This window comes from Sarcophilus harrisii, chromosome 1 (assembly GCF_902635505.1).
Source record: "Sarcophilus harrisii chromosome 1, mSarHar1.11, whole genome shotgun sequence".
NCBI lineage: Eukaryota > Metazoa > Chordata > Mammalia > Dasyuromorphia > Dasyuridae > Sarcophilus > Sarcophilus harrisii.
Window position 1 is genome coordinate 48,697,727 of NC_045426.1, and position 60,948 is coordinate 48,758,674.

Below are 60,948 nucleotides of genomic sequence, written 5' to 3' on the forward strand. Positions count from 1 at the left end.
TGGATAATTATAGACTTCCAGATGCCTCCCTATGGGAGGACAATCTGATAAAATAGAAGAATCCTAGATCAGGTATCAGGAGCCTCGATTTGACATCTACCATGATGCTTTCTGGCTAACTTCTCTGGGGCTCAGTTTCTCCATCTATAAAAAGGTAAAGTAGAATTGTTATCTGGATCATATGTAGAATTATATCTGAGTTTAGATTCAGAGCCCCTAGAATTCAGATCCTGGCTTTGCTACTCATTATCTGTGTGATCACAAGCAAGTCACTCAATCTCATCTGTGATATAAGAAAGTTGGACAAGATGATTACCAAATACTCTTTTATCATTTAACATCCCATAACCTGAAACTGGTAGAGGGATATGAGACCTGTAAATCTTTGCACCTTGAGAACTTTTCAGAAATATAGTAGTATCATCCACATAGAGATGCAAAGTCCTTAATAATGACCTTACAATTACACAGACTCTGTATGTCCAGTTCCCCTTTAAAGAGGTCCCTACGTTTTCACAATGACTAATGTCTGTTGGAAAAGTAAAAAGATATGCCATCAGATAAATCTTTGTGGGAAGAGAAAGTAAGAAGTCTTCAAATGGTTAAAAAAAAAAAAAAATAGGAGATCTTCTTGGTTTTACATTTTCCTCTCTTCAAGTCATCCTCCTCAGGTCTTTTCAGGGACCATGAATGATGTATTTTCAATGCATCCTCCACATGACTGCTAACCAACATTTTTAAATTACAAATCTGACTGTGTTTTTTCCCCCTTGCTCAAAAACCTTCAGTGACTCACTATCAGTTCTATGATCACAAATATAGATGCCCAAGGCTGAAATGTCAAGCCCTTCACAATCTGACTCCATTCTGTCTTTCCAGTCTTATTTGATATTCTGCATTGCAACCAAACTGGACTATTTTCTATTAACCGAACTCAACAATCATCTGCCTCCATAATGTTACACAAGCTTTGTCCCAAACATGGAATGTACCCTTTGCTCCTCTCACACTCTGAGTTCTTTTTTCATTAAAGTTTTTTTATTTTCAAAACATATGCATGGATAATTTTCGACAATTCACCCTTGCAAAACCTTGTATTCCAAATGTTCTTCCCCTTTCTCCCATCCCTTCCCCTAGACAGCAAGTAATCCAATATGTATTAAACATGTGCAATTCTTCTATACATATTTCCACAATTATCATGCTGCACAAGAAAAATCAGATCAAAAAGGTTTTCAAAAAATTAAAAAGAAAAAAGTGCAAGCAAACAACAACAAAAAGAGTGAAAATACTATGTTGTGATCCACACTTAGTTCCATAGTCCTCTCTCTGGTTCTCACAGTTCTTCAGTGCTCAGCTCCTCCCTAAAGCTTCATCTGAATTTCCCTGCTTCTTAGTGATCTTATCTTCTTCCCATTATCTTTTACTTATTTATCTGTAAATCTTCCAGTAGAAAAATAAACTCCTTGAAAACAGGAACTGGTTCATATTTACCTTAGAATACCTACTCCCTAAAGCTGTTCCTTTGCATATAATAGGCAATTTAAACATGTTAGATTAAATTGAATAGCAATAAAATAAACTACAAAAATATTGTCAAAATATTCCCCTGATGAACAAATTATAAGAATGGAAAGGTAGGTAGAAGCCAGGAAAAGTTAAGTCAACAATTACTTAAGCATTTATTATGGCCAGCCTCTGTGTGTATTGGGAATACAAAGAAGGGCAAATGGCAGTTCTTATTCCAATAATGATCTTTTGCACAAGGTGAATATATGAATTATTACTCTAGAATTAAATAATAATGGTATTAACCAAAATACCACAAGTAGGGAAACTGAAGGAAGTTCTTAAGGTAAGATATTTTCATGTTTATGGAGACAGGATAGAGTTGAGAGTATTGTTACACACTTCCTGTGTTAACAGGGGATGACCATATAGCTAAGTCTCTAATAGAGACTAATTTTCTCATTTGTGAAATAATTCGTAAAGGTTCAATTAGAAGGCCTCTAAGGTCCCTTCAAGCTACAAAGTTTTATGGATTTTTTTGATCAGTCACTTGCTTGATTTCTTTCAACAAACTAGTTGGCCAATAATTTTGACCTACCAGAAAAATAGTCTCTACCTGATAGCTCCTGAGATTCCTAAAAGGACATAATTCTATAATCTAACCAAAGACTCATGAAACACTAGGACTAAAAATATGTGATCCTAAAACATTTGAGAGTGTGGGAAAGAGGGACAGAGAAACCACACTGGTAGAATTCTACTGAGAGAATTACACAGAAGGGACAGTATCATACCAGGATATAATCTATTTTTACAGTTTCCCCAAAGCATTCAATTCAGTACAGTTTAACAAACATTTAATAAGTGCCTGTTGTATATAAGGCCTTGTGCCAGGTCCTAGGAACACAAAAATAGAAAGGAAACCCCTCTGACCTCATAGAGCTTATTTGGTATAAGAATTGTGGCAGCAAGGTATTGCAAAAGATAAAACAATAGACTTGCACTCAGGAAGATCTGAATTCAAATCCTGATTCAGGCAATTATAAACTGTGATCCTGTGTTCCCGTGGTATTATTGAAAGAATATAGGACTGAGGTCAAGAGTCTTTTAGATCTAGCTGAAAGGAACTTCAGCTATCATGTAACAATGCACAAGTCATTTTATCTCTCTTAAAAGGACAGATAATAACACATACTCTATCAAACTTGTTAAGTTTGGTAAAAATCAAATAATCTGGGCAAAGGTGCTTTAAAAAGTAAAAACAGCTTTAAAATGCAAAAGTTTCTGTAGTTTAGAAATCCAATAATAATAACAGACACCTAAAAAAAGAAAAGATAGCCCATCATTGCCATGATATCAGGGAATCATAGCTTGAGAGCTAGAGAAGCCATTGAAGCCAAGCCCTTCATTTTACTCATGAGGAAACTCAGAAGTTAAATGTCTTGTCCAGGATCACACAGAAAGTAAATGTCTGAAGTGGGATTTGACTTCAGCCCTTCCTAAGTCCAGCACTTTATTTACAGATCTACTAAGCTGCCCCCCATAGGTCTGGAACTAGGAAAAATTATGAAGGAATAATAAATGTAGGTATGTGTGTATGTGTGTATACATACATAATTGTAACAAAATAATGGGCTCCTAGATGACATAGTAGATAGAATGCTGGATCTGGAATCAGCAAGACAAGTTCCATCTTTATTTACTTATTAGCTGTGTGACCTGGGCAATCCACTTAATCCCATTTGCCTCAGTTTCCTCATCTGCCAAATGAACTGGAGAAAGAAATGGCAAACAACTCCAGTATCTTTTCTGAGAAAACTCCAAGTGGGGTTATAAAGAGTCAAATATAACTGGAAAACATCTAAAAAAAATCAAAAACAAAAAATAATAATAGTACACAACAGTTAGCATATACACATAGCTATAAGGTTTGCAAAGCATTTAACATATATCGTCTCATGTGATCTTCATAATGACCCTTTGAGGGAGGTGCTATTATTTTCATCCATTTCACAGTTAAGAAACTGAGGTAGCAAGGTAGCAAAAGACTGAGGTCAGATTTGAACTGAAGTTTTCCTGATCCCTAGCTCTGTACACCATACACTGGGCCACCTAGCTGAGCGAATAAGGCAATGTTAGTTGATTTGAACTGAATTGAATGTTGCTGGGGAAAATAATTAACTATTGGTTTAATATTGTCCATGTTATCTTCTTTTCCAGGGTAAGGAAGGTAGTTACTGACGAAAATCTGATTTCAAAGGTTTCATGCTTCTTTCTCCTCTTCTAGATTGATCTTCGTAGTATATACTATGTACTCCTCTGTTCAAAAATCATCAGTGGCTCCTTCACAGATTCACAGATTCAAAATGAAACACCAAATAAAATAAAATAAAACACCAAAACAGAAACATTGAGGTATTATCTCCAGAAAGCCTCTCTTATCTGGGAATAAGATATGAGGGATTATCCCTCTTACTACCTCAGATTCTGGGAGAATTGGATCCTTTGTCAAACAGTTCTACTAACTCTTTATTTATTACCCTCTTTAATGTACTTGACCTCAGAAAATAATGAGGTACAATGCAAAGAGAACTGGCTTTAAAGTCAGACTCTCTTGACTTTGAATTCTCCTTAGCAATGTGACTTTGTACAAGTCAATTACTTGTTTTTCCCATCTGTTCATAGAATGGGGTGGGCTAGATAATCCTCAAGGCTCCTTTTAGCTTTTACACAGGGTTTAGAGTGCAAGACTTGGAGTCAGAAAGACCTAAGATCAAATTCAGCCTCAGACACGTATTAACTAAGTGATTTTGGCAAGTCCCTTAACCCAGTTTGCCTCAGTTCCTCATCTGTAAAAGGAGCAGAAGGAAATGGCAAACTACAACAATATTTTTGCAAGAAAACCTCAAATAGGTTCATGAAGAGTCAGACACAACTAAACAACTGAACAACCATGCTCTAATTTGATTAATTAATGATCCTACCCATTACTGCCATCTTATATAACCAATGTTCCCATACTGTTCTGCCATTTGGATTCCCTAGGCCTCAGAGATATACAAACAGCTTCCATGTATTCATATGGCCCATACCACAAAGGCAAGCCATTATTTAAAGAATTTCCCAGCCTTTTATAAGAGAACAAGCAAAATAGTGCCCTTCTTTGTCTATTATAAGGATGAAGGGTCATTCCCAGATTCATCAATCCAAGTTAATCCTATGTTTGATAAAGATGAATTAAATACTCACTCTGCTAAAAGCATAAGATGCTTCCATAAGAGGAAGGATTTGGACTCATATTGTTGACAGTCTAATAGGAGTATATGATACACCAGAGATATCGAACATGAAGCCCCTGAGTGAATAAAATATAATTCAGAAATATTTAGCAAAATAAAAATACAATTTAAAAAATTTCAATATTTAGTTCTCTCTACCAGGAGTGAAGATTTAGTGGTCTTAGAGGTCTACAGTTCTATATGAGTTTGACACCACTGCAATCCACATAAAGAAAACTCTCATACATGACAATACATGTTTCTCATTTCTTTTAGTGAGAGTGGACAGTGGGAGGCTGACAAAAGTCCACTGTAACGTGATGGTTTCCTGTGAGTTTAGAAACATTTCTTTGTCTATAACAGCAAGAATTCTGGCAGAAACAAGAAAGAAAGGAAGAAATCAGAAGGAGAAAAAAAATTGCCAAGCTATGCCCTGACTTTATTTGACTTAAGATATTCCCCAGGTACTGAGCAATCCATTCCAGCTAGGCTGCTGAATATAATGTCCTTTCATGTGCAGATTGAATCCTAGAGCCAAATGATTTTAGTACAAATAACGCTTCTGATGTTCCCAACACTCAGCCACCAGCAGGGCCATGAATTTGTCAGGCATCGTAAATTAAAGGCACATAAAGTTACCTGATTGCCTACACCAAGAGCACATTCCCCCTTTTCAAACTGTGTACTGGGATGCTAGAATGAGAAATCATTCTCTGAGATCAACTTTTCATAACTCAGATAGAAAGTTTCTTTGAAAAATGGATCTTCTTCCCTAATAAGTAATCCATTGAGAGTCTGAAATTTGGGTTCCATTTATGTTCAAAGAATCTGTATTTGTTATTTATATTCTCATGTAAGGGATTGTAGAAAGGAAGCAGGGGAAAGTGAAAGGATCTATAGAGTGCAAGGTTTAACAGCAGAAAGTTACAACTCCTGCCTTCTAAGACTCACTAGGTGTGTGATTTGGGGCGAGTTACTTAAACATATGTAGCTTGGGCATATCCCTAGGATTTACCTATAATTCAGAAGCCTATAGCTCCATAATAAATATTTAACAGGCGGCAGCTAGATGGTTCAGTGGATAAAGAACTGGCCCTGAAGTCAGGAGGATGAGTTCAAATAGTTTCTAGCTGTGTGGCCTTAGACAATTCACTTAATCCCAATTGCCTCAGCAAATATAAAACTAATTGGGAGATTGTTATAATAATCAGGGGATGAGGGACTTAACAAGGTTAATAGCAATATGTAATGTACTGTCATATATATATATATATATATATATATATATTTTGCTATTCACCCATTTCTACAAGAACAACTGATTTACTTCTTGGGGAGGTGGCTGTTCTCTTTTATTCATTAACTCCATCGATTAGATTATTTTCTAATCCAATTTTTCTGAGTACTTGGGCTCAGATTACAGTTTTTTCACTTACTACTTATGTCACTTTAGAAAATTTATGGGCTTCTGTGTTTTCATCTGTAAAGCTGGAGGGAGAGGAAGAGCTATGTATTAAATGACCTTTAAAATCCCAAAGCTATGATCCATATACCAAGAAACTAACATATTCATAGCCCTATATGGGATGCAATGACATGCTACCTAACCCCTGTCTCTAAGGAGCATTTATTTGGTTGAGCTGAAAAAGACAAGAAATCACTTTGGAGGAGTGGGGAGTATGTATCAGGACAGCCAATGAAGAAGTGGACTTTGCATGATGGAAAGGACTGCACTTCAATAATACTTGACAGTTTCCAAAGACTTTAATATCCATTATCTCATTTGCCCCTTAACTAGAAAGGAAGCATAATATTCTGCTTCCAAAAAGAACTCTGGTTCTACATCCCATACCTGTGTGACCTTATTCAAGTCACCTAAGACTTTGCTCATCTGTAAAATTAGAGAATTGGATTAAAGGGCCTCCAAGATCTTTTCCAAATCTAAATCTATAATCCTTTGAATCTTATTATCTTCATCATATAGCAGAGGCATAGATTATTTTCATTCTATTAGCTTTATTGTACAGTATCACAGCCAATGTGTCCCAGAGCATTAATGGAATAATAGGACTCATACCTCCTGACTCCTCCCTAGTTCACTGCCCTCTTACATCTTTGCAAATTCTGTCTTTTGATATAGGCAAAGGGGCAGAGAAATTTCAACATAGAATCAAGAAGAGCTAAGTCCCAATCCTGTCTCAGAAACCTGCACAGACTGAGAAAGTTGTTTAACTCCTCTGAGCTCAGTTTCCATGACTGTCAAATGGGTATAAGAAGACTAACCTAATTCAGAGTTATTGAAAGAATCAAAATGAAGTACTATGCATTTTATGGAAACATTAAAAGAGTGCATCCTAGGCATGAACAAAGGCAAGAAAACTGAAAAACATAAGACATGTTAGAGGAATAGTGAATAAGCCTTCCTTTTTGGAGACCAGAGATCAGGTCATGTGAAAGAACAAAACTTCACAAGGCTAGAGCACTGACCAAGTGTTCCACTTCCTCATGTCCATTTCTGTTTTCAGTTTTCAAAAACAAAAAACAAGTTATTTATAATTCTTTCCTTTTCTCTGCTGATCCTGACAACATGTGAGCTAGAAGCCTCTGCTAAATCTTTATAACACCCTGTGGAGCAGGCTGGAACTCGGACAGCAGCTTGCTTCTTCTTGGTAATGGATGAATAGTGGGAATCAAACAAACAACAACCAAAACAAAGAGATTTCTGGTATGTTTTCTGGGCTTAAATGAATTCTAAGGTTCCCTTGAGTATTAGGAGCCTAAGAGCCGATGATTGAACTATAACATCCCTGAGACCTTCTCTTGGCTTGACCCCGTGAACTTCTCTTGGATCCAGACCAGGAGCTCAAAGAGTCACAAACTTGTCTGTTTGTTTTCAAGACCCCACTCTCAATGGTCCAGGGAGTAAAGGGAAGTGTTCAGCTATCCAACCCTTGGCAATCCTGGGAAATCAGCTGCATTTTTTTTTCTCAGAACAAAAAATGAAACTAAGGAGTGGACAAGAGAAGGAGTTGCTGGGGTGCAATATTTTGAAAAGAAGGAACAACAGAAGCATTGCTTTTTAAAATGACCTTTTTTATGAACACATCTTTATTCAGCCAAAATGGTCACTCTCCATGGTACTGAGGTATTCTTTCTGTGATAATTGAAGACTCAAAGGGCTTAGATAAGACATTACAGTTCACCTAGAACATACTTTCAAACCTAATGATGTAGAATTCTCTGCTGAGTGGCCTTTGGTATCATGAATTTAGAAAAAAAAAATAGGATCTCAAAGGTAATCTACTTTAGCTTTTACATTTTACAAATTGGAAAATTGAGGTTAGGAAATAGCTGAGCTAAAATTTTTATCAGGTCTTCCTGATCCCAAATACAGGCTTCTATGTACCAGGAGAGGGGGAGGGGGAGAGGGAGGGGGAGGAGGAGGGAGATTTGCAAATTATTAAACTTATATGGCTTCAAATGATCAGTTTTTGACAATTCTCTCTCTCCCTGGCCATCCATAGGACTTCACACCTTCATAGATTCTGGAAAAACTCAATACCTCAAATGAAGTGCTATTTATCTTTCCTGTATTCCCAAATTATACACCATCGATGACAAAAAGAACCATCATGGGGATCTCAAAGCACTTTGGATTTGCTAATGAGAAAAGAACCAGATCATAGCATCTATGGATCTAGAACTGAAAAGGACCTAAGAATCCATCTAGTTTAACATACATTTTAATGAGAACATTGAGGCTATGTATGGTTAAGGGATTTTTCCAGAGGCATGAAGTGGCAAATAATAAAGAGGTTTAAATCCATGTCTTTTTACAATAGCATGCTCGCCTCCTTTGGCAAGTCATTTAATCTCTCCCAGCCTCAGTTTCTTCATCCTATGAAAAGTTGGATTAGATGATCTGAAGTTTCCTCAAGCTCATGATCTGTGATTCTATGTAGAGATGAGACCAATGTATTATGAGGTGACAAGTCACATAACTAGCTAGGAGAACCCAGTTCTGTTGACTCCTAGTTTGGTGCTTTCTCTACTAGAGCACCCTGCCTTTCACAGTGCCTGGCATTCCTCTGGCATTCCTCCTTTTAAGATTCATCAATTTACTCAACTATGGAACTCCTGCCATATGGCTTTAACATCTTGACTTGTTACTAAGTGGGTACAAATTTGTCTAGCCCATTGCATCTAGCTGGCCACAGTCCATATCCTAGCCAGCTGATCATCCAGGTCATTTCACCATCTGTTTTCCTTCTTCTACCTTTGCTTTCCTTCTAGTTCTCTGGCCATAGAAATTAAGTTAATAACACTATTGCTTTTGGAAAGGACCTTTTGAATGACTTCCCTATAGATCAATTGAATATCGCTGTTACTCTCCATATCAAACCTCTCTTCCTTGGCCACAACTCCTCTGCATTTTTTGTCTCCCCTATTACAATATGTTTTTTGAAGGTGAGCATTTTTATACTGTTAAGTCGATTTTTAGTCCAGTACCTTACACATAGAAACTTCTTAAAATGTTATTTTCATTCATTCATTAGAGAGGAGATTTTTAACTTTTGTATATTCTGGAAGCCTTTGACAATCTGGTGAAACTTATGGACTCCCTTCTCAAAATACTACAATTAAATGCATAATATAAAATGCACAGAATTATAAAGAAAAATATTGAAATACAATTATCAAAACAAATTGAGTTCATAGATCTTAGTTTAAAACCCCCTGCTTTAGGGTCTTAGAAGAAGTGTCCCATAAAAGGTATAATACCCTAAGCTATTATTAGCTAACCCTTTATTTAGTGATGATGGACAGTTCATTAAGAACAAGACCCTCTTGGAAAAGACCCAAAATCTAAGCTATACCCCTTGAGAGAGGCAGAAAATAAGACAAACACACTGAAAATGATGTAGAAGCCAATGGAGACTTCAAAATTTTCCACCACCCCAAATAAAATTAAACTTGGAAACAATACAACATCAGTTCAGCCTCCTGCAGGAGGAAAAGAGACATGAGGGATGGGCAAAAAAGCCCATCCTGCCTTAATTAAAAATGGTACATGGGATAAAGGCACTACTCTGGGGATTAATAATAGCCTTGTGAGCTGACATTTTCCCTTCGGGTTGTTACTGACCTGATGCCATGATTGCTAATGGAAGACATTTGTCACAATGGGTAGAGGATCTTGACATAGGCCATGACTCCAAGTACTTGGAAACTCAGAACAACCTTCCTAGGAGTGGTATCTATGGACAACGAGGAGGAGAAATTGTACAGGGCCAGGTAGGAGGTCAGTCAGTCTCAGCTCAGTCGTCATAAAGAGCTTTAGCCTAGAGCTGAGAGCTCAAGACCTTCCCAGAAATGCAAACATCCTCCATCAGTGTCACACACACACACACACACACACACACACACACACACACACAAAGAGAACAAAAGCACAGTGAACTTTTCAGTGCTATTTTCAAATGGTCCTAAGATCTCTGTCTCACTGCTAAAGGAGACCAAGAGGATTCTGGGAATTCCACATAATACTATTAGCCATAACAAAGGGAATTCAGCCTAAAGTGTGAATCCATCATGTCCAAAGAGTTTAGTTACTAACATACCTACAACTTTTAGTTGTACTATAATGTGAGGGAAGTACTATAAAATGTACTTTTAAAAATGATTTAAAAAAAAAAACTATGTTCTATTTGTCCAATTGTGTTTTAAGGTGTTCAGTGTGAGAGTTATAGAGAGAGGAAGTTACTTTCAAGAAAGAAAAAGTCTGCATCAAAATCAGGGTCATGTTATAAAACACTGAGACCACTTTTCTAACATTCACTTACACGTTTACTTAGTTCACATCTGCTGTGACCATTTCCTTTCTTCCAGAAGAAATGTATTTGAGTAAAGTGAACATATCCCCACTTCAGTCATAGAACCAGAGTTTCATAATTGGAAGAAACTTTAGAAGACATCTAAGTCAGTTCCCTCTTTTAGCAGATAAGGAAACTGAGGCCCAAGGAAATAGATTCATTTATTCAAGATCCCAGGTTTGTAAATGGTTTGGAACCCAGGACTTCCTATCCAGCCCTTTATCTATCACAATTTGCTTTCACCAGCAACAGAAGCCTCACTTACTCTTTCTATGATGACTTGATGCTGGTCCATTTTCCCTTTTAAGAGTACAGTAGTGGCGATGACTGAGTTACACTATACACTTACATGAGAGTTTTCGGATTTATGTTTCACTTCTTTTTTCCTGTTCCACCTTCATGGCCCTCTGCACTTCAAATTCATCAAAATGTAAATTGTGCCATGAGTCCTAGGGTCCCCAAGCATGGAGAGATTGATGTTGATGCCCTGGGGTCTACAAGACTATTAGAGACACATGAATGGTGTCTGCTTTGAAAGTCAATTTTCTCTTTCTAATATAGTCAAGGACAAACAGTTCATTTTTAATAATTTGTATTTCACCAGTTTCCTTGATCTTATGCTTATCAGCCTTATCTAGACTTTTCATCTCAGATGGTCTCCGTGTTCTTCTTTTTATTAGCACTTCATAGCTTCCGGAAAAATCAGAACAAGAAATATGTCAACTGTATTTCCAGTATCTTTTACTGTGGACACATTTGAAAAGTGCCAGCAGCTCCCAATCTCCCATTCCAGAGAGGTATCGGCCCAGGGAATGAAACTAAATCTTTCCTAAGATCTTCTCCAGAAAGTTTTTTCCCCACAGAAACTGAATGTCTACCTCTAATTCCAGAAAATTTCATGACTCAGTTACAGAAAGTTGGATCCCAAATTGGGCATCTGTTGGCCGCTGAGACCATTGCCTTCATTATCTAAATGGGCTGGCAGATGAAGCCAAAATTGCTAAAAGGCACCATGTCCCAGGAAGAGGCAAAGCATAAAATTGGGAGATAGGTCAGAGTATGGAGATGAGATATCTGGAAGGAATGAGTTAGCATCCTAAAGCTAGGAAAAGGCAGGAATCAGAAGGTAACAGGAGCAATTTTATTCATCTTTAGCATTTCCATCAAGACATAAAAAAGCTATAGGTTTGCAATCAGAATGGCTTAGTTGTTCCTGACTCTGTTCAATATTAAGGAAATCACCTCTGCTCTCTAAACCTCAGCTTTCTCCTCTATAAAAGGAGAAGGTAGAACCTAGATCTAGCACTATTCAGGTATGTCCAGAAAGCTTCTTCAGTTTCCCTGTCTACTGCCTACAAACATATTTCCTCTTTCCTGGGGAGAGGGGAGGGTAAAAAAAAACCTTCACTTGATCCATCCATCACAGCTAACTATCACCCCTTATCTTTTCTGCCCTTTGTAATGAAACTCTTCAAACAAATAATCTGTGCCTTCACTTCCTCTCCTCTCACTCTCTTTTTAACCCTTGCAATATGGCTTCCTACTTGATTGTTCCAGCAAAACCGCTCCCTCCAAAGTTACTAATGATATCTGGGTTGCCAAATCCAATGGCCTTTTCTTAGTCCTCAACCTCCTTGACCCCTTTATAGTCATTGACATTAAATATCACTCTCTCCTCTTTGATACTTTTCTCTCTAGGTTTTTGGAATACCACTCTCTCCTGATTCGCCTATCTGACCACTCCTTCTCTGTCTCCTTTGCTTAATCTTCCTCCAGAAGACACCCTCTAATTGAAGATATCCCTCAGGGTTCTGTCCCGGACCTTCTTCTCCTCTCCTTCTATATTATTTCGCTTAGTGATCTCATCAGCTCCCACAGATTTAATTACCATCATCATGCTGGTGATTTTCAAATCTACCTTTCATGTTCCAATCTCTCTAGTGACCTCCAATCTTGCATTTCCAATTGCCTTTCAGATATCTCAAACTGGATATCAAATAAATATCTTAAATTCAATATATCCAAGACAGAATTCATTATCTGTCTCCCTCAAACTCCCCATTACTGTAGAAGCTATATCATCCTCCCAGGCTTACAACCTAAGAGTCCTCCTGGATTCCTCATTATCTCTCACCTCACTATATCCAAGTTGTGATCAAGACTTCTCAATTTCACCTTTACAACATCTCTTGAATATCCCCCTTCTCTTCTCTGCCTTTGCCACTAGTCTAGTGCAACCCCTCAACATTTCATGCCTTGATTATTGCAATAGCCTGCTGGTAAGTCAACTTGCCTTAAGTCTCTCTCAACTCCAACGCATCTTCCATTCAGCACTAGAGTAACTTTCTTAAAAGGCAAAGCTTATCACGTCAAACATATCTTCTTACTCAATAAGCTCCAATAGCTCTCTATTACCTCCAGGAGCAAATTCAAGATGCTCTGTTTGAAATACAAAGCTTTTCCCAATCTAGCCCTACTTATACTTTTCCTTCTTTTTAGACCTTATACATACTTTTCAATCCAGTGGTAGCAGATTCCTCACAGTCCCATGAACACATCATCTCTTGACCCTAGGCATTTTCTTTGGCTATTCACTATGCATGGAATGCTCTTCCTTCTCCACTCCAACTCCTGACCTCTCTGGCTTCATTCCCAACTAAAATCTTGCTTTCTATGGGAAGCCTTTTTCAGTCTCTTAATTCTAGCTTTTACACTCTTTTAATTATTTCCTATTTATCATATATGTGACTAATTTTGTTTATATTTGTTTACATGTTGTCTCCCCACTAGATTGTAAGCTCTTCGAGGACAGAAACTATCTTTTGTGGTTTTTGTTTCTATCCCCAGTGCTTAACACAATGCCTGGCACATAGTAGGTACATAATAAATGTTTGTTGATTGATTGTGTCAAAAATTTAGAGCTAGAAAGACTCTCCAATTCAACTCTTATTTTACAGATAAGTTAATAAAGACCCAGAGGGGGAAAATTATTTGTCCGGAGTCACGGGTAAGTAAGTATCAGAGCTGGGATTTAAAGCTAAATTCTCTAAACCCAAATCCAACATTCTTTCCATTGAACCACACTGTCTGCTGGCAGAGGTTAGACTAGGCCAAGAGCTTTAATCTTTTTGTGTCTGCTTCTGAATCCCATGATAGAACAATGTTTTTAAATGTACATATATATATGTATATATATATATTGATTACAAATGATGCAATATTGAAATATATCAAGATATTAAAATTAAAATATCTAAATGTTAAAATTAAAACTATATTAAAATAGTTCTTTTAAAAAAAGAAGTTCACAAACACAAAATTAAGAACCCCCAGACTAGAAGCTTTCTTCATCCCTTCAACCTCATAGAAGTTAAATTCTAAATCTCCTTCTACTTATAATATTTGGTTTTATAAATAAGCTCTCTTCTTTCTCTGTGCAACTGAGAAACCATTCTAACCATCCTCTTCTCTGGGACTCTCATCTGACTCACTATAAATAAAGAAACCAAAATTCATGGCCATAGACTGAGAATGAGACATTATCTGAACTCTTCCTAATCCAGCACCACTATAAATGAACAGAATCAGGGCATTGGGATAGGATGGGGATGGGGATGGAGAGGTGTTTGGGGATGGAATGATTTATAGCACCCAAGTGATGAATAGGTGCTCTCTTTGACTTTGCCAAGGTCAGAAGAATAATTCCCTTGCTTTCACCATAGTCTTCACTATATTAAGTCCCTATGCTTAACAGAAGAAACTGAACAAACACATTTTTGTTTCCTTAGTTGTATTTTTTTTCTCAGTGATACCCACCAAAAAATATACGCCATACCCTGATCAGAGTGGAATTTGCCTGCCTGAGGCCCCAGGTTATGTGCCAGTTCAGTTCTTTGGGAGACACATCTCCCGGGTCTATGTAGCCATATACCAAACTATGACCCCATGTCTGTGAATAGAAATAAGCACAGGCTATTTCAATTTCTGTTCTTTTGGTGAAGAATAAACAGGTATCTTTGTCTTCCACTTCAGAGCTATACTTCTAAGTCTAATCAAGCTAAATAAACAAGCTTTTATTATGTGCCAAATACTGTGGTAAGTGCTAAGGATATCAAGAAAGTTAAAAAAAAATAGAATAGTCCCTCCTCTCAAGAAAGCCCTAACTGGACATTTTATGGCTGTCTCCAAGCTTTCTTTTCAGATGTATTACATCCTCTCATATGGTCTGTTCCAGACAAATGAGTCCTCTTGATGCTCTCCACAGAGAAAACAAGTGTCATCTCTCATTTCTTTGCTTTTGTACACATTGTCTTCCCTGTTTGGGGATGAGGGAGCAGGCAGAGAGGAATGGTCAAAGGATCAATTGCAGAGTACATGAAATTGGTCCCATATTCCAGTGATCAATTCTTCTTACAACTTAAATGCTCTTCTTCCTCTCCACCTCTTAGAAACCTCTATTTCCCTTTAAAGAGCAGATTAAGTGTTACCTCCTATAGGGGACCTTTCTTAATCTTCCAGTTATTAATGCTTCTGTTCCCTTCCATTCAAAATTAATTTATATTTATTTCATGAAATGTTAAAATTTACTTATCTGTAAACATGTTATTCTTCAGTAGAATGTAAGGGTTTTAAGGACAGAGATTGCCATTTTAAATCGTGCTATCTCCAGTACCTAGCACAGAGCCTGATATGTAATAAGCATTTAATAAATTCTCATTGTATTGAATTGAATTGGAACTATTTTAGTTGGTATTTTATACTCATTACATGCTACATATATTTATACCCTATGTCTATATGGACTTGACAAGGCCCTTAAAGTTTGACAGGATGCGTCCCTCTATAAGTTCAAGAACATGACGTGGACAGAAAGTATCAGTACAGCTCACTTACTGGCCTACAAACATTTTACCCTTTCTCACGGTCTCCACAGCATGCTTTTGTAATTATATCTCACCCAAGGTCAAACTCAGACTGAATTAACAGTTATTCATGGACTCTCATTTGCCCCTAATACACAAGTAAGAAAAATGAAGAGGGGCTAGAAAGAGCAAAAAATAGTTCTTCTGGTAACAAGAGAACAAGAATTGGGGCTTTTCTCTTGGGATGATATTCTCCCAGGAAGAGTGATTATTTGGTTTGGCTCTCTACCTTTGAGCAGCTACGTCAGCCAATCAGACCCCAGGGATAGATAATTTCATGATTTATCCTTACTTCCACCAGTTATTCTCTAGCCTTCATCCATAACAAAGATGCTTACAATGCTCTGATCATTTCACATGCCACCACCCCAACTGAGTGAACTCTAAAAGCTCCTTATTACTTCCAGGATCAAATATAAAATACTCTATTTAATATTAAAATCTTTTGACAACCTAACCCCTTCGTACTTTTCCAGTCTTCTTAAACTTTACCCCCCTCCACATTCTCTGCAAGCCATTGACCCTGACCACTTTCCTGTTCTGTTCCTCCCGCAGGACCCACTAACTCCCTAGTCTATGTCTTTTCATTGGTGGTCCCACATGTGGGGAAAGCTCTCCTCATCCGAACTTCCTGGCTTCTCAGTTATTCTTTCTAGTCTCATCTCAAGTCCCATCTTCTTCAGGAAAACATTTCTGCTTTTCATCTCACTTATATTCACACTACTACTGCCTTCCCTCTGAGATTATTTCCCATTTCCACTGAATACATAGTAGTGATTCCATAGTGTTTCCCCTCCCCCTGGGGGCAGAAACTATGTTTTTGCCTTTATTTGTATCCCCAGCACTTAGCACAGTGCCCGACACATGATAAGCATTGAAATGCTTCTTGACTGACTGATCACCTGAACTAATGAAAAAAAAAAAAAATGGATGACTCTAAAAATCTCATTTCATGAATAGAAAGATTCAGATCTTCTGTACATGTCAAGAAGGATACAAGAAAAATTAAGTAAAGAAAAATCCATGCTTAGAAATAATCATTCATGAGAATCTCTAAGCTTTGAGATTGTTCTCTTGAAATAATTAGTATGCAGCATTTAGCCCAATGTATCTCATCAGAAACTATTTCAGATAAATGAAAGAGGAGAAGGTAGCTGACATTTAAATACAAATTAATTTTCGAGGGGAAAAAAAAGTAGCAATTTTAATTCCACCTGATAAATTGAATGGGTAATTGTTGAACGTTCCCATTACCCATTTGAAAGAAATCTGGGAAATGACTCCAGCAGGCAGGAAGCAGCTGTTCCTTCTCATTAGCTTTTCCTGAGTCCCAAGTAGGTTTGTCAGCCACTCTTTGTTTCCAATGGCTTCTCTCATATTTAAATTAAACTAGTGGGGTTATATTTTCCAAAAGCACTTTTTTTAAAAAAAGAGGGATTTTTTTTTCCTCTCTCTCACAAGCTTAGAGATTTGTACAGCTCTCCAGGGCTTTCTCAAGAAAGTTAGATAGTGGCTACATTGTTGTGCAGTAGATAGAGTATCTGGATTTTCAGAAAAGAGAGATGGGTTCAAGTTTGACTTTTGGCACTGACTAGTTATGTGACTTGAGCCAAATCAATCAACTGATGAATCTACAAGTATTTATATTAAACAAATACTATGTGTTTAAGTTAGGTGGCACTTTGAGTCAGGAATATCAGACTTTTAATCATATACTCTCTAATTGTATGACCCTAAGCAAATCACTTAATCTCTGTCTACCTTAGTGGTGGTGGTTGTTTGTTTGTTTGTGTTTTAATCTGCAAAATGGTAATGCTGACAGCACCTCTTCCCAGGGTTGTTGTGAGGGTCTTATGAAAAAATAAATGTAAAGTTCTTTGCCAACCTTAAAGCATTATATAAAAGCTAGCTATTTTTAGTATCTAGCAATAACAAAATATGTAGTCCCTGTTTTCAAGGAGTTTCTGTTTTACTTAAGAGAGGCAACAGGTTCATTGATAGGTAAAAATAGGCTTTTAACAACAACTACAACTATAACAAAAAAGGACTGTGATAAAAGTAAACTAGATGAGTCATCAAAGGTCTCTTAAAAATCACTCTTCCTCTGTGAATCTCTAGTTCCTCACCTAGGGTTGTTATGAAGGGCAAACAAGATGATGTCTGCAAACAACTTGGTAATAAAAAGGTGTTATATAAATGTCAGCCATAGAGAAAAGAACACTGAATTTCGAGAGAAATGGAAGTTTGAACTCTCAATCTGATCCCCATTTCCTGTATGTATGCCTGTAGATAAGTCATTTCCTCCCTTCCTGCCTCTATCCATCCCTCCATCTGTCTCCCCACTCTCTTTCTCTCTGTCTCTCTCTGTATCTGTGTGTATGTCTCCTTTCTGTGTATGTCTTCTCTCTGTGTCTCTGTCTGTCTGTCTTCTCTGTGTGTCTCTCTGTCTCTGTCTCTCTTTCTCTATCTCTACTTGCTCTCACTTTTGCTCTGGGTCTTTGGTCTGGAATTTTAAAATAGAAATAGACCTAGAGGTAAATCTGTCCTATTTCCCCCTGCCTCTCTATAGCATCCTTGACAGTACTTGAATACTGCCAGTGGACAGGACCTTACTATTTAATAGTCATCCATCCCATTATTGGACAGCAATTAGTGTTAGAAAGTTCTTTATACTGGACCAAAATCAATCTCCTTGCAACTTCCATCCCTTGGCCCTAACTTAACCTTTGGAGCAACATAGAACAAGACTGACCTTGTACCATGTGATAGTCCTTCAGATATAGGAAAACAGCCATCCAGATACCCCCATCTAAGTACTGGTAAGTCTTCTCTTAAAATATTCAGTATTTCCTTTATTCTTTCCCATACACCCTGCCCTGACCCATTTCCCATCCACAAACTTATTGTTCATGTGAAAAATGGAAGAGATCAGAGGCCAAGCACACTTTGGCTGTCCTTAGCTATCCCTTATCTTTCTTGCTCATAAAAACTGACAGAGATTAATCCTGAACATTTTCACAGAGTAAACTACTTCAGGCTGGACTAGCAACTGAATCCTGATTGGTCCTTTGAACCATGACCAAAAGGATTACTGGGCTTCCATCCCAGAAATAAGTCAATCCATGAGGACAATAATAATTCCAGGGGCAAGTGGTACAAGATTGGCAGAAAGGGTGAGGCTAAGGGATAAATTTGAAACATCAAAACTAGGCCAAGTCAAAAGAGAACTGATTGAGGTCTTATACCATGTGCATGGTTCGTAGATAAACTCTTTAAATTGCAACTGGAAAATGAGAACATCTATTTGGCTAATAAGGTCACAGATGCTTAGAATACTGTGCATCAGGATTGGCTGAACATTCACAAGACTACTGAAAGAGAAGAGAATGATGTCAGAATCATATTTTGACCTGAAGGGACCTCAGAAGCCATCTGGTCATTTTACAGATGAAGGGCCTGAGGCATGGGGAAGGGAAGACCCAAAAGTATACCAGTAGTAAATGATAAAGCCACTACTCACACCCAAGTTCTTTGATGGCAAATCTAGACTTCTTTCTGTAGCATTGTAGAATCTGTAATGTCAAAAGCATGAAAGAACACGAAGAAAGAGGAGGTGGAACAGAATATGGAGGAAGAGCAGGAAGAGGAGGAGAAATAGTAGAAGACGATGATGTCGATGATGAATCATCCTCTCATTCAACAACAATATTAATGATTTTTTAAAACGAAACACTGGGGATGACTGAGTGCACAAATCCAATAGATAAGCGATAAAGTTGAGAAATATATGGTGTTAAGAACAGATGGAAAGGATTTGGATCAATGGGCAGAAGTTACTATCCCTGGGAAATGTGAAGGTTTTTTTTTTTTTAACTGAGAATCAACTATAGATTCAATCTTCAAATTGAAACATGCTTGGGAATCATTGAGAGTGGTTCTTGAATTGGAGTGCATGAACATGGTTTTAAAAATATTTTGATAATCATATTTCAATATTCATATTATGAATTTTATTTTATATACTTAAAAATTATCTGAGAAGGATTCATATGTTTCAGAAGATTTTCAAAATTATTAGAAACTCCGGATCTTGTCCAACCACCTTATTTTACAATTACGGAAACTGAGTCCCGGAAAAATGAACTTGAGGTTTTATTGGCTAGTAGTAGAGGCAGAAGTAGGAGTGTACTAGAAATAGTTTAAATGATCTTTTAAGGACAAATTGTTAAATTTTTAATGTGAGCTTTTATACCTTGGAAATCAGCAAACACTACAAATCAGGGTTTGATTTATTTGGACTTTTTGGTAGTTTTGACTTAAAGAAAATAATGGCAAACAGAAAAGATTTCTTGAGTGCCTATTATGTCCCAAATATGGGGAAGCTAGATAGCACTACATAAAAGCAGAGGGCCTGGAATAGAAAAGACATATCTTCCTGAATTCAAACCTGATCTAAGACACTTCTTAGCTCTTTGACTAGGCAAGTCACTTTACCCTGTTTGACTCAATTTCCTCACCTGTAAAATGAGCTTAAGAAGCAAATGGCAAACTACCCAATATCTTTGACAAGAAAACTCCAAATGGGATCACAAAGAGTCAGACATGATAAATCAACTAAACAACAGCAATGTTCTAAGACTGTGCTAAAGACTACAAATATTTAAGTGTGGTGAAGAAAATAATGTAATGAATGGGAAGATATCACTTCAGTAGAGTGTTTGGGAGTTATTGAGTTCTGGTGGAATGGGACAGTATTTATATAGGCTTGATGGAGGACTGCCCAATAAAGATTAGTGCTTAGAGCATGCTCAGATTTGTCCTTCCCAACTGGTTATACAGAGCATGGGCACAAATCCCCTGCCTAGTTCCAATTCAACACATGGAACTTTGAGGCATCTGTTTCCAGCCATGTATGAGTGAGGAGCTGGTTCTGTGTGATGATGGGAAAGCTCTTAATTAGCTTTGGTTCTGGAAAGACTGATGACTCAGGAGAGTCTGAGCCAGAATTGAGGGAAAGCAGGGTTGATTTAAGCTGCACAGAAATGAAATTGAGAAGTAATGGGTTCCCACTCCTCAGAAATCTACCTGTAGAGATTGAACACCCATTTCTAGGTTACTTTATGGTGGTAGTGGGGAGTCTTTTCTGTAGAGGTCAGACTAGACGATAAGGTTCTCCTCCCAGCTCACAAATTCAGTGATCCTACAAACTATTTTTTTTAATCGTGTCCACCTTTTTTGTAATTCCATTTGGTGTTTTCTTGGCAAAGATTTAAGAGTAGTACATTTTCTTCTGCTGCTCATTTTACAGGTGAGACAAATAGCAATTAAATAACTTACATAGGGCCATATAACTGGTAAGTATCTGAGGCCAAATTTGAACTTCAGAAAGAAGTCTTCTTGACTCCAGGGCTGCTATTCTATCCACTATGCCTCCTACCTGCCACATGTGTGAACTATGTTACATGTGAATCCAACTCTACATTCCCAAAGATATTTACACACAACTGGAAACGTTCAATAAGATGAAGTACTCTGGTCCTTCATGATTACCTTTTGGTAGAGCTCTGAGAAAAAAAAAGAAAGACAGCCTCTGGCAACTCAACCTGTCAGTGCAATGATAGTTGGGAAAGTAAGCCTGATCTACGGGAAAAATGAAAAATAAGTGAGTATGTGAAGAAGAAAATAACAATGTGTCTCAGTTAGTTATTAAAATCATTGAGTGGTATATAAGAGAAAGAAGGTAAAAATGGTCCAGGTAGATTCTAACCTGAGAGAAACTAGGCTGAGGCGCCCTGGCCTACCACAATCCCCCAGTTATGTGAATAAGTAATGTGTAAAAGATAGTGATCTGGTTTGGTATTGAACCATTTATCTGAAACAAATATTTCCTGAATTATTCTTCTCTCTTTTAAAGATTCCTGAATGCACAGATTGACCAAAGGAATGGATGTATGATAACAAATTAAAGTTTCATTCATTTGTAGACTTTCCTTCTGTTCTTTCTAAATGTCCCTCCCAAAAAAAACCTCTTTCTTCAATTCAGATCAACCAATTCTTTCCTCTGACCTTAGTCCCAGAATTCTGTCCATTTTAAAGTTATTCTTCATATACTATCATAAAACCTCCCACTAATAACTATTGGTCTGGCAACAAATTCTTCCTGATCCTAACCTGGGATATCACTCTCCTTTTATGTCTCCATTTTTACTCACCTCTTCAATACACTATTCTACCACCATGTCTTCTCCAACTCCAGAAAACATACCAGTCACTTTCTTTAAAAGAACTCATCACTTTGAATTAACTCCTTAAATCTCAATTTCTTCATCAAGTTGAATTAACCACTTAAATTGAACTTGTCATGTTTTACCTGGTGACATAGTTATTCAGTATAGCTCTCTTTCCCATTAAAGTGCAAGTTTCTCGAGGACAGGGACAATTTTTTTTTACTTACCTTTGTAACTCTTATGATAGCTAGCAAAGGATCATGCATGCAGGATATTCTTGATCAGTGTTTATCAAAATGGGCAGTAAATACAGCTTTCTTCCTTCTCTCCGGGTCTCTCCCCTGACCTTTCCCTAATACTGTCCCCTTCCTTCCTCCCTCTCTCCAGCCTTCAGCAGAATGATCTCTCAGACAAGAATGGGATCTTATGCACAGCCCATGTGACGCAAAATGAGGTTAAAGTTGATGCCTTTTGGTGTCTAGGGAATGGAGAGAATGGTGTATCACAGAGCTGGAGAAAGAATTAGAACCATAAATATCCCAAAACTACAAAAGTCAAACTATCTTTCTCCTTCAATGATTTGGTACTTTAGAACATTTCTTAAGCAAATGAGTATGTGGACAGGATGAGAGCCTGCTCTGCAAGTAAACTTTTCTGCTTTAAATATCCCTTTATTTTAAGTTAAAAGGAGTTTTTAGTACATTAGGAAAACTTCATGGATAGAAACTGCCAAAGGTCAGTCTGTATTAGTGGTGAATCTGATTTGATGTATATTTTGTATAGTTTAGAATATGTCTTTTTAATATAGAAAAGGTCCCAAATATCAAGTATTTCCTTTAAGGGACTTTCTTTTGTAATGAATAACTAGTATGATGGATGGGACAGTGGATAGTAAGTCAAGAAACTTAGATTCAGTCTCATCTCAGATAATACGTGGTTTTTATTTTGTATCTGCACTGTACAGTGAATTATATAATACATAAGGAATAGTGCTAGAGATATAGATAAGGATTGTGATTAGATCTATGATTTCCTTGACATAGGAAACTCCCAAGATGGGTGGACTTCTACAAATTCAGGTTGATGGCTTCTTTCCAATTTAGAGTCTTAGAAAGTTGGCTAAAGCACAGGTATTAAAGTCACAGTTCCCTCCAGACACCAGAAAAAGATGTACAGAAAAGAATCAAATGAAAATATAATTAGGTCCTGAGTCTAGCAAGACACAGTGGGGTTGAGTATCAAACATCATTCTGTATAGTGTAATACCACCGGGTGTCACTGTAGAGTGTAAGATCTATTGGTCAGTATTCAAGTTCTCTCACTTTCTCCTCACTTCAGGGCTGGTGTTCTATTACTGCACTACCTAGCTGCCCCACTCTTCTGCTATCTTATGGACTTTGTATCAGATGAAAAAGTAGTAGCACAATAATAATGGCTCAGAGGCCTCAGGAAAATTCCTAATGTTCAGACAATGGTTTGGTTCTATTTTCTAATATAAACTTTGTTTACCTTCTGATAGAAATGGTTATTTCTCTTGTGTTAATAACTAATTATTGAATTAAGGTTTTCCCTCCATTTCCTCATTCCCTTTGAGGAGCAGGACTGATAATGAACTCTTAGGCAAATAACATCCACCAGGAAAACTCAAATCTGTTCAAAAGGTAAAAAAATTTTCTGGGTAAAAGTAGACTTTCTCTTTTGTCTAGATCAAAGCTTCTTAAACTGTAAGTTGCAACCCCATGTGGGTTGGGTATCTGATTGTGAGAGGTTATGAAATTATGATTTATTATCAGCAAAAGTTTGATTTGTATATCCATTCTATATATCTATAATCACATGGGTCTTGTAAAAATTTCTCAGGTGAAAAGAGGTCACAAGTAGAAAAAGTTTAAGAAGCCCTGATCCAGACCACCCTGGACAGGATGATATATATCAATATATCTCTTTGACCAACACTGGATGGTCAAATCCCCCAGACTCTCATTAGAATAAATCCATTTCTTATTATTTTAATATCCATGTTCTTAACCAGAGCTGATTGCCACCGTCAGAGACACCCCCTCTTTTAAGGGCATATAACTTGAATGGTTTCCATTAGGGATCTTTGGAATTTGAAATTGCCACTAACCTATCTTATTAATTATCTGCTAGAATGGTTAATAAATTGAATTACTGAGAAGTCATGTCTCTCAAAATTTTTATACTTGAAACTTTAATCCTTATATTGTCTATATTAGAAAGAAGATCAGAATATAAGAAACACTTGGGTTTGGAGAATATAGATTCAAGAAAAGAAAATTCAAGATAGAAAATTCAAAGTATATTAGAATATGATACAGGACTGCTATGAAGAAGGAAAATTGGAGGGAAAACAGTTTTTGGAAATTCTCAGCCCTTAAAGTAGGAAGTACAAGCTGTAGTTTCTCCCCCAGTTATTTGTGTGAAGGTGCCTGCAGAGTTCAAATAGCCAAGTCATTCTTTCTCTTCACTGCTTTAGTCTTGGTCTCGTTTTTCCTTTTGGTCTCTTTCTATTGTTTATTTCTCGTGCCACTTATCCTAATACTTTTTACTTTGGATCATCAAGTCCTGGATAGGGCTAAAGATACTAACTCCCCACTTATTGTTCTCAGTTTTTTCAATCAAAGCGTGTGTGTGCGCGTGTGTGTGTATACATGTGTATATGTATTTTAAAACTCCCAAACATGACTTACATTAAATTGTCAGGGCTTCAAGGAAATGTTTGTCCTGCTAAACAATTTCCAGAACGCTAACTGGTTTTCAGGAACTTTGACTATCGTAGCGTTAGAAAACAACTTTCTCCATTATAAAGTGGGGATAATTGGGCCGGGGGAGACACAGGATAACAAATCTTAGCAAAAAAAACAAAAGAACTTTCTAATGATTAGAGCTGTCGAATGACAAAAGTTTGATTTATTATTACATCATGAGTTTCCTGTCACTGGAAGTACCAAATCAGAGACACAGCGCCCCATCAAAGATGATGTAAAGAGATTCCTGGATTGATCATAATTGGTTTAATTCTAAGGTCTAGGAACCCTACAGTTCCATGAATTAAGGACATATTTTGGTGCCAATTTTTATAAATAAGCTCATTGATGCAGGAAATTTTTTTTTTAATTTTAGAATTTCCAGTGTTTGGCAAAAGCTTTGTAAATACTGCCTATTTAATAACATTCACTGAATGTTAATTTATCCAAAAGAAAGAATTATCCTTATCACCTACAGACCAAATTGATACCTCACCAATGCCTATAATCAGTTTCTTCACAAGATTACATTGCTGCTGTTCCCTAAGGCCCACACTGATTCATATCATATAAGAGATCCATATCATATAAGAGATGCTATCCATTTTTCATTTCTCTGTAAGCACAGAGGTAGTTTGGCATGAAGATAGAACGCAAGACTTAGATTTTAGAAAAATCTTAGATTCAAATTTACCCCAAGCACCCCATAGTTGTTTGCCACGGACAAGTAATTTAGACTCTCAGAATTTCAGTTTCCTATTCTGTAAAACAGAGATAATTGTGTACATAGACCAATCTCACAGATTTGTTTTGAGGCTCATAGGAGATCATAAATAGGAAATCTTTTGAAAACATTCAATTGCCATACAAAATCAGAAATTGCCATTGTTATGTTGCCCTTACAAAAAGCTGGATTCATCTGGATTTGGCAGTAGATACTTGTACTGGGAATCAATGGATAGAGTGCCAGGTCTGGAGTCTGGATGATCCGAGTTCAAGTCTAGCTTTAGTCGCTTACCTGCTGTTTGTGTTATCCTGGGCAAGTCACTTAACTGGGCCTGCCTGAGTTTCTTCATTTGTAAGATGAGCTGGAAAAGGAAGTGGGAAATCATTCCAATACCTTAACTCTGAAAACTCTAAATGGAGCCACAAAGAGTCAAAAATGGTTGAACAATAACAATGGAGCAGGCCAGAGCTGTGTACTGAGGGAATCTTGTGTGGTAAAACTTTATTAATGCAGATAAACTAATAAGGAATTTTTATTTGTTGAAAGTCAAAACCCTTCATAGCCTGCCCTTTCCTATCTTCCCTATCTCCTTGCATCTCACTGCCCCTTCTAATATATTCTTCTTTCCAGTACCACTGGCCTCCTTACTGGTCTTCACACAAGACACTCTAACTCCTTACTCTCTCCCTCCTCATTTCTATCTGTTGGCCTCTGAATTCCTTCAAGCCCCACTAAAATATTATTATATAGGAAGCCTTATTCACTCTCATTGCTAATGCCGTCCCTCTATTATCATCCCCAGTTTTTCCCTATATGACGTTTTTTATACATAGTTATTTACATGTTATTTCTCTCTTAGACTGTGAGCTCCTTGATATCACATACTGGTTTTTGCCTTTCTTTATATCCCCATCTTAATGCAGTACTTGGCATATAGTAGAAGCTTAATAAATGCTTGCTAATTGATTTGTGTTCATTTGGGCAAGTATAGACTAGACTTGTAGGTTCATAAGCTATTAGTAGTAGAAAGAACCTTAAATAACTTAATATTACTAATAATAAGAGGAGGAGGATGTTAGTGGTGTTGCTGTTGATGAGGATTATTAAAATAGAAACACACAAGTTATTATTTATACACTCATTCATTTATTTGTTTATTATATATTTATGTCTTTGTGTGTATATATGTACCTTTATACATGAGTGTGTATGTATATGTGTGTACTGCTTTAAGTCTTGCAAATCACCCCTATTCTAATATATATTATCTCACTGATTCTTAGTTTGGTAAGATAGTAATTATTATTCCCATTTTACAGATTTAAAAAACTGAGACTCAGAAATTTTAAGCAGTTTCTCCAGGGTCCTAGTAAATATCTCAGGCAGACAAGTAGAATTTAGGTCTTCCTGAATCCAAGTCTGGTGCTATAATTATGCAGCTTCCTTATGACACAGAGGAAGAAATTGGAGCTCAGAAAGTTGAAATGACTTTTCTAAGATAATACAGTAAGTAGGTGAATGTGCAAGACAGAACTAGAATCTAGTGTTCCTGGTCTGACATGTTTGGATTTTGTCTTTGGATTTAAAGTTCTCTAGCAATAGTCTTCCATTATTTTCATAAATCCAGGTTGGTCCAGCTCAGGGGGCACCTGGATAGGAAATAAGTCTGACTCCTGGTAACATGACTTTGGCAGCTAGTTGAATCCTAGGTCCACCAGGATGTAACTTCTCTGGAAGTTACTTCATGCTTTTTTTTCCTTTACAATCACATCCATTGTATTACCTCTGTTCATCTCACACTCTAAAGGATATACTCCTCCATGACATTATCAGAGGAACATCTCCTGCTAGAAAACTGAACAATAATATACAAAAGGTGATTAAAAAGAAGAACACAGACTTCCAATAAAACATCCGTATAAAATGGACTTTGAAAAGTTTCTTCTACTTCTCTCATGTTTATACATTACCACTGACATCAAATCTTGGGCTTAAGCATTCCATGCTTCCCCTGGTTTTCAGACTTCACGTCGTCTCCTATGTGTTCCAACTTTTGCCTTCCAATAATCAGTTTTCAAAGCCCCTTGGGCTCTATATACTTTGAAGCACTTCCATATCTGTTATTTGTGTTGCTCACAGCAGCCATATCATTTAGCAAAAGGCTTTGTAAATACTGCCTATTTAATAAAAAGAGTTGGGTGGCAAACAATCCCCATTTCACTGAGGCTCAGAGTAGCTAAGAGACTTGCCCAAATTTGCAAAACTAGTTAACTAAAACTCAGGTTTGTTGATTCCAAGTGTTTATCTGAATTCTAACCTTCTCTGGAAACCTTCCTTGATTGTTACAATCAATAGGATTGTTACAGTCCTAACTTTGAATTAATAAAAATATAGCAACCTTGTATATATGTTCTAGGAAGATACCTTGTTAGCATTCTGTGATGACTTGGGCCTTTCTGTAACTGTATCAACGAGGTAGGGATCCCAAACTTCCTCCCTTTCATCTAAGTTATAGCTATACTCTCTATGTAGAAACTTTGTTCTCCTTCCTAGTGATTTATTTAAAGAATCAAACATAATTGCCTCTCAGTAGCTGTTGTCAGTCATAATAAAAATAATAACAATCCCAATTTATAAAAGGATTCAAGGTTTGTAACCAAGTTTATGTGTTTTATCTCATTTTCTCCTCAAAATGACCCATAAGAAAGTACTTCTTTATTCCTATTTTATAAAGCTGAGATCCAGAGAAGAACTGGAATTTTCCCTGAGTCACATAGCTAGTTAAGTGTTAGAGGAAGTCTTATCCACAGGTCAGTCTGATTCCAAGTCCAACATTATCCACACTTTATCCGATATACCACACTGCCTCCCCCGCCCAATAACAATTGTTGGAGGATGAAGGATAGAGCACACATGGGAGAGATAAATAATCTCCTATTTAATTTTTTAAAACAGTTTTGCTACATTTATATCATACTAACATTTTCCTCTAACTTCCCTGAATGCTTTGTTCTGGAGTCCATATTTAGATTTAGATTCCTTAAAAAGGAACCTAATTAAGTCAGTCTTTCTTTGTATGAAGAGAAGATTCGAGAGACCTGGCGGGGGATTAGCTCAGGTTATATACTGAGAGTATCTTAAAGATAGAGAGAGTCTTTATCCTTGGACCATTTGTAGCTTTTGAATGACTGCTTCAGTACAGTAGGAGACACAGAAACAGACACATGAAGATGTAGGGAAAACACCAGAATAGAGAAAGACAAAGATAGAGAGATAGTGAGAAAGAGACAGAGGGGGAATCAATAAGATTAAGAGCCACCAATAGAAAAATTAATAACGAATATTATATATTATTACATTTGATCCTCAATTATCCTTTGAGAGAAATACTACAGACATTATTATTCCCACTTTGCAGAATGAGAAATTGATGCTGAGAGAAGATAAATGATTTTTCCCATGGAAATACAACTAAAAAGTGACAGATATGGGACCAGAACCCAACCTCTCAACTCCAAGTCCAATAGTCTACCCATGATACCACAGTACCTCTCATTTTGCTGAAGATGTTTACTATATAGGATATTAAAAATATTTTGTTCATGGAAGATTATTTAAAATATTTGCTCAGATGTTACTTGTTTCAGCTAATATAAATCACTTCTTTATGGTTTCCATTGCCATGAGAGCAATTTTTAAATGTTGGAAGGGTTGTCACATGGAAGAAAGATTAGATTTGTTCCATTCAGTCTCAAAAGGCAGAATTAGGAAAATGGTTACAAGTTGCAAAGAGACAAATTTAAGCTCGAGAAATAATTTTCCAAACAATTGTTGTTGTTCAATCATGCCTAACTCTCCATGATTCCATGTGGGGTTTTCTCAGAAAAGATACTGGAATGGTCTGCCATTTTCTTCTCTAGCTGATTTTACAACTGAGAAAACTGAGGTAAACAGGGTGAAGATGGTTGGTTGTTGTCCTTTGTTCTCAAAAAGGATCAAAATGTTAGAGTTGAGTTATAGTATGTCCAACTGTGGCTGATCAGACCAATAGGAGCTCAGAATGCTCTGACATACATCAGACGCAAATAATCCCTATGAGGTAGTTTCTCTAGTTTTGTGCATCTTGTATTTCTTTTGGGCCAACTCAATTCTGCTTTGTTCATAGATCACAGTACCTTCTCTGATGACAGCATGCCATGCTGGGCAGTACTGTGCCAGTATCTCCCATGTTATATAATTGATTATCAAGTCTTTACATGAGTCCTTGAGCATGTCCTTGTATTGCTTTTTCTTACTACCTTGTGAGCACTTACCTAGTAGGAGTTCTCCATAAAACAGTCTTTGGGGCAAGCGTATATTTGACATTTGAACTACTTAGTTCAAACTTTGAACTACAAAGGAAAACAGAAAATGTGTACTATGAAACCTGGAAACTCCAGTTTATATCATTTAATTTCTTCTAAGTATATTTTTAATTTAATATGATAGTATAAACTTAATTGTTTGTGCCACCTTCTAAATTTCCTTCTGTTTTCTTCTGTATTCATTTTTTACTTATAATTTTTATGATTCATTAATGTTCTTTTCATTTTTCCTTTTTATTGTTCTTCTCAGTGTCACTACTACCCATGTGGGTAGATAGATAAATCGATAGATAGAAATGTATGTAATAACATATGGATAAAGTGACTTGCCCAAGATTACACAACTAGTGTCTACCCTAGATTTGAGCTCAGGAAGAGTAATTTTCCTAACTCCAGACCCAAAATCCATTGACTGACTTAGTTGCCCAATAAAAGTCTCCAAAAGTGGAACAGGATGGCTTGGGAGGTAATGGGATCCTCCCTTATTAGGGGTCTTCAAGCAGAGGCAATATGACTGCCTGTCGCCAGTGACAAAGAGGAATTGTTGGTCACATTCGAGACAATGGCCAATGATTTCCCTTCTAATTCTGAAACTCAATGGTTGTATAATTCTGCAAATTTTATAAATGGAAAGGACCTTGGAAAGCAGAGTGATCCAGCTCCCTAAATTGTCAGATGTAAAAAAAGAGAAAGTAGTTTGCCCAGTATCACACAGGCAGCTGGTATAGGTGCCCAGACAAGAACTCCAACTCCCTGACTTCCCAAACCCTAGTACTCTCCACTGGGCCATGCAGTTCCCTTTGCTTTTCTCTACTACCTCCCCTAAAGAGTGATAACAGCCCTGTGCTATGAAACCTGTAGAATCTTCTCAACTGCCTTTGCATGCAGTCATTCACACCAATAATTTGCACCCCACGTGTTCAGCTATAAACACAACAGTTCTAGAGACCTGAACAAAGTAGGCCTAAATATCCATTATGGAGGATTTGGAGTCCTCAGGAGTTTATTTGTTCCATAAACAAACTATTGGTTTTGAGAACAGAACAATCCTAGCATGCCATAAGCTAGAAAGTGTTGGATGCTCAGCCATCAGGTATTTACTAGGATTATATCTTAGAATACACATGTGTCAGCAATAGGAGGTCACTTTAGAGTTCAGTGGGGAACAGTTTTGGGAAGAGTGCTGGACTTTGGATTTAAAGTTTACTTTAAACTTTTTTTAAAGTTTAAAACTCACCCTTAACATTGACTAGCTATATGATCAGACAAATCCATTAAGTCCTCTGAGATTCTACTTCCCTACTTTTAAGATGGGGATAAAAATCAGAACTGACATCTATATAACACTTTAAGATTTTTAAAGCATTTTAAACATATTATCTTATTGGATCAACACAACTACCCTGGAAGATAGGGACTATTTTAATTCCCTTTTCGCAAATAAAAAAAACTGAGACAGGGATAAGTAAAATGACTTATGCAAGGTCATATACCTGCTTAGTTGAAGTGGAACTCTAGTCTTCCTGATATCAAATCCAACACTTTATCTCTTGGGTTGGCTAGATGCTTTGAGTATCCATCTAATGTAAGATAATATATTCACAGTATATTTCAAACATTAAAATGTGGCTTAAAAACCTGTTGTGATTATCAAATTCTAACTTCCTAATTTTACAGGTGAGGAAATTGAACCCGGAAAGATTGCCGATGTAACTCTAGGAAAGTGACAGAGTCAGGATTCAAACACAGATGATTTGTCTGTGAATTCAGTACTGTTTTTTTTTTTTTTTTTTTTTTTTAGACTGTGTCCATTGTTGATTGAGTTATTTCAATTATTTCCAACCCTGACCCCATTTTAAGGATTCTTAGCAAAGATACTGGAGTGGTTGCCATTTCCTTCTCCAGATCAAATGAGAACCACATGGAGCCAAATACATATTTCCATTCAGTCAAGAAAAAAGACAGGAAAGGGAAAAAAAATGAAAAGGGAAAGAAGGAAGCAAGGAGAGCATGGAATTCACAAAACTGAAAGAAACAAACTAGAACTCACCACAGAACTCTTAGGAAAAATCAAGACATCTTTCCTGCAGTGAGCCACTTTCCCCAAAGACTTGATGTCTCCTCCACAGTTACACTGAGCAAGTCTCCCAGCTGGCATGAGTCAGCATCAATTGGCATCTTTTCATATTATTCTGCACAATTTCCACTATTTGGTGAGATATACAAGTGCATGCATACTTATCCTATACATGTATACATGCATCTATTAAATACATTTTATCATGTGTGTGTATAATGTATAAGTACATAAAATATTTATACATACTTGCACACCTGTATATGCATGTATTATTTTTGGTTTTGATTCTGATTGGTCCTAGGATATCATTGGTCTATGGAACTACCCGCAAGGAAATCCTCTTTACTATTGCAGATTAGAAACTATTCCACAAATTTTTTTATTAAATCTTTTTAATTTTCAAAAGATATGCATGGATAATTTTTCAATATTAACCCTTGCAAAATCTTGTGTTCCAGTTTCCCCTCTTTCCTCCACCCCTTCCCCTAGATAGCATGCAATCCAATATATGTTAAACATGGTAAAAAATGTATGTTACATCCAATATATGCATACATATTTATACAATTATCTTGAGGCACGAGAAAAATTAAATCAAAGAAGAAAAAAGAGAAAAAATAAAATGCAAACAAATAACAACAAAAAGAGTGAAAATTCTATGTTCCACAACTTTTTCGCCAATGCATTAATATGAATGTAACTTTCCTTCTGCCTATATCCAAAGAGATTTATTCACCCAAAATTTGGAGAGAGAAAATGGGTCTAATTGTTGGACAGAGGTTTTACCAACTTTCCCCAAGTACTGTTTGTCTGTTCCTGACCTTGAACAGACTTTCCTGGAAAGGAAAGCAGGAGGAGAGATTAATATATCACAGCTATGGAACCATATGGTTGGGCAACAGCCTTCGAAGATGAAAGGTGGCGATTTGCATATTGCATAAAATGATGATGACCCAACTTCTTGGGGCCAAGATGGTGAAGTAAGCAGTAAATCACCAACTCTCCCATACTCCACTCCAAACAATCATAAAATAGCACCCCAAAACAAATCCTGGTACAGCAGAACCAGCAAAGAAACAAAGTGAAGCAGTTTTTGAGCCCAAGAAACTTGGAAGACAAAGATCTTTCTCATTTGGGTGAAAGAGAAGTGCAGTCTAAGACAGAAAGCATCCCAGCAAGCCAACATAAAACTCCATCTCAACAAACCAGCAGGAGATCCTGAGCCCCAGTGCAATGAGGTAGGCAAAGGCCAACACAAGGACCTTCCCCATGTGCATCAGCATAGCCAGGGAAATGGGCAGACACTAGCTCTGAGAATCACAATGACATAAGGTATAGTCCTGAGCAAACCAGTAACCTTCTGCAGCCAGACCTCAATGGACTTCAGTGTGGCCCTGAAGAAGTGCAGAAACACCCTGTCTCAAAACATTGCAGACAACGCAATCGGGACCCTAGCTCCATACCAGTTCCCTGCAGCTTCAAGCAACCCCACCTTTCACCAGGAGGGGAGGGTATGCTGTGGACCTCAACATCAGTGCAGCACCAATTGAACAGTCAGGGCCTGCAGCCCCTGGCACAAGAATGCCCCTTTCACACTGGAAGCAAAACTCAAATTTAAAAGAAAGGGAAAAGGCCAAAAATGATGAGTAAAAAAAATTAATAATAATCTGACCATAGAAAATTCTCACAAAGTGAGAAGGGAACAACGATATCAAAACACCTATGGGCAAAACCCCAAAGAAAAACAGGAAGTGGTCTCAAGACAAGAAAACTCATGGAAGAGCTGAAAAAGAAACTTAAAAATCATATAAGAAAGAAAGAAGAAGAATTGAGAAAAGAAATGAAACTGATGAAAGGAAATTATGGAAAAAATAGTCAATATTTTGGGGAAAGGAAACAACTGCTTTGAAAGTAGAATTGGCCAAATGGAAGAGAAAGTTCACATGTTAATTGAAAAAAAATGACTCTTTAAAAGTTAGAATTAGAAAAGTGGAAGCTAATGTTTCTAAGAGGTATCAAGAATCAAACAAATTCAAAAGAATGAAAAAATAGAAAAAAATGTAAAATACCTCATGGGAAACAAATAAATGATCTAAGAAATACATCTAGGAGAGACATTATCAGAATTTTTGGACTACCTGGAAGCCATAACAAAAAAGAGGACCTGGATAGCATCTTTCAGGAAATTATTAAGGAAAACTGTTCTGAATCCTGGAATCAAAGGGCAAAATAGACAGTGATCTTTACAGCTAGTAAACATAAAGGAGGCTTTTGATAAAGGCCTCATTTCTCAAATTTACAGGGAAATGAGTTAAATTTATAAGCACATTTACAATTTACAAGAATATAAATATTTATAAAAATATAATTCATTCCCTAATTGATCAATAATCAAAAAACAGGAACAGGAAGTTTTCAGATTAAAAAAAAAAGTCAAAGCTATCCATAGGCATATGAAGAAGTGTTCTAAATCACTTTTGAGAAATACAAATAAATACAAATAAAATACAATTCTGAGGTACTATCTCACACCTATCAGAAAATGATAGATATTGAAGAGGATACGGGAATGTTGGGTCAGTATTTAACTGAGGAAAAAATAAGATGTCATTTTGAACAATAAGGTACAACTGCTTTCAACAAAGAATGCTAGATGGGCTACACTGCAAAACTGGTCAAATATGAGCCAGGAAGATGAGAACAGTGATCTGTGACCAGGGGCTGATATCTCAACCTGGTTTACACTTGTGCATTAAATGTGTTAGTAAAAAGGACTCTTAACTCTTTTAGACATGAATCATACTCCTTTTTAGATTTTTTTCTGGGACTCCTAAGTCAGGGCATATTGAGCCAGAGAGAACAAGAAAACCCTGACCTCCTATTTTAAATGTTACCTTCTCTCAGGATTGAACCTGCCAATGGGAGCCACCTGCCAGTGGCTGCTGGAGGTCTAACTCAGACCTGTAGAATGGATCTCTTCACGTGAGAGATGACGATACAAGGAGAATGAGAGGCAGTTGCTGTTCTCTGACTGAGAGGCCTTTGCATTGTCTGACCTCTCTCCTCTTCCCTCTGCCTCCAATTTATTTTATTCCCATCCACAAGCAACACTTGTGTCAGTAAAGGCTTCCTTGCAACTCCTTCAGATGTTATGATCCACAGCTGCGGAGGCTCTGGGAGAATTGACCTGCCCCTTGACCTAAGCATGGTCCTTAAGATGAAACTAACCTGAGTTTGGAATTAGATTCCCTCTTTTGAGAAGACCCTCCCCATCCCCACTCCCAGGTTGTAGATGACACACATATATTTGAATAATGAATGGAGCAGTGGATGGAGTAGATGGATATAGAAGAATGGAATAGTGAATAATGTTGACACTCAGAGTTAGTGACTTCTGAATTGGAATCCTCCATCAATTACTAGCAGTGTAACCTGAGACATGTCAATTAAATTCAGCCTCAGTTTCATCATATATATAAATATAAAGCAAAGAAAATAATAGTACTTACTTCACAGGAATTTTTATGAGGACCAAATGAGATTCATCAAATGTTTTGCAAACCTTAAAGTCTATATAGCTATAAACTATTGTTCTCATATGTGCAAAAGGATAGAAATATATGCATTGCATAATATATATGGAAATGATGTAACATAGATATACATACACATATGCATATACATACTTCTTTTGGGACTATACTTATGATTCAGTCAACAAATATTTTATATGTTTCACATTGTGTTACTGCCATGGAACTGATACAAATGGATCATAATAATGTGATTCAAATATATATGTGTGTGTGTGTATACATTTGCGCATATATGCCACAGAAATTAGAGAGGCAGAAAAATAAAATGAGATAGAGAAACAAAGAAACAGAGAGAGAGAGAGAGAGAGAGAGAGAGAGAGAGAGAGAGAGAGAGAGAGATTGAGAGAGAGAGGAAACTCCCTCTAGTAAAGCTGCCCAAGACACTGAGCAATTAAGTGACCAGTTCACATAGAAGCACTGTTTCAGAGGCAGGACAGAAACCCAGATGTTCATGATTTTGATTCACTCTGCCATACACACAGTCTCAAAATCTACATAAGTACATGAACATATATGTGTATGTATCGTGTACATGCATTTTTGCATGGCAACCTCATGCCTTATCAGATAACTAAGCTGCCCATCTCCCACCCCCAATCAAAGGGCTGTGTAGTGAGACCTTGACCCAGTGAAACACAGCTTCCCATATCAGGCCCAACTTATCCTTGTGGGCTTTATTCCACGAAGGGAGAAAAGCAATAGCCAAAAAACCCCAAAGTCATCTTCTTCTCCATTAGTCAATGGTCCAGTTCCCTGAGGGTTTCCATGTACCCCTACTCCCGTATCGCACGCCCACCTTGGTGGTAACCAGAGGAATGCTAGACACCAAAAATATGATAGTCTTGCATGTGAGCCAGACTCCCAACAAGCCCCTTTAAGGAATGGTTGGCCAGGGTGAGCTCCAATCTTAATTTTAGATTGGAGGACTGCCACGGCCTGTTTTACCAAAAGGAGTTGTTGGAGGTATGTGAGACAGCTGTCCCTCTGGCATGTGGGGTGGGGCTTATTTGACAGTCGAGAGTACAAATCTGGGGACACTGAATTTACCACTTCCATCAAGGGTATTTTTCAACCCCATCCAAAAGGATTTGGGGCTTTTCTCAGGCAAAACGGGTGTGTTACCATGGCTGAAGAACAGACGGACCTGGAAACCAGAATCATCCAGGACATACACAGTAAAGAGATTGATTTGGTGAATCGAGACCCAAAGCATATTAATGAAGATGTGGTCAAGGTAGGATTTTGATCCTTTTGTTTTGGCCCTGGTATTGTCCCAGCTTCAGCTTAGGCTACCCCAGGGTATATCTGCTTTGTAAGTGGAGGCCATTACCAGTCTGGGATGAGGAATATTTTCATTGCAGTCAGTGACAGGCTCTCAGAAAGCCTCATTATAACTGTTGTACCTATGTCCTGAATTTTCCCTTAAGCAATCCCCAAATGCTTAGTGTGAAATAATTAGAAGAAAAATCACTGAAAATGTTCCAGAATATTCAGAACGGGGCAAGAATAAAAGATGATCAAGAAAATATACTGGTCTCGCTTGGAAACAAGTAATTGGAGATATGCTTTTTCTTGGTCTTGGAAGAATTAGAATAAAGGCATAAAATGTTAGAATTCATTTAGCCCCTGCCAATCATTTACTGAGAAAAAAACTGGATCCCAAAATAGAGAAGAGACTTGCCCCAATTTGAGAATATCTTCTACATAAGGGTGATGGGAGACAGTGAGTGGGAGCTTTTCTTATGTCCTGGGGAAGCCACCACCAAAGGACCATAACGCCTGACCTGATGGCACTCACTTCTCCAGCCCACCTGGCCATCACACCTCAAAGACACCTTCTATGTGCCAGGCCACTGGGGTGACATGTCATTTGCAATTGAACTGTTCCCCAGACTGCTCCCCCTACTACTCTCAGAGCAGCTGACATCTTGGAGGTACAGCCCGGGGAAAATGACATCTCTCAGGATTTTCAGGTAAGGCAAGGAGGGAGGCCTGTAAGAAACCCAGAGAAAATATTCATAGAATCATAAAATTCAGAGATATAAAGACCTTTTGAGATCAACCTTTCATAATGTGGATGGGAATCCTGAGAACCAGAGAAAAGAGTCACCTATCCCAAATCCCAGAGGCAGAAAAGAGCAGAATTAAAATAACTTTCTCTTTTCATTGGGTATCATTTGGCAAAAGGTGAAGCTGATAGAAGAGGAGTCAGAGTCTAGATTCATTCTGTTCTAGGTTCTTCAATCCCAAATTTCATTGTTGAGAGGCATTGTTGGACAATGGAAAGACCATTGGGCATAGAGTCAGAAGGACTGTTTGAACCCTTGGCTGGGCCACTTACTAGCTAAGTGATTTGCTCAATGGTTTCATTCTTCTAGGTTCTGCATGTGTAATATAGTGATAGTAATCGCTTACTTTGCAATGGTGTGGTGGAGAAAGGGTTTTTTAAATGACATTCAAAAGAAGAGATGTTACTATGAAATGACCACAAGATTGAAATCTAGAAGAGATCTGAGAATTCATCTATTTTCATAGAGGCAACCGGCCTGTGGTCCAGCTCATTCTACAAGATCTTAGATTTTAACTCAATATATGGGGAATTTTCAGTCCTCATCTAGGTATAGTAAAGTGAAAAGAGCCCTCTTATATCAGAGCATCTGGCCCTGGTGCTCGCCCTATGTGAACTTGAGCAAGTCATTTTACTCCCTAAAATTCAATGTGTTCCTTTATAAAGGGAGTACGGTTGACCCAGCCTCTGAGATCCTTTCCAGGTCTGGATCTATGATCCCATGGAATGTAGCTCAAGTCCAGGCTCACTGTGCTAACAGATGCAAGCAAAGAACATAGTAGAAACTGAAAATCATTAAATTGGAGTAGGAATGAATAATAAAACAAGAGAAAAGAAGTGCAGCATACATTTGCTGAATGAGAACAATCGTACCTCCTCAACTCCCCATGGTAGTCTGAAAAAATGTGCTCTTGCAAGACACCAGCTCCAAGAGGGAAGGCACAAGAAAAGTTCTCTCAGCAATCAGAACGGTTGATTAGTGTCTTCAGTACAGGCAGGGTACTGCTGGGAATTTCTCCTTGCAGCATCTGCTGCTGGCAATCTGGTTGTTCATTGAATGGCTCCCATTCTCCATGATTTCCCAAATCATCTTCCAACTCGTGGCTCCATCCCTCCTAAAATCTCCATTATTCCTATGTATTTCCTGACTATCTTTCATCAATCCACTGACACAACTAATCTGTGCTGTGGCTGCAAATACTTTCTGGCAATTTAAATCCTGTTTCTTCCAATAAGCATCCAGAGCTTATTGAAAGGTATAGCACAGTAGTCTAAGTGAACCAAAGTCCCCAAAGGAATCCTAGATATCTGAGCTGGGAGCCATCTCATTCATCCCCCCACTCCTTATTTTATAAAGAAGAATCCTAGAGAGATTTCCCCAAGATGAGATACATTATAAGTGGCAGGTCCTCAGATGCCAAATACAGGTTTCTTTTTTTCAATATCACACTGATCTTCATGAGAAATGACTTATTCAATCACCAGGATTTGAACCAGGGAATATATGTTTAACAATCAGCTGGACAGGGGCAGGGGGTGATATATATGCAGGACATACTTTTAAATTTAATCTGCCTTAACATTTTTTCCATCACTTTCTTAAGTCTATAAATCAATAAATATCATATATGTGTATGTGTATACACATAATATATGGATATACCTATCCATATGTGTCTATGAATATATATACATACATATATGGATAGATTCACATAGGTATGTACACTCATGTATACATATATACATATATACACGCACACATATGGGAAGCTAGGTGGATAGAATTCCAAGTCTAAAGTGAGAAAGACTCATTTTCCTGAATTTAAACCTGGCCTCAGGTATTAAATCTGTGACCCTGAACAAGTCATTTCACTGTTTGCCTCAGTTTCCCCATATGTAAAATGAACTGGAGGAAGAAATGGAAAATTGGTATCTCTTCCAAGAAAACCCAAAATGAGCTCACAAAGAGTTGGACACAGCAAAAAATGAGCCAACAAATATACATCGAGTCCTTTAGAAACAAAAATAAGGAATTATTATCTTAAAGGTGATTAGGGAAGCTCTGAATTTTTGCCTCCCATAATCCCTGTTGTACTCCATTAGGGATAGGGCTTCTAACATCCATGCACACAAGACAGAGGTTTCGTCTGCCATATAGTATTAGGAGCATCTGAAGGAATTCTCCTCCTTTACCTACTTGCTGCTCACAGTAACTGAAATATCACCACCAGAAAATATCCCTTTGGGTCCAGCATTGCTTTTGCCCTAAGAATTTCTTTTATAAAAGCCATTCCCATGAGAGGAGGATATATTATATCCTCTAACATCCAAAGTAAAGGTATCATCTATAACAGCGTCTGTTTTGACAGCTACTGAGTGACCAACAGTTAGAGCCCTGGACTTGGAATCAGGAAGACTGGTCCCAATCCTGTGTCAGATCCATACAATAGGACTGTAGGCAACTCTCTTAATCTATCTCAATTTCAGTTTTCTCACCTCTAAAATGAAAAACAAATGAACAAACAAAAACCCAACTGTTTCATAGAGTAGCTGTGAAAATCCAATCCAAATCCAAGTCAATGCTATTTAAGTGCTATTTAAATACTAACTATACCATGAGATCAAAATTGAGTGCTAAAGGCTGTGAATGGCAATTCACATGTTTGACATGGTAAGTGATTCTGGAGCTGTGGAGAACAGAGCATAATGATAATAACCTCATTTAGCAAAGACATTTAGCTGTGTGACCCTGGGCAAGAAACTTAACTCTGTTTGACTCAGTTTTGCTCATTTGTAAAATAGGCTGGAGAAGGAAGTGGCAATTCATTCTAGTATTTCTGCCAAGAAAAACCAAATAAGGTCACGGAGAATCAGGCATAACTGGAATGAATGAAAAACAACAATAATCTCGTCCATTATTATCAAGAATATCAGAATTCAGTCATCATTTACTCAAAACACAATCTGAATAATCCCCTCTCTAATAGAATTTAAAATGGTCATGCAGTCTTTGCTTGATGATCTCCTATGACGAGGAAGCCACTGAAATCTAGGGTAGTCCATTCTACTTTAGAATAGTGTGAATTATTTGGGTTTTCCCATATATTAAGTTTAAACATGTCTGTCTATAACTTTCATCAATTTCTCCAGCTTCCAGATTCTGGGGCCAAAAAAGTCAAGACCAATCCCTCTTGTACTTGACAAGTCTTTACCTGCTCAAAAACAGCTGTTCTCCTTTTCTTCCTTGAGTTTTCCTCTCTCCATGTTTCTCCAAGCCCCAGTTCATTGAAAAGATATGATAATCATCATCATGTGTGGGATAGCAACCTCTAATGCAAAATGACTACTCAGAGATATCTCAAAGTGAAAGACAGAAGCTTTATTAGAATCTCGCACAAAGTGGGCAGTTCACTCACTGGAATCTCAGAGAGAGAAGGACCACCCGTTACAGAGTTAGAAGCAATTAAAGAGTCATAGGAATCCACGACACCCCCACTTCCCCTTATCTGATTAATTTTCACTGCCTGCCTAGGATGGAAGTAGCACAGGTTTGCTAGACCCTAGTTAAGCTTAACTTCTTTTACCTCAAGCTTCCTCAATCAACAAATAGAGATAACTAGTTTGGAGACTTCTTAAATATTTCCAGACTATTAAATAATTAGTCATGTTTTTCTCTAATCAGACTTGACTAACTAATCAGTTTGTCAAGGGGGTTATCTCAGGCATTTCTTTTTTTTTAATTTATTTTTTATTATTATAGCTTTTTATTTACAAGATATATGCATGGGTAATTTTTCAGCATTGACAGTTGCAAATACTTTTGTTCCAACTTTTTCCCTCCTTTCCCCCACCCCTTCCCCCAGATGACAGGTTGACCAATACATGTTAAATATGTTAAAGTATAAGTTAAATACAATATATGTATACGTGTCCAAACAGTTATTTTGCTCTACAAAAAGAGTCAGACTTTGAAATATTGTACAATTAGACTGTGAAGGAAATCAAAAATGCAGGCAGACAAAAATAGAGGGATTGGGAATTCTCTGTAATGGTTCATAGTGATCTCCCAGAGTTCTTTCCCTGGATGTAGCTGGTTCAGTTCATTACTGCTCTATTGGAACTGATTTGGTTCATCTCATTGTTAAAATGTTGTTGTTTGATGTCATCTCATCATATCCATCAGAATTGATCATCATATAGTATTGTTGTTGAAGTATATAATTATCTCCTGGTTCTGCTCATCTCACTCAGCATCATTTCATGTAAGTCTCTCCAGGCCTTTCTGAAATCATCCTGTCTCAGGTATTTCTGCTAGAAGAGCAAGTCTTTTGCTCTTCTTCCCAGAACCTTAATGATTAACTGTTTCTTGGTGCTGAGTCTTAAATCATCGAAATGATTATTCTGAGAAGTCCTCAGTTTCCTGTTTTGCTCAATAATGGTAATAGAATTTAATAATATTAATTATACAAATAACATTCATATAATAGTAATTAATCTATATAATAATCATAATAAAAGTATCATGGTAAATTAATAAAATTAGTATTTGTATAATGCCTACTATATGCCAAGCACTGTGCTAAATGCTTTCCACATAGTTAATTTGGTCTTTGCAAAAACGTGGGGGAGTAGGTAGTATCATTATTCTCAATTTGCAATTGAGGAAACTAAGGCAAACAGCAGTTAAGTGATACCACATTATATGTCATAGGAATTAGGATCCATATCAAAGGAGAGAAGAAGGGAGAGGCAAGTATTCTTCCTGTTTTTCAGTGCTTTCTGAGTGGGCTGATGGGAAAAGACAAAGTATCTGAGGTCAGAACACCTTGTTTATCTCTGTGATGCTGAGCAAGTCATATAACAACCAATATTTTGTTATTGTACAGCCATTTTCAGACATGTCCAATTCACTCTGATCTCAGATACTAAAGTGGTTTGTCATTTCCTTCTGTAGCTCATTTTACAGAGAAGGAAACTGAAGCAGAGTTAAATGACATCCAGGGTTGTACAGCTAGTGTCTGAGACCAGATTTAAACTCAGGAAGATGAATATTTTTTATTCCAGGCCCAGCACTCTATCCACTACCATTATACCTACTTGCCCCAACCAGCATTTATTAAGTACGTAAATATTATGTATTTAAACATTGAATTGGGCAAGGGAGACAAAGTTTAGATAGCATACATAGATCAATCCCTAAATCCCATCATGGACAATGACCATAGTTCATCCTTCTCCCCAATACCAGAATACCATCTTCCTTTACAAAGGAGAGAGAGCAGAGAGGATTAGAAGAAAGATTTTCAACATAGATGTTAGACCTGAGATCTTGTTAGCCATGGCTCTCCCACCACCTAGCTATGTAACTTCAGCTTCCTCAAATGACAGGAAGAAGGTCAGCAATCTCTAAAATCTCCTTCCTCTCAACATTCTAGGACACAGGACTTAGAACTGGGAGATGTAAGCTTGAATCTTAGCTCTGATGCTTAGGATCACTGATTTTGAGCTGGAAAACACTTAGAAGTTATCAAATCAAAGCACCTTGTTCTACAAATCTGGAAACTCGGGACCAGAAATAAAGGGATAGACCCAAGATCTCACAGGTGTCAGAGTAAGAAGTCATACCCAAGCCCAACTGAGTTCCAAGTCCAAATTATTTATATGATTATGGACAAGTCACTTCACCGTTGATTTTAAGGAAAAGAAAGAAATGGAACTGGGAGGGAGAGGAGTGAGAGGGGTCAACTCTTTGACCAATGCTTCCACACATTCCATCAATCAAACCATTGTTAGACCAGAGGTTCCCACTGAGTTGTTTGATGTTAGTCTAATAAATTTGTCTCAATAGACTAAATTTCTTTAATGCTGCCTTAAGCAGTAAATAACTGCAGAATATTATGAGTAGAGTATTAAACTACCCTAGAGGCTCCCAACATATCTTTTTGATGCTGTTGAAAAGAGTTTAAAGAGCAGAAAAACACTAAAAAGAGTTAGACCAATGACAAAGTTGATCCTTACATCTGTAATTTGCATAGATTTTAGGTTCCTCTTCAGTAAAAAAGGATTAACAATGCACAAGCTACCTCCCTTATAGGAAAAATCCCCATAGTCAGCTCTTAGTCCTTCACCCACAAAGTATATCTGCATTTACCTGGTTGGATGTTTTATCATCTAATTAGATTACAAGCTCTTTGAGGACAAAAAGCATTTCATTTGGTTTTTAATTTCCTTCACACCTAACACAATCTCTGATCCATAGAGTGTACTTAATTATAAATGCTTGTTGAATGAATTTATAAACTCCAAAGCCACTATACAAATGTGAGTGATTAGCAGAATCAAAGATTTTATTCATACCTTGTAAAATATAATCTATTCAATACTGTCCTTGAAGAAAGTTTGATCTCCAAAGCTTAATAGCTGTGTTATAATGGACACATGGGGCTCAGTTTCCTTATTATAAAATGGGGATAACGCTTGTATGAAGGTCAGTATTACAAGATTGCTTTAAAATCTTTGAAGGGCCAGAGAAATATGAATGGTTATTATTACTATTGAAAGTAATTTTATGGTCAAAGCATATGAACAGACAATTTTCAGATGAAGAAATTGAAACTATTTTTAGTCATATAAAAAGGTTCTCTAAATCAATATTGATCAGAGAAATGCAAATTAAGACAATTCTAAGAGACCATGACACCTGTCAGATTGGCTAAAATGACAGGAAAAAATAATGACGAATATTGGAGGGGATGTGGGAAAACTGGGACACTGATACACTGTTGGTGAAATTGTGAACAGATCCAGCCATTCTGGAGAGCAATTTGGAACCATGCTCATAAAGTTATCAAACTATGCAAACCCTTTGATCCAGCAGTATTACGACTGGGCTTATATCCCAAAGAGATGTTAAAGGAGGGAAAGGGACCCACATGTGCAAAAATGTTTGTGGTAGCCCTCTTTGAAGTGGCCAGAAACTGGAAATTGGGTAGATGCCCATCAATTGGAGAATGGCTGAATAAATTGTGGTATATGAATATTATGGGATATTATTGTTTGGTAAGAAATGACCAGCAGGACGATTTCAGAAAGGCCTGGAGAGACTTACATGAACTGATGCTGAGTGAAATGAGCAGAACCAGGAGATCATTGTACACAGAAGTGATTTTAAAGTTCCTAAGATTGGCTTTTTAAAAAAAGACATATTTGGTCAAAACTAAAGACTTACTTCATGTTCAGTTCATGTTCATAGCTTTCTATTCATCTTACTGAAAGAAGCCAGTGATCTTCTATAAAAACTGACCTCACAAGCCCCATTTCCCCACTACTGGGGAAACTCTCTCAAATTAAGACTCTACTGACATGTCCAAAGTTGCTTTGTCTATAGTCAAGGGACCATCTGTTCACTCAAAGGGAAACTAAATGCCCCTGGGTCTAAGCTGCCTGATGCTAGAATGAATATCAATATTATTTTCTCAGATATGCTTTTTTTTCAGAATCCTTCTAACTGCATCTGGGAAAGGAAATAGCTGTTAGTAAAATAAAGGAAAAGTTCCTATTTTCAGGGAGGAAAAAAGATAGCAGATCCATGAGCAATGAGGAAAAGATTCTGTGGAAATAGAGATCCAAGAATGTTTGAGTTTATAGAGAATTTAAAAATTATCTTGTCCAACCTATTCATTTGACAAAAGAGAAAATTGAGACCCAGAGAAATAATTTAAACCATGAGTTGCCCTTTGGTCACATCATATTCATTAAACTTGAGCCAACTTTTCTCTGAATTCTGTATGTACTTGCAGAAATTAGTGTGTTCCTAGCTCTTGGAAGTGCATTTTTGTACCAACTGTTCTTAGAATACTACATTAGTAAGTACCATTTTCTAAAACCTAATTAACTGTGAATATTTAATCAATAGGGAGGGGCACACAAGATGGGAGGTCATGAACCAGAAAACTCCAAGCCCCTGAGGGTTATCCAATGGTACAAACTTAAAGGCAGGAATCAGTTGCCCAACCACCCATTGGAGAACCAAATTGCCAATGCAATTGGAATTTAGGGATAGCAAGCTAAAATGAGATTATCTATTTAGAGCCAGAAGAGAACTTAGTGATCATATAGTCCAGCCCCTCACATTGAGATGAGACAGACAGATGGAGTGACTTGATTGAGGTGACGTAGCTAATGAGTTACAGAGATAGGATTGATAACAAATCTTCTGACTATAAGTTTCCAATTTCACCAAAACCATACAGCTAAGTGTGATGCCACAAGGTTTCCAAGGTTTCCCCACTTGGTCTTTCTGGGCTCCTTCTCTCCTTTTTAATACTTGGACTTGGACTGTGTATAGTCTAGTGGTACAACCTGCAAAGAAGACATTTCAATTCAAGAATCATTTATTAAGTGCTCATTACATGTCAGCCAGGCACTGTGTTGAAGTAAAACAGGAAATCGTCTATATGTACATATAAGTAAATGCAAATTATATAAAAATTAAATATATAATAATTTAGTGGGATACTAGCAATTGGGGGATGCAAAAAGACCTTATGTGAGAAACTACACTTAAACTGAGTTTTGAAGGAAAGTTAGGGAATCTAAGAGGCAGAAGTGAGGATCATCACACCTTTTAAAACAATAATTCTATGTAACTAATAATATAGTTAGATCAGAATAATAAATGTATCAACTAGCACTTATTAAGAGTCTACTATGTGCCAGATAGGGCTAAGTTATCAGGAGGCATTAAAAGATAGATATATAGATTAATAGATGAGTGAATAATGAGATGAATGAATAGATAGATGATAAATAGACATATATATATAGAGAGAGAGAGACAGTAGATAGAAGGATGGGTGGATGGATGGATGGATGGACAGATAGATAGATGGATGGATAGAAAACAAAAACAGTTCCCACTCTCCAAGAGGGCTCATTCATCATTCAGATTTCCAATGTTCAGCCCACCCTGTTGATGTTCAGCCTATACACAGTCTCACACAGGGGAAAGGTCCGTTACCTAAAAACTAGCTGGTAACAAATCTTCTTAACTCACAATCTGAAATGCTCTAGATAAAAGACAGATTATTTGGATTTTAAAAAGTGATGTTTCCAAGCAGAGCTGAGCCATGATAAATGATAATGACTTAATGTGTTCCCATTTAAAAGCATCAAATTGAACTTTCTCAAATATAACCATTACTGGTTCAAGTGCTAGGAAAAGTCCAAATTAACTACAAAATATCATTCATACACACACACACACACTCACACACACATACACACACACACACACACACACACACAAACACACACACACACACACACCCCACATACTACAGACACAGAGAAGTCACCAAGAACCTCTCATTCTTTTGAGTGAAGCAACATCCTCTGCCTCAGGTCCCCTTTCACAATGTAGACATTTGTTCCCTGCAGGACAAACCCATTAAGCCTACTCATACTCCAATGACTAATTGGAGCTACTTTCCCGTTGCTAAGAAGTTCCTGGAAGGGAGGTGACTGGTACAGTAGAAAGAGCATCGCAACTAATGTCAAAGACCTGAGTTCCATTCCCAACTCAGTCATTAGTGACATTGGGAAAGTTCATTTTGTCTCTCTGGGTCTTGGTTTTCTTATCTACAAGGTGAAGGGGCTAAACTATATTGATGCTGACTAAAGTTCCTTCCAGCTCTTTATCTATGATAATGAGAAACATAACAGAACTAGAGGCCTGGAAAGTACATCTCATGGAAATGGCAGAGATAAGAGAGAGAATAAGCATTTATATAACACTTACCATGTGCCAGGGAGAATAAGCATCTATACAGCACCTACTATGTGCCATGTGTATTATATATAGTACATACTATGTACATGATGGATTTCTTTACATATATTATTTAACCACTTTTACCTATAATATTTCATTTGATTCTCTCAATGAGGGAGGTGCTATTATTATCCCTTTTTACAAATAAGGAATCTGCAGCAAATAGGAAAAGTGAATTGTCGAGAGTCACATAACTAATAATAAAGTATTTGAGGCAGGATTTGTAACCAGGTGTCTCCCAGATCTACCTGATGTGCCACCAGCTGCCTCTACAATGACAAGGTGTCAGAGGACCTCAGTTTGAATCCCAGCTCTGCTATTTGCTAATTGATTTGAGGAAATGACAATTTTCTCAAAGCCTCTCTTTCATCATTTAAAAAATGAAAGAGTTTGACTGAATAACTTCTCATAAACTATCTTTCTCTGTATCTGGTCAGTTAGTTTATTAACACTGACTGAATGCTTATTATGTGCCAGGCATTGTGCTAAGTGGGAATATAGCCTGGAGAATAAGACAGGGCTGGTCTGGGGGATCTCCTTAAATGGAGGTTCTGGGAGAAGCCATCCAGATAGAGGAAGAGGCAAGAAAGGCAGGGACTGCTCCAAAGGGGAGAAGTCCAGAGCTGGAGAAAGGTTTCAGGATGAAGAGCTGAGGCATGATGGAGGAGGTCCAGAACACAGCCTAGAGAGAAGCCCAGCTCTACCATTTGTTAGCTGTGTGGCTTCTAGCAAGTCATCCATCCTCTCAAGACTTCAGTTCCTACTCCATAAAATGGTAGGGTTGGATTAAATCATCAATAAGGAGCCTTCTAGCTATGATTCTGTTATCTCTAAGGGCCCTTTGGTTCTACAAAGTGATGTGGATGAGGGAGCAGGGAAGAAGGCAAGTCAGACACAGAAGGTCAGAGTTGGGAGAGACCTTGGAAAGATCCACTCAACCTCCTCCCTGCTTGCAATAAAACATAAGCTTTCTGCTAGTAGGGATCATCTCGCTTTTGTTTTTACATCCCTTGTGTTTGGCACATAGTAGGCATTTAGCAAATATTTGTTGATTGAGTGATTCTGTGAAATGGGGGCTAAGGAGGTATAGTGTAAAAACAGTACTGGATTTAAATACAAGAATGGCCGTGTTTCAATACCAGCTTTACTCCATGCTGCTTGTATGATTTTGGGACAAGCCTCTCCCCTCTCTATGACTCAGTTTCTCCCTATTTAAAAGGAGCTTGTTACCCCAGATAAATGATGTCTCTGAATCCTTCTAATTCTATTTCCATGATCCTATAAGTCCAGACAGAGTAAATATCTTACACGCAAGTAAAAATAATCCAGACAAAAGAAATCACTCACAAGGAGGGTCCAAGATAAGGGTTCTGACCATGCTGGTGGCTTAATTTGCATGCCCAGTATTGGTTTGCCATCTGCAAGCTATTCCTATGTGTAATATAATCCTCTGATAATCCTCTACACCTGCCAACTGTGGGGGCCCAGACACCCACACACTGATATTCAAGCAAACTTACCCTGCAGATAGCCCTTCTCAATCTCGGTCTTCACTCTCCTCCTTGTCTCTTCCAGCCCCCTGCTCAGTGAATGACTCCAAGCCCCTAAACCCTGTTCAAGAATCCCAGCTAAAAATGATTGAATGTGACACAATACAATGTTAGCATAACATTACATTTTAGTGCCAGGAAGGACTTGGAGACCCCTGAATTCACTGATTTTATTTTATCAATAAGGAGATTGAGATCCAGAAAGAAAACAAATAGGATTCATATTAATATTAACTACTTAAGAAAGTTTTGAAGAATGAATGAGATCAGATAGTCAATAAGTATTTATTAAGCACCTACTATGTGTCAGACACTGTGCTAAGGGCTGTGGATGTAAAAAAAAAAAAAAAAAAAAAAAAGGCAAAAGGCAGTCCCTATCTTCAGGGGGCTGACAGTCTAAGGGGCAAAGTGCTCAGTAAACTCTAAGTGTTATATCTCAGCTATTACTAGACCACCAAAAACATGTGATGCCCTCATGGGGTGCTCCCTCCACAGATAAACATGGCAACCCATCCTTGACTTAATAAGCAAATCCTAAGGTGTTTCTGAAGGCCACAGATGGTAGATATCAGAAGTTGAATTTGAAAATAATTTTAATTCTATTATCCCCATACTGCCTCTATGACCTAGTATTAGTTAATTTTTCAGACTGTTGCATGAAGAGGTAAAATGATTTGTCCAGAATCACACCCCCAATAGTTGAAAAAGGAAAGACTTGAACCCAGGATTTGAATTTTCTGACTCTGAGGTGAGGTCTTGATTTATTATGCCATGCTGTAGCTCTAGTTGCATTATCATCATCATCACACTATATGCAATTAATAATATATGATGTTATTACGTAAAATAAGAAGAAGAGGAGGAACACCAGGACTAAAATCAAGAAATCCCACCTCCTTGAGTTCAAACCTTCAGACTTCAGACACTTACTAGCTGTGTGGTCCTGGGCAAAACACTTTACTCTACCTCAGTTTCCTCACCTGTAAGATGAGCTGGAGAGTGAGAAGGAAGCTGGATGGCAAATCAGTCTAGTACCTTTGTCAGGAAAATGCAAAAAGGGTCACAAAAATCAGACACGACTAAAAAACAATTGAATAATAATGATGACGACATATTTTCATTTCCACGGAGGCTCTTAGGTATTTTAACTAAATTGGGTGAGTCTTTGGGAATGTCAGGCAGAATTTCACAATAGCAGACTTACATTAACTCATTCAGGACATCCCATAAGCTGGCAGCTCCACGTAGATCCTCCTTAGCCTCCTGCTTTTGCTCCAAGCCCTCTGTACTATCTACCCTATCCCACTGCTGCTCCAGCTGGCTCACACTAATCAAACTACCACCTTCCTGCTCCCAAAATAAATCTAGGAGAGGCTGCCTGACTTAGTTAGACAGATCCATTTCCCTTCCCTCTCTCTCTCTCTCCCTCCCTTCAGACACAGACAGAACATTCTGCAAAGGAAACATTACCAGTCCCCCACAAAAATAACTCATTTCCCCTGCAATTCTAGTAACTAATTAAGAGATGAAGCCACTGTATTGTTTGGGGAAATTGGCATGCACCACAGAGTTGCCCGATTCCAGCTACATAAATGCCATCTTCTCCTTCCCAGGGAGAGACTTAATGCATCGTGACCAAAGCAGACCCTTCTTTCAGCTCCAAGCTGGAGGGACAGCTGCAGGTCTCTATACTGGCTCCCTCTGATTTACAGAGAAGGAGCCGCTTGGAAGACAAGGACTTACAGTGAGACTCTGAGCCAGCCCTCTCCTTCCCCCAACCCCTTAGTGAAAAGCGTTGCTGGGAATTGAAACATCAGGACCAATGATTTCTAAGAAAATGAATAATTAAGAGATGCTCCCTCAAACACCCAGGGCTCTACATGTTAAGGAGGAAGGAGAGAAAATTTCCTTTTGTCTCAGGCAGCCAGTCCCCACTGCCATTACTACCCACAATTTCAATACTGGGGAAGTCATCCAATTTGTGAATTCATCTGCCAGTGGTGGTTACAATATCCCTGTCAACTTGCAAACCCTCCGGGAACAAAGCTCCTTTTGACAAAGTCAGCCTGTGCATGGGAGGGATTTGGGCACATCGCAGGATGTCTAGTTCAAATGGGGCTGTGTCTACTAGTGTTTGCACCTGGGACACCACCCCAAGCTCCTCCTCCATTCAGTGCACCAAAAAAATGCTTTGAAATGAAATTTTGAAGCTATGGAAGAAGACGGATCAGGGTAGCGAGGTGCTGAGGTGGAGAGGAGGCAGGTCGTCAGGGAGATCCACAAGGCTGCAGGTTCCAGAGGAACCTCTTTGAATTAATACTTCTGGCTAACTCATTAGTATGCTAACTTGCTTACTTCTTGCTAACTTGACCCTAAGGTCGGTGCCTGGTACATAGTAGGCACTTAACATATATTTCTCGACTTTATCCTCTAAATCTGGAACTTGGGAGGAAGCTCTTATCACCACACCCTAGTTATAACTTTGGGTCTGAGGTGGTAGCATTGGTGACTGAGGAGAATGAGAAATGGGATTGATGCTGGCTCCTTGAGGGTGGGCCTGGCTGAGAGGAAAATGAATTCTTAATGTGTGTGTGACCTGATCACCTCATACTACAATAGCCTCCATGTCCTTAAGTTTGGATGATAGAGAAAAGGTCCCTATGTCCCCTAAGAGGGCCAAGGAACTACATCACACCCTGCTCAGAGGAGAAAAAATAGCTGAGGCTTGAGAGGAAAAGCACCCAGACTCTGAATTTATCCACTGTCTTGACTGCATTTGATAATGATGTCCCAATTGGTTAGATCAGACTTAATTTGTGTGAAAAGTGGTCTGTAATTTTGCTCATAAAGTTTCTGATTTTCCCTTGGCAGATAGATTCCTAAATATTTTATATTATCAGTAGTTACTTTAAATGGAATTTCTCTTTGTAACTCTGACTGTTGGATTTTGTTAGTGATATATAAGAATGCTGATGACTTATGTGGGTTTATTTTATAACCAGCAACTTTGCTAAAGTTGTGGATTATTTCTAATAACTTTTTAGCAGAATCTCTGGGTTCTCTAAGTATACCATCATGTCATCGGCAAAGAGTGATAATTTGGTTTCCTCATTGCCTATTCTTATTCCTTTAATCTCTTTCTCAGCTCTTATTGCTAAAGCTAGCATTTCTAATACAATATTAAATATTAAGTCTGATCTAACCAATTGGAAAAATATTAAATGCTCTTGGATAGGGCGAGCAAATATAATAAAGATGACAATATTACCTAAACTAATCTATTTATTTAGCGCTATACCAATCAGAGTCCCAAAACTATTTTAATGACCTAGAAAAAATAACAACAAGTTCATATGGAAAAACAAAAGGTCAAAATTTCAAGGGAATTAATGAAAAAAAAATCAAATGAAGGTGGCTTAGCTGTACCAGATCTAAAAGTATATTATAGAGCAGCAGTTACCAAAACTATTTGGTATTGGCTAAAGGAATAGTTAGTTGATCAGTGGAATAGATTAGGTTCAAGGGATAAAACAGTCAACAAATTAACAACCTAGTCTTTGACAAACCCAAAGATCCAGCTTTTGGGATAAGAACTTACTTTTGATAAAATTGCTGGGAAAATTGGAAACTAATATGGCAGAAACTAGGCATTGATCCATATTAGCATTTACACCAAGATAAAGGTCAAAATGGGTTCATGACCTAGGCATAAAGAATGAAATTATTAATAAATTAGAGGAACACAGGATAGTTTACCTCTCAGACATGTGGAAGGGGAAGGTCTTTATGACCAAAGCAGAACTAGAGATCATTACTGATCACAAAATAGAAAATTTCGATTATACCAAACTGAAAAGTTTTTGATAATGATGTCCCTGCTAATGGAGTTACTATCACAATCAGGGGAGGTGAGACAGTTAATCTGTAGCAAACCTGTTGTTCACCAGAAGAATTTTCCCTTAGCTTCTAGTACTGGCAGAAAGGCAGTAATTTCGGCCAAAAACCCCATGATGAGCATCAGGCTCTTTCTTACTCTTTCTGCCTGAACGGAATATATAAAACTTGGGAAATGTGAACTTTTAGGCTGGTATTTAGGTTGAGCAGTTACCATCCTATCACTGGAGAAAGAAAGAGAACCAGGGGGTACCTCTTTGGCACTAGTATTACTGGGAAATATCCATGAGTTTACATATACACACACACGCACATGCACACACACACACACACACATACACACACATGTCTCATACTTGTTGATAAGTTGCTTGGATCAAGATTCTGGATCCTTTGGCTTCTTCCCAAGTGGTTTCTTTTGCTGTGCTTAGGCTACTGGGGGAGGGATGTGTTCAGAACTGTGCTCAACAGCTTTCCATAGCTACTAGAGCTGATTCATTTGGATACTAAAATGCTCCTGACATTGGAGCAAAGACTTACAACCTCTGCAGTTCAGCTGTACAAGTTAATGTTATGTGTTTTTGTCTGATCCCTGAATACATGCCCCATGTGCCCAACATGCACTTAATCCGGGTATTGGGGCTCAGATGCCTTTTCTTACACTCAACATCCTCACTGCTTATATTCAACAACTAGTTCACATGCTTTGGAATATGGACACTTTAGGAACTTTGGAACTTTGAAGCAATGGTGTGATATGGGATAGACAATGACATGGGACCACCCAGCATGGCATGCCCTCATCGGACCTCTATGAGCAAGGAAAAATCAAATTAGCTCAGAAGAAATGCAAGATGCACAAATTTAGAGAATCCACCCTCAAATGTTCCCCTGGACTATTTGTGCCTGACCTGTAGTGGAACGTTCCGAGATCATATTGATCTGACCAGCCATAGTTAGACGCACTGTAACTTAACTCTAACATAATTGATCCTCTTCTAGAATGAAGAACAACCACCAGTCATTTCATATTCTATTCTCTCTGGCTCTCTCTGGCTCTGGCTCTCTCTCTGTGTCTCTGTCTCTCTGTGTGTGTTTCTCTCTGTCTCTGTCACTGTGTGTGTGTGTGTATGTCTATCTGTCTGTATCTGTGTCTGTCTCCCTATCTCTGTGTCTCTGTGTCTATGTCTCCATCTCTAACTCTCTCTATCTCTGTCTCTCTGACTCTGTCTCTCTATGTCTCCATCTCTGTCTCTTTCCTTCCCTCCCTCTTCATCTCTCCCTCCCCATCTCTCTCTCTCTCTCTCTCTCTCTCTCTCTCTCTCTCTCTCTCTCTCTCTCTCTCTCACACACACACACACACACACACACACACACACATTCACGAACCAGGTTTTGATCCCATGCCAAACCATGCTCAGTCACCAACACCTAAGGAATGTTCTTTTATAACCACAGAATTGAGGAGAAGAATTAATAAGCAACGTGTAAATTCTCTGTTTCCTTGAATGGCTGAATCTCTTCCCAGGAATTCTCAACTTCAATATGTATCTAAGTAGCCCTGTATCACATGTGGTTTGGAGGAAGTCTTATGATCTAGACTGTGCTGTAAACTACCTGCAGTCTTAGCATAGAAAAGGCCTCTGGGTTGGGCAATATAGTGTCTTGACTGTGTTACTGGTCAGCAATGGCTGACCAGTAACCTTGCCAATGGCTTCTAAATCTTTTAAGCGCACTTACATCCTGGCACCCTGAACAAAGCGAAAAGTTGGATTTAATCCTCATTAATAGATATATTCATGTATATGAGGGGGAGGAACAGCAATTACAATAGTCAAGGGAATAGAAGGGCTACAAAGGATGACCAAGTAAAAATCATTAAATTGTTTCATTCTGGAAACAGAACCTGAGACAAGATGTATTCAAAATGTTCAAAATCACAAAGGTTACATACTGGAGAATGCAGGTTGCTGAATCCCAGACTGCTGAACTAATTAGGAAAGGCTCCCTAGAAGTAGGAGATGTTTTTAAAAATAAATTCTCAGCACAAGAGCTAGGGAAACTATGGACCTTAATTCTTTAAGGAGTGGAACAAATTAAAATATGAAGAAATTCAGATGTCGTTTTTGAAAATTCATAAACAATGGATGCTGAGTTCCTGTTGCATTTAGAGACAAGAGCTCTGATTGGCAGCTAATTATCTATTGCCTTATATTTTTGTTTCACTTTTTTTTTTAACAATTTGTCCTTTGAGATCAAGGGCTGCTTCTTTGTATCCCTTTGAATACTCCTCCTCAGTGTGATCTTGCACACAGGAGGCACTCATGAAAATAGTTTTTAATTAATTAGAAGTATTTTATTAAGATGATGGGGAGATATTGCTGAGGTTCATAGTGAGGTCATCCCTCTCCACCAAGCGTTCTGTATCATCCTCCTAGCAGACACAGAATTTAAGCTTGAGCTAGGAAAGACTTCTTGAGTTCCTTTTGAAGTCAAGGACCGTGATTTTTCACACAACCCACTCCCATGGTGCCACAGGACCACAAGAATTTCTGACAGTGACTTAAAAGCTACATGTGGGGTGTACACCAGCGAGTTCTTGGTTCCACCTGTTTGCCTGAGAATGCACTGACCAGCACTCTCTTCCCTTACAGAGAGGCATGAATGGCTTGGAATGCTCTGGGAGGAGAAAGTATCAGAATACACTCAGAAGAGTCCATGAAGGGAAATCCTACTCCCATCCCAAAGTGCCCTCTTGGTGCCAGGCCAAACAAGAGCTTCACAGACTAAAGATGTCTGTGTGCTACTGTGCTCTGCCATTAACTTCCCAGTGCTGAGACATACCTTGCCCTAACGCTTGCAGCACCTGCCAACTAGCAGCTCTAAGCTAACAGAGGGTCTCAACTTCTCTGTACCTTCAAATCCATGGGATGGTAAGAACTCACACCAAGCCCCACCTGGACTGGATTCTAGGATAGAGGTACTAGCACTATGGGACTAGGATGGAGGTAATGGCACTAAAGTCAAAATATCATAATTCCACAAATGCCATTAAGAAGTACACCAGCTGGGGCAGCTAGTTGGTGTAGTGGGTAGAGTATCAGCCCTGAAGTCAGGAGGACCTGAGTTCAAATCTGGCCTCATAAACTTTACACTCCTAGATGTATAATCCTAAGCAAGTCACTTAACCCCAAATGCCTCCACAAAATAATAATAATAATAAAAATAAGTATACCACTCATTGGTATTTACTATGCAAAGACAAAAAGAAAACAGATCCTGCTGAAGGAACTTATGTTTTACTGGAAGAATTAATTCATATTTGTAGATGATTATGATACATTGGGGAATGATGGGCAGGAAACAGGGAGGAGCACAAATCCAAACAAATTAGTTTAGGAATATTAGAAAGAAAAAAACCAACTTCATTGGCAGGATCATAAAAGGCTTAATGAAGGAAGATAACATTCTGAAAGGTAGAGTTTGGAAGGTATCAAATGCCAGGCAGAGTGGAGATACTGAGTAAATGTGTGAAGACAGAACCATGATGATCATAGTTTTAGAACTTCAAAAAGACTTTAGGAGTTATCTGGTCCAAACCTCTCATTTTACAAATGCATAAACTGACACTAGAATAGTTGAGTGACTTCCCCAAGATCACACAGCTAACAAATGGCAGAGTCAGAATATAAATACATGTATTATGATTCCAAACCTGCTGTTCTTTTCACTACATCATGGTGCTTCTCAGGTGATGGCCTACAGAATGAAAGGAGCAAGCACGTAGCATAGTTGGGCAAGAAAGAAAGAGTGATGAAGGAGAATAAATGAAGAACAGTAATGGGAAAGCAGTCTGGCACAGACTTCCCAGAGTTGGAAGGACTTGAATGCCAATCTGGGGATTTGCATTTTACATTAGAGGAAATAGGAAGTCATTGAAGGTTTTAGAGCAGAGGAATGATGTGGTCAGATCTATGTTTTGGAAAATTTCTTGTCATGGGATGGAAAAATTTGAAAGAAGAGAGAATGGAGCCAGAAGGAGCAATTAACAGAGATAAGTTCAAATCCAGCTTCACACTTTTACTAGATGTATGAACTATCTGTATGGTAAAGCATTTAACTTCTCTCAGACTCATTTTCCTCATCTGTAAAATGGAGATAGCAATAACATCTGTCTCACAGAAGTGCTATGAGCATCAAGGGAGATAATGCATGAAAAGAGCTTTGCAAATAGGAAAGCTAAAGATCATTACATATATAGATACATATATATCACATATAGCTATTAAAATGCTATTATTGTTAGTATTAACTATTTTCCCAAGTTATTTCTAATTCTAGAAAACTATTACAGTAGCAAACTAGCTGTGACAAAGGGGATTAGCCTATTGTCCCCAAAATAATAGTTCCATTTTCTAGCTCCCCAGAGCATACTTTTTGCTATTTCTTCTAATTCAGGGTAGATGGACACAGGATTCTCCTCTACTTGGTAAAAGGAAGGAGTAAAAGGGATGCACTGTCAGCTGATGATCAGTGAGTTCCTCAGGTTGGAGCCACTTAAGACCCAGAGACACTGTGCCAACAAATAGGTTCTCAATAGATAAAGGAATCAGCATTGGGCATCTTAGATTGGACCATGAGAAAAAGGAAAATGAGATGAGAATAAGAGAAGTCAGGGACTTAGAGATGTACTGGTCCTACCTCACTATTCTCTTTAGAAATCTTACTTCTCTTCACAAAGACCTGTTAATCCAATTACACATCTGTTTGCAAAGACACCATGGAATGGAGAAGGATAACTTTTCTCATCTTTTCCAAAGTAGAATTTCAGACTTAGTATTTGAACTTTCAATCTGAATTCTAGTCACCATCATAATCAATTCAAATCAGGGTTTTATTCATTGTTGTTGATTGTCTAGACTTAAGAAAGTTATGGGGAAAATGTTATTACAGATTAAACTTAAAAGTGTGCTGTGGGTACTTACCACCACCCCCCCACAAACCCGGAAATCTAATTTTTACCAGAACATCTCTGAATGTTACTTTCTCAGTTCTCTCATAAGTCATATTGAAAATTTCATACTAAGTGATTGTTAAAATTTCTTCTAGTTGTTTTGTTAACCTATAGTTATCTGTAAATTTTGTTGCATTTTTAAAAATAAATTTACTGATATACTTTTTACATCCCCTACATTTTCCATTGTTTTCTCCTCTCTCAGAGTCATCCCATATTTAAAAAAAATTAAAAGGGGGGAGGGGGGAAATTCAGTGAGACTACTATATCTCAAAACTCTGGCATTATACATACATACATACATACATACTTCAGACATACTCATAATATTCTTCCCCCTACAAAGGAGAAGATGAGTTGCTTTCCCATACCTCTTCCATGGAACCAAGCTTGGTCATTATAATTCACATCATTCAGTTGCCATAATTTTGCAGTAATTTTCTCTGTTGATGTTGTCCCGATTCTGTTTATGCCCTTTGACATCGGTTTGCCATTGAGCGTGGCTGTTTTTCTGGTTCCAAGTCTTGTGTTTTGACCTTGTATTTTCTTCCTTCACTCTGGATTGGGCCTCAGGTGGACTTCGAAGATGTGATTGCTGAACCCGAGGGCACCTACAGCTTTGATGGCGTCTGGAAGGTCAGCTACACTACCTTCACGGTCAGCAAGTATTGGTGCTACCGCCTGATCTCCACCCTGCTGGGTGTCCCACTGGCCCTCCTCTGGGGTTTCATCTTTGCCTGCATCTCCTTCTGCCACATCTGGGCCGTGGTACCCTGCATCAAGAGCTGCCTGATTGAGATGCAATGCATCAGCCGCATCTATTCCCTCTGTGTCCACACCTTCTGCCATCCGGTCTTTGCTGCTCTTGGCCAAATCTTCAGCAGCATCAAAGTGGCCTTGAGAAAGGAGGTCTAGATAAAGTTGGGGGAGGAAGGGGAAAATGAAACCCGGGAGCCTGTTGGGGTGAGGGTGGGAGGGAGGGAAGAAGGGGAGATGGAATATAAAGCCACAACTAGTTCTACAACAACACTCCATGGGAATTTTTATGGATTTTATTTTTTAGAGACTTGTTGCTCTTTCTGAAACAAGAATGTGTAGAGAAAGGGAAGTGACATAATGACATTTGAGCTCATTGGTCCTCATTCTGTCCCTGTCCTCCACCGTGGGATCCCACAGCCAGGATGATGGCCATTTGCTCAGAGGGCAGCTACTGTATGAGTCTGGGCACTCATTTGTACTGTAATCTTAAATCTTCACTGTTATGGCATGAAACCAGCCTCTTCCCAGCTGGGGTCATTGTTTCCTGAAACCCTGTGAACCCCTGAATTTTAGCAACAATAAGCAATCATGATTAACAGATTAGAATCTAATAAAGGGTTTTGGCTACAGGGGGGGAAGTTGTTCATTTTATTTCTGTTCACAAGGTTAGAGCAAAGTGTCCTCCTAAAATGTTTATTTTGCTTCCCCAAGGATATTCTATATTCCCAAAAATACTCTTAGAGGAACTCAGGATGCTTGATCTTAAAAAGAGAAGATTCCAAAGAGATATAATAACTATCTTCTAATAACTGAGTCTGTTATGCCAAAGGAAAAAAATTCAGTTTGTTCTATTTGACCCCATAAGACAACAATTAGCAATGGATGGAAATTGCCAAAATACAAATTTAAGCTTAAGATAAGGAAAAATTTCCTTAGCTATCCAAATGGGAACAGACTAAGTTGCTATGGAATAAGGTTCTAAATATTGGGGTCTTTAAGTAAAGAATGAATTCCCAACTGAATCTTTTCCAACTCTGAACATATTCTTATAGTGCTATAGAGTATTTAATCATCCCAGGAATTGGCAAAGAAAGAGCTGGTTGAATCTCATCTGAGACTAATCTGGTGGATCAATGTAGATTTCTTTCTTAGAATCTATGCGCTCTTTCCTCCCCAGTAGTCACTTACTCCAGCAATGCAGAATCTGTTAAATTTCTTGGAAGACTAATCCCTTCTTTGTTTCACTCCCTTGCTCATCCTGCCCATCCTGACTATATATAGAATGAGTGAGGGATAGAACATTCATAGAATCATGGGATGACAGAATCTCAGAGTTAGAAGGGAGCATCTACTCCAATTTGTACACAAAAAAAGAATCCTGATCTCTATGACAACTCTAGCAAGTAGTCACCCAGCTTTTGCTTGAGTGTCTTTAGTGAAGGTAAAACTTCCTTGGCATTAAGCCTAATCTTATTTTTTGGCAAGCAGAGTCCACCCACTGCTTTGGGATCTGAAAGAACAATCCTAATCCTTCTTCAATGTAATAACTTTTAAAGTGCTTATTGATCATAGGATTTAGAGCTGGAATGAATCTTAAAGGAGTCACAGAACTCATAGATCTAGAGATGGAAGGGGACCCCATAAATCATCTAGCCCAACCACTTTATTTTAAACCCAAAGAAATGGAGATGGAGAGTTGTGACCATTTCTAGGTCATACAAGAAAAAAGTGATAGAAATTGGATTTGAACCCAGATCCTCACCTCCAAATCTAACACTCTCCCCACTGAATCCAATTACTTCCATGGTTCTCTCTGAAATTTCTCTTCTCCACACTAAGCATCTTTAGATATTTCAACCCATTCTCCTATGGTATAGACTTGAAATTCTTAATCATTCTGGCTATCCTCTTCCAAATTAGTTTAGTTTATCACTGTCTTTTCCTAAATATGTTGGCAACACTGAACACAAAGGTCTGGATGGAGTTTTTCTGAATCAAGTACCAGGGCCCTCTTACTTCCTTGTTGCTGGAAGTCCAAGATGCCAATGGCCTTTTCAAGGAGGCTGAAAATGGCTGATTCAATAGACTTTCTGGTGGTATCCATGGCAGGAAGGTCCTCTGTTTAATAAGGGCCCTTGGATTAGCTCTATGACCCCGCCCAATATAACATGCCTCATCCTGCTCAGAAATTCTTCCCTTTCAGCATAAGGGAATGGGAAGAAATGGCAGGTATGGTTCAGCTTCCAAAATATCAGAAGAGCATTTCTCTCTTGGCTCATATGGTCTGTGAGGGTCCCTCCAGCTATAAGCTATATACACTGTGATGAGAGTATCCAATCTGGTAGCTTCTTATACTGATTATAAGTTGCAACTTTAAGAGCTACATGATGTAATGGATTGACAGAATTGTAGTAGGAAAATCTGGTTTTGACTTCTACCTCTGACCCTAACTGTGGGATGCTAAGAGACTTACAACCTCTATAT

At 38.0% G+C, this 60,948-nt stretch overlaps 1 protein-coding gene across 1 annotated transcript; it reads left to right on the plus strand.

The window, feature by feature from the left end:
* The first annotated feature begins 36,336 nt into the window (after positions 1-36,336).
* On the plus strand, positions 36,337-59,116 carry CAV3 (caveolin 3). The gene is made up of 2 exons (XM_003762398.4): positions 36,337-36,578; positions 58,279-59,116. Exons 1-2 carry the CDS (start codon positions 36,468-36,470, stop codon positions 58,618-58,620), a joined length of 453 nt encoding a protein of 150 aa, XP_003762446.3. The 5' UTR covers positions 36,337-36,467; the 3' UTR covers positions 58,621-59,116.
* The last annotated feature ends 1,832 nt before the right edge of the window (positions 59,117-60,948 follow it).

Excerpts from the sequence above, each read along its gene's own strand:
- CAV3 (XM_003762398.4), top strand. The coding sequence starts at position 36,468 with ATGGCTGAAGAACAGACGGACCTGGAAACCAGAATCATCCAGGACATA. Across the intron at positions 36,579-58,278 it reads TTAATGAAGATGTGGTCAAG|GTGGACTTCGAAGATGTGAT; the intron begins GTAGGATTTTGA and ends ATTGGGCCTCAG.